The sequence below is a fragment of the Erigeron canadensis genome, chromosome 4 (genome assembly GCF_010389155.1).
Source record: "Erigeron canadensis isolate Cc75 chromosome 4, C_canadensis_v1, whole genome shotgun sequence".
NCBI classification, from domain to species: domain Eukaryota; kingdom Viridiplantae; phylum Streptophyta; class Magnoliopsida; order Asterales; family Asteraceae; genus Erigeron; species Erigeron canadensis.
The window spans coordinates 21469445-21541533 of NC_057764.1; the positions used below are offsets into that span (position 1 = coordinate 21469445).

A 72089-nucleotide genomic window follows, 5' to 3' on the forward strand; every position below is an offset into this window, starting at 1 on the left:
AGCTTCAGTCTCTCTTGGTGTCCAAATAAGCCACGTATTGTTCTTCTGTTGGATAATCAGGGAATATTGGAACGTGCCTTCATTGTACTTGTGGTCCCCAAAACATGCAACACGTCATTTTGATCGTCCAATGAGAGTATGGATATGCATATGTAAATAAACAACCAACCCAGATTCTAGGAACCTTCCTAGTCATGTCATACGTCCTTATCAAAAATCCAGGCTGTAATCTTCACTGATTGTTTAGACACAGATTGCTCGTTTGTCAAGAGCAAATCTGTCTAAGTGTTTACAAGCTGACTGCTAATCCCAAGCTGTCTTCCACCAACAACTTGATCTTCTATCTTTAATCTTCCTCTTTGATTTGGACTGAATGCTATAACCATTTGATGCAGCTTGAACAACACTAGCTTCCATAAGATAAACAATTACAATATATGAAGCATGATCTGAGTCAGTTACAGATCGCAAGCTGTGTTAGCTTAGTCTGACCCAGATCAGATTACAAGAACCAAAAGATTACTAAGTGTTTATATATCAGATTTGTCATCACCAAATTTACAAATATCATTGAGACTCAACATATATATATATATATATATATATATATATATATATATATATATATATATGGGAAAAATAATTTGAGACTAACTAAAAAAAGTCCAAAAAAGGACCATTGATTTTCGTAACTTACACACCACCATCATCATCTACTACGATATACAAGACTTTTTTTGTAAAAACACTAAGACTTTTCGGCGACGGGCCCACCAGAAAATCATGTGTAAGTTACTTACACATGATTTTTCTGTGGGTCCGTCGCTGAAAAGTCTTAGTGTTTTTACAAAAAAGTCTTGTATATCGTAGTAGATGATGATGGTGTACAAAAATCAATGGTCCTAGTTGGTCATAAAATAAGAGGTGGTCTCAAAATATCTCATCCTTATATATATATAAAGAAAATAGTCCAATTGATATCAATACAAATTGAAGACTTGCTTTGTAATAAAGATACATCAATAGTTATACAACTCATGAAAGAAAATGACGAAATAACATGTACACTAATTAAAAAGAACATTAATGATCGAGAGATCAAATACATAGAAACACAAAAAAATACAATCTAATCTTTAACATTAACAGACAATTCCAAAACATTCATCCTTTTACAATTTATTTTATAAAAAATTAAGGTTGGTTTAATATATAAAAAATAAAAGATTAATATTGTGAAAAAAAATTATGAAGATGCCTCATGGATAAAATCCTATGTGGCAATTTTTTAAGATAACTTTAAATTTGCAAAAGGCTTTAAAAGGCTTGGTTAATTACTCTTTTAATAATTATATAGATATATAATCTACCAATAAACCAAAACGGGATTATGATATTGTTTAAATGACACTGCATATTTCTTACGTGACAAGTGTCCTTTTTAATTTGTAAACATTATTTTTTTAATTTAATGCTTTAATATTTAACTATTTCCTTATTAATGTAAAATATCTATAACCCTCAATATATTATATTTTATAATCAAATTGTTTGATTTGAGTTCGTATAAAATTCTCACTTTGTTTTGATTCTTAGGATATATACATGTCTTCACCCTTTGCTCTTTTTTTTAATCTTCGACATGTTTAACTCAGTTTTTACATTAGAATTTAACATTCTCAATTATTTATAATATTCATTAATATTCATATCATTATATAATTGACAGGTGTTATAACTTTTAATAAAAAAAAATGCATGTTAGTTTTTAGTTTATAATATTTTTTTAGTTATAACTTTTTCTAGAGGTTTTTAAAAAACTCTTCCTTTAGCTAACCAAGTATTATATGTATTATCTTATTATTATTATTATTTTCTGAAAGATACAAATCAAATATTACAACGGATAATCTAGGCTATATTGTCTAAATCGGTTTGTAATTATATTATTAACATAGAAAAATAATAATAATATTAATTGACCAAAAGCATTTGAAAGAACAAATGCATGTAATAAAGTATAAAATTTATTTTCTATATTTAAAATCTTGATTGTACAATATATAAAAAAATCCATACATCGTACATGTATTAGTACCAGTATATATATATATATATATATATATATATATATATATGAATTGTCACCTTTAAATTAAAAAAAAAAAGGAAAAGAAAAGAAAAGAAAATAAGCTTCCTTCAAAGAAAATAAGCTTCCTTCTCCGTATTCCCCACCACAGACTGGACCAATACGCTCCGAATACGATGGAATACGGCCCACTCCCAATGGTGTGGACCGTATTCGAAAGCCAATACGAAGAATACACCAGACATTGGGGGTGCTCTTATGTCTTAAAATCTACTAAAATTATTGTATTTTGAGATACATCTGAAGAGTTAGATCATTAAAAACAGAAAGAAATAGTAAAAGTTGGAAAACAAATCTCAACTATTTATTCTAAGATCTAGATTTATTCTATCTTTCTTCCTTTTTCTAATCATGTTTTCCATTTCTTCCACCGCCATCCACCGTCGCCGATCATATTTTTACGATCATCCGCCACCACCACCATAACTTCAGTCTCTTTTTCTGGTGACGGGCGCATCGCCACTCGCCACCATTATTTTCGGGCAAACAGGTTATGGTTAGAAACGAAACACAATGTGTTTATAGCTGTCCACCGCCGCTACCACCACTACCATTGCTTGAAACTGTGATATAGTACGGGCGTAGCCCTTAATCGAACGATTGCGCTGTTCAGGGGGTTTCGCCATTCTTTGTCACCGGCCTCGAGGCATTTATAAAGGGGTTGAAAGCTGGACACATATGAAAATGGTGTAAATTTGATGGACGACAATCCAAGAGATAATGTAGTGGTTTGATATGGTACGGGCATTGCCCTCACTGCCATGGCTCTGTCATGGCGACGGCGGCGGCAGATGAGCATAGAGAGAGATAGAGATAAAGGGAGAAAGAGTGAGAGTGAGAGAGGGAGAGAGAGAGAGATTAATTGTGAATGGAGATGATGGTACGGGTGGTGGTGGTCAGAGATGATGGTGTTGGTGGTGACAACGACGGATAACGGAAGAAACGTGAATGGAAGCAATGGGAGGGAGGAAAATGTGAGAAAAGAGAAAGAAAATAAATATAATAGTTGAAATCAAACAAAATGGATGATTGAGATTCATTTTTTGATTTTCATATAAATATTAGTTCTCAAATTAAAATTTTACATCTAAAAGCAACCAAATTTTTGTTAACCGAAAGTTAAATTAAGTTCAAAGAATTCAACACAATACATATTTTTATAATATACACATGAGTGCAATAATTCTTCTTAAACGTGATACTATATAATTTGACGCCAATAATATAGACAACATCATGATAATCAAAATATATCGACACAAAACATTAGGATTATAATATATTAAAATACCATAAATATAAGCTAGCTTTTTTGCTTTAAATAAAAACCTTAATTATTACTTGTATTTTACCTTATATAAGATAATATTCGTATCACAAGTTCACAACCCTTGTTTGAATGGAATATACCTAAAATCAAAAAAAACTTTACTAATAAACCACCATTTAACAACTCCTACTATTATTATGAACTTTAAATGTGTCAAAGTGTCAAACATCATCTTTTCATTCTCTCACTTTAAATTGAATTGAAAATTGAAGAAATCCAACCTCCATAATCAATCCCCATCCTCTTTTTTTGGTCTCATATGAAACCCCACTCATCATACTTGTTTGGTCATTACCCTAAAGCAAAAGGCACCTACAAGGGTTCATACTCTATCCTACATTCCTACCCTACCCACCCCCCAGTCCCCCATTCTATACACTAGTCACACACACACTAGTAGACTTGAGGCACATCCCCAGTTCCCCACTCTCTCACTCCATACATATAATAATCATTATATATCTAAAACCTATCTATATATATATTTTTCTCTCAATCACTTCATTTTAGTGCTTTCCCTCCCTTAAGTCTCGCCATCATTTAAGGCCACATATTTCTTTTCTTCCCCCCATTTTCTCCATTCCTGGTAAACCACACTTTCATCTACTTTATCCTTCTTCATTATATTTGTTCTTTTTGTTCATCCCCAAAAGCAACAAAAATCTGTGTTCTGAATTGTACTAGTACTACACTATATCAGCATTTATCTGTATGTATGTACTACACAATCTATCTATCTTTCTATATATCTATCTTTTTGTATTTAATTTTCCATTTTCCTAACCAAAAAAAAAGGAATACATATCTTTTGGGATTATGGTTTTGTAGCTTTCTTAAACTGATATTTTAATTTCCATAATTGGTTTTTTTGCAATTTGTTTGTTTGGTTTTTTTTTTTATAATAATTTTTTGTACTTATTAGCAGATGTCCTGTTACATATCAGAACATAATTTATTGTATGATTGGTTATATATATATTATATATATATATATTCTGAAATGTATGATTACAGAGTTGAAGATATTGTTATGATGTGTAAGTAAAAGAAACTGTAATTCATTGTTAAAAAATAGTACACTTAGATTTTAATGTTTATTTGTTAATTTTTTATTTTTGTTATATGTATGTGTGTATTCTAAAATGTATAGTTACAATTACAAAACTATATGTATCTATCTATCTATCTATCTATCTAGATTTAACTTCCATTCTTCAAAACAGTTAACAATATCTTGAAGAGTTGAAGTATTATGGTTTTGAACCTTCCACTTTTCTCCCTTTTTACTAGAAGTTTATAATTTTCTTAGCCTAAGCTTTTGAATTCCATAATTCGGATTCTTTTTCCTGTACTTTTTAGCAATTTGTTTTTTTTTTTTCTTTTTTTCATTTCATATCTAGAATACATTGCATAGTTTGATTGGCATTTTATGTATATTCATAAAAATATGTATGCTTAGAGACTTGAAGATGGTTCCTAGGATGTGTAAAAAGCTAAAGAAAATGCAATTCATTGTTAAAACTAGTAGCTTCTGGTGTTATTTTTTAATTTTTTTTATTGAATACCCACTTGAAATATCATCAAAGATGTATATGTATCATAACTTATATATATAAAGTTACATGCTTTAATCATATTTATGGTTCTCCTGTTTTCTTTTTCCTTAAGCAAGCATAGGATTCTTATATTTCCTCTGTTTTTTTCTTACATTTATGCAAGTTTAATGACCCATATTTTACTAATTGTTTTTTTTTTCTTATTGAATTTCTAGTTTATGTAATTTGGGGAGCATTTGAAAAAGCCTAAATCTTGACCATCAAAAGCTCGAAAAATGGATGAAAAGCAGCTTGATTTTAATGCCCCTTTATTATCGGTTAGAAGGTTATCAACAACTGCTACAAATATAGATGGAATATCTTACAATTCTGTTAGAAAATCGAAACCAACACGACAGCAATCACTTCCTGTTGCTCGAGCACAATGGGAACCAGAGCAAGAAGTTACTAAACCTGCGGCTGTTCCGTTTAACTGGGAACAAATACCAGGAAAAGCAAAAGACCGAAAAAAGCCCATTTCACATATTCCGAATAACGTCCCAAGTTCTCAGAGATATCCTTCCAAGGCAGTTCCTCTTGATGAACAAGCATTAGAAGATGGGCATGCTGATGCAATCTCAACTCTTTCTAACTCGTTTTCGTGTAATTTTAGTGAAGGGAATAGTGATATAGAATCTTCTAGATCGTTTGCTTCAGATTTGCAGACTCGTGATTATCTAATGAATCGGTTTTTACCTGCTGCAAAGTCTATGATTGTTGAAACTCCACAATATGTAACAAAAAAGCAAGAAGCACCAGTTATGGAGCCTCCTAAGTATGTTAAGAAAGTTTATAGTGGCGAGTTGAGGCCTTTATTGCTTGAAAAGTATCCAGTTAATCCGGTTTCGCCGTATGTTAATCATAATAATGAGAAAGATAAAGAAAGTGATGTGGTTGAGGACAAGAAGAAATCTGGCAAAAAGGGTTTCAGCTTTTTTCTGCCTAAAATCTGCACAAAACGTTCTTCGTGCCTCTCGAATCCAATGCCAGGACCGAAAACTAAGGTTCATCAGAGTCAGACTCAATTTCCTGAGTCACCTGGCCGGATTCCACGACTCTCTCGAAGGACTTCTTATAGTGGACCGTTAACTCCAAGTCTTGAGAAGGTATCATTTCTCTTTTTGTTTGAACTTGATCATGAATTTTGTAACATATCTCTAGTTGTTTGAATGCGGCTTTTGAGAGTGACTTTTTGGGTATTTGGTGTTTGACAAGTTTGATAAAGTGATGGCAAACAAGTCATTTTTTTGTGGAAAATGAGAGAATCCTGAGAAATGAGAGTAAAAGTCTCAAATTATGTTAAAAGACTAGTATATAGGTTGAAATTTTTTACCTTTAAATACCTTCACAAAATCAGTTTAACTGCAATGAAATGAAACTGATTATTTGACCCGCAAACAAGTAGATAATCATAAGCAGGGTGACATTCAAGAGGAAAGCGAGAAAACGGTAGTAAGGATTTTGCCACAACTTCGTTCCTACCTTCTTCTCCGTAAGCAGACTTTTCTCCCAATCCTTCCAATAATAAACATTAAATGGATATTCAAACATATAAGTTTGATGACTGCCATTTCAAGTCGCAATAATCAGATAATCATCTCCAAAACACATATTTAAACACCTTTGATTTCGTATAGCAGTGAAGTTGCTGGTTTCTAAAGTTTCTTTCTTTGCAGCAAGCTATGGATGCTGTAATTAGGAAAAGAGCCGAGTCTCGAGCAAAAGAGGTGCACGAAACTCAACTCAAGTCAAATCCTTTGACTCGTTCAGGTGACTCGTTACCATCATCTCCCCATCGAGGTATGTCTCGTAGTGGTCGAATATCCCCATACCGGAACGAGTCACCTCGGTCTCCATTCCATGACGGTGCTCGTTTTCTTGGAGTTCCGAAAGATGCTCAAAATCAAGTTGTTAAGCCCAAAACTTGCCCTTCGCTTAATGTGAAAAGCCATTTTTCTCCTCGTTTGATACATGATACTCCTCAAGTTGTACCCGAGAAAACATTGTATATAGATTGGATTCAAAAACCAGCAGACCCGACACCCAATGATGTAACGGTTGAACCAAGTGTTGATTTTGAGGCTCTGGTTCAGGTCCCTCCACTTCCTAAATCACCCTCAGAATCATGGCTGTGGCGAAAGATGACTTTAAAGAGTCCATTTCAAAAGAAGCTACAACAAACTCCCATAGCAAAGAGTCCCAGAAATGGTCCCAAATGGGAGACCATTGTGAAGACTTCTAATGTGCATCATGATCATGTTCGGTATTCTGAGGTAAAGTCTCTCATTTGACTCCCTGAGATGATAAAACGGGCAGGTTGGGTAACGGGCCAAAATTTTGTTTCAATAAAAATGTGTAATTATTTGGTATGGTCAGGTTGGGGCTGACCTAAAGCATTTTTCTGTTCAAAAATGTTTAATTTTTGACAAATTAATAGGATCAAACATGATCACATATGCTATATTATGGATCTGGAATGAATGATTTAGAAGGTTATTATGGTTGAACACGATTAAGTGTTTTTCATTTCCTGTAGTTTTTTTATTTACCCATTTTAACCATCTGACCCACTATAAAACATTACCCAAATCAAGCCGTTTTTAAGTTAATTGGGCGCAATGGCCTGATAAATAATTTATATGGTCGTTCGTAGTTGTTTTATTATTTCTGAATCTGAATAATTTAATCATGTTATAGTAAATCATTTTTACTGCCTTTCAGGAACTGCTTAATGTTTCCAAATACCCCGAGATATCATTTTGAAAAGGAAAAAAAATGACAAGATGGTTAACTTGTGAAGTATACGAGGCTGTTTTGTTTTCTGATGGCCCGTTGGTGAGTAAGGTTTCTGCATTTTTTGTTTGTTTTTTTGATAGTTTTAGATGCCTATTGGTTGGGATTTGATGATGTTTTTTTACATCCATATGTGTTAACTTGTTAACAATTGATCTTATTTTATGTATGATGAACGCATTGTTCTCCCAAGGATTTGATTTGTAATAGAAACCAATGAGATACTGTTTACATTGATGTTTATTACTCTCCAAATGTAGTTAGTTTCACAGTTTTACTCATTCTATATTTCTATGTAAAAATTATGGTGCACAATTACATCTCATTCTATGCTATTATTGCATTAACACTGTAATATTTTGCTTTCCCCTCGAAGCAATATACCCGCGGGTTCAACCCTTACTCGAATGATTGAGAATGACCGGCTTTATTGTGAGTGAATTTTAGTAAGACTTACACCGAGCGGTTTTCCTAGTTAAATCAGTTTTCAATGGTAAAAAACTGATTAGTTAAATCTAAAAAATATATTTTTTTGGTATAAACTCTAATGGTAATCCTTTTATACGATGGTAATCCTTTTATATGACTTTTATATGATCATGATTGTATGTATAAATTGTTTACATATAATTTAGTGTTTTAAATTTAATTAACTGGTTAAAACGGTCAGTACAAACGATATAACCATATTCACCATATTGTTTCAATTAAAAGTTCAATTTTTAAATATTGATCAAAAGGTAAAAAACGAAGAAATAGAAAAAAGATTAAAAAAAAAATGACTTATATTCGACGGAAAGAAAGAATTTCTTACAAATTTTTGTTTGTACAGCATTTCTCAAGTAAAAAACCAAGTAAACAAGCCTTTGAAGCTTTTGGGCCTTCCACACTCTTGATCTTTTGGGCCTCTCGATTTTCCAGTTTAAAAATAATCCAAAAATCCCATTTCTTTCCTTTGGTCAGACCAAGCAAGCCTACTGGAGATTTCCGGCTTTTTTTCAAAAAGATCTTTATACTTCGTCTTTGCATGCCTTTATAGTTTGTACAAACTACAAAGCATTGTTTGTCGATAGAGACCTTTTTCAATTCAAGGGTTTGCTCTACTAAGGCACCGTGTATAATTTCTATGACCCAGGGATCACATTAGTATCACATCAAAACATCCTATAATTCATTTATCTACGATAATACTAGTTAATCAACCTAAATTCAATTCGTACATGTCAATTTGAATTTTAAAATTATATATATATAATGTTTGTTATTAAAACATTATAACTTGATATAAATCTAATAATTCAACTAACACAATATAATTATATAGTTAATAAATCAAGTAACACTATAATAACTTTTAAAATAAAAATGAATACCACATTAAGTAAATAAAAAAAGACATTTTATTTGTAATATTATACAAGAGAGACTTTTTTTTTTAAATAAATGATTAATACTTTTATTAAACATGTAAGAGCTATTTCTATTTTATTTATATATGATATCATAATTAAATAAAAAAATTTATAGTTAATAAATCAAGTAACACAATAATAATTACTACCGCATTAAATAAATAAAAAAAGATATTTTTATTTGTAATATTATATAAGAGAGTGTTTTTTAAAAATAAATAATTAATACTTTTATTAAATATGTAAAGGACTATTCCTATTTTATTTATATATGACATCATAATTTAATAAAAAAAATTTTAAGGTTAAATATGCATGAATTTGTCACATCAAAAACTTTTTAAAAATACTTATAAGAAAGAATCTTTTTTATTATATATATAGAGATAGAGATAAAGATTGGACATGCCCAAATACCATACATTACATATGACTAACTAACAAATTTCTATTAAGTATCAAGTAATAGCAACATTTACCTAAACACGAGTAATTGATTACAAAAATTACTAGCAACAGTATATATGCATTCCATGAACCATCCAAAAATATTTATGCATACTAAGAGCATCAACAATTGCAAAAAGCTTTTAAAAGTTTCAAAATTTGCCACTTAATTAATCCATAATCTTCAACTAATTAAAATGTCATCTCTTCTTATAGAAAACTTTTTCTAGAGTTATTTTTAACACTAAACATGAAAAAAGCTTTTGATTAAAAGGTTAAAGATTATCAACTTATTCATAAAAACCTTTTCACCCTAATGGTATTAGTTTTTACAAAGATTTTTTCTTTTCATTAAAGACTTTTCTTCAACCCACTATGAGAATTGAGAAATACTTTAATATATTAAAATTCTTTTTATTTTATCCATCATTTCCAATTAGAATGGTTTGTCTAAAATGATTTTTGTTCTTTTATCACATTTTGACCTGTCTTCTAGTGGCAGTGAGCATGTAACACTTTTGTATATACGTTTTCTTAACATATATAATTTTTTTATATTTTTTTTATGCCTCTTTGACTTGCAAAAATGTAAAAAATTATTTAGTACATACAAAGAATAATCAAGCTCTTTTTTTTTTTTAACGGAGCTATTCATATATGGATTGGTACTTGAAAATTATAAAGCTTGAATTTAAATCTTAGTGTGAGCAAAATATTTTTAAGACTAGAAACAAGGGTTATTAAATAATGAGTTTCCCCCGAAAATGAAACTAGATTTACGAAATCCAATACCACTGATCCAGAATTTACAGTTAAAATAAATTTAGTTGTAATATGGCTCGAGAATTCACAGTAGCAACATCCAAACGGACCGTATGTGAACCCTGAATCCACGATCCGGCCACACGCTAAACTTATTACCACCCAAAGGAGATACCCTCAGGATTACCATGACAGGGGAAGCAAATTACTGAACCGAATATTGAATCAAGACCCTCACTCAAAAGAAACAATCCTTATTCATTTCATTTCTTTACAAATTAAATTTCTTTTAAAACTTTTACAGGAATATTAATGGCAACATAAAGAAGTCAAGATTCCTTGGATTTAATGACTGAAACCCTAAATGATGATGGAATTTATGTGAACTTATAATGGTTGGCTTTGGTGTTACTGTCAACAATAAATCAACTACCACATGCAATTTGCAAGCTGCCCAAAACCTAACTTTGATCTTTTTTTCATCCTATTTTTAATTGAGGATGTTATGATGTTGAAAACTCTCACCTATCCTCAAGAATATTTCATCTTGGAGTTCAATTGTAAAAGTCATATAAGTTGAATTTACTTACTTTTTCATTTTGTCATCTTAATTTTTTAGTACACTTTTAAATTCTTAGCATTATTTATGTCAACTTTGAGTTGTACGTTCTTTTTATCCATTTTTCTGAACTATGTATTCATAGGTAAACTTTGTTGAGTCAGGGATTCGCTGACCAGACTTGGTCGTTGACATGTGTCGTCAGCAAGTCTTCAGCGAGTCAATGACTCTTGTCAGCGGGTGGTTTCCTTTCTAAATTGTGAGTCAAGGCGGGAAGAATTTGAATCAAAATAAGACAAGAAGTCACATCGTGGTTCTTCCAATTGTAATTTACCTTGTATGGCAAAGGTACAATTGAAACCAAAAGAAGGGTTATCTCTTTCATACCCGTTTTGGTAAAAAAGACAGAGGCTTCTGGTTTCAAGTACAATGAGCCAATGAGGTCTCGACAACCACCATCAGTCTATATCAAGAGTAGGCTGTGTTGCCCTAATTCCTCCCCTATATAAAGCAACACAGCCGCATCTAAAATACTTGGTGTTTGTCACCATAAAGTGTGTGTCACTCAATTATATTGTAAAATTCTTTAAGTTTTTCTAGTTAGTCTAAAAAATTAACATTTATAGTTTTATGTATTTTCTTGTAAGACAAGTTGTAATATCGACCATGTATTCACTGTTTAATCAAGGAAAAAATACACAAAAAGGTAACCTATTTACCTAAAATTCCTAAAAGGGATAAACTATTTAGTTTTCGTCTATTTAAAGGATTCAATTTTCATAAATTTCCTAATAAAGTGAACATCGTTAGTTTTTGACACCCGACCTCTGTTAAGTGCCACACCACCACCGGCTGCTGCCGAGGAATCGCCGGAAAATTGCCGACCGGCACCACTACATCACTATCTCCACCTTATTCCACTCTATCACCTCTGTTTTCCAGTGATTAAGTGCATAAATCGATAAATTGAATCTGAATTCGTTGTGGTTTTGTGATCAGAAATCATTACTTTGATTTTCAGACCTCGAAATCGAGTATTAGTGTGTTCTTCTTTCTTCCAGCGAGTTGTCGAAATTTCAGGCAACGTTTTTGGACTGTAAAATTAGTTAGGATTTGTTCGAGATTGAATTTAGAGTAGATTGCAACAGGTTTCATGTTCTAATTCGAAAAGACGAGAGAGTAATCGCGATTTTAAATTTTCCGGCGAGTTGTGTAGTTTTCCGGAGAAGGAGAGCGAACTTACTTTTGGTCAGGTTTTGTACGGAATTAATTTCTAAACATGTTGCAACTGATTTCAGGTCCTGATTCATAAGAACGAGGGAGTAATCGAAGGTCAAAGTTTTTCCGGCGTGGTTGTTGCATTTTCAGAGGAACAGGAAGGGGTTCAGAAGTTCAGGGGGTTCAAAAAGAAGGGTGATGTGGCACTTAATGGAGGCCTGACGTCAAAAACTAACGATATTTCCTTTATTAGAAAATTTATGAAAACTGGATCCTTTAAATAGACGAAAACTAAATAGGTTTCTCTTTTTAGGAATTCTATGTAAATATGTTATCTTTTTATGTATTTTTCCCTTTAATCAATGATACATATGTTTTCATATTCTGTTTAAAAACGTAAACAGAAAGTGCCACAACTTTCTTGAGAAGGATACAACCCATGCATAACCACAAATGGACTTACACCCAACAATATTAAGGGCACCTATAATAAAATTCTGTTTTGACAACAAATGACACTAAACATAACTGCATATTTAAACGATTTCATTCCTCTGGCCTAACAATCAAAATACAAGTTCTTAATAAAACCAAAAAATAATTAATAAAAGAAGATAAAGGTTGTCACTAAGTCATTGGCATATGGCCTATCAAATGGTAGCACAAACTACCAACTTTTGGTGACTTAAAATCTTCATTATATATACTTTCATTTTTATTCTCATATTCATTCACTGTGATAGCTGTATGTAGAACGAACATAGACTGAAACAGTTGCATTGTAAATATGTTGTTTAATTGTAATTAAGCACGCAATTGCTTCGGGTGTTTAATTTGTACCCGTTCTCACCTAGTTTCAATTCTTAATTTTCTTCGAATTGTATATATCTGTTTAAAATCACAATTGAACATGCTAACTAATTACAAGAAAAAAAGACAACAGGGGACTGGGCTTTTCGGCAATGACAATATGTTGTCGTCAGAATGTCACTTAACGATAAAAAAAATTATCATTTTTTGACTATTCTAGTCTAACATATTTTTGGCAATGACAATATTTTTTTAGTTTTTTTTTTAACGACATTCTATCATACTCCTACTCCTAAATTACATGTATGCCTGAAACCAAGACTTTTAAAAACCCCCTATTAATCCACCCCATAAATGTGGGAAGTGAGACTGTTGATTTTCCCACCTTATCAACGGGCCACCAACAACATTGGCTAACAATGACAATATTATCGAAGATTGCTAAAAGTATAACATAAAATGCAGAGAAAAGGAAAAAAAAAATAGTTCTTAAAGATTTTAATTCTTTTTCCTTCCCTCCAAAGCAAAAAAATTTTCTTTCCAAACCATTTTACATATTTCTATAATTATCATGGAAAATTAAAATTAACTTTCAAGTAAACTAAATAGTTTTTCAAGTTGAAACGTACTTTAATTAAGTGTGTATATATAAGTTTCCTATCAAGTTCATAATTCCTGCTCCATGTATCATACATGGATATAAAAGCCAAAACTAAAGCATGCATCAACTATTTGATAATATGGACAACATGCATGCCATGCACCCTTTTGATGAAATCTAGTTACTGCACTTAATTAGGCTAAATCCATCGTACAAAATAGCCACGATATTGTTAATTTTACATGCGAACTGAACTACAACGCAAATGTTTCCTACTACTTTAGATAGAAAAGAATTTTGTAAATAATGGCATTGAAAACAAGTACTTTGAAGATCTCACTAGCTCCTATGTAAATCGGTGAGCTTGGTCAGATCTTAAGTACTCGCCTCCGTCCAGCCTAATGTTACATATATATGGAATCGTATTACGCAGTTTAACTTACTCTAGCTAGGATGATGGTTATGTCTCTTTCAAAGAAAGAGAAAGGATTGTATTGATTTCAGGCGTATTATTCCTTTGATGATCGTCTACGCCTTTATTATGGCTCAAGCGAAGCTGCAAATCAGGCTTCGTTTCATTCTGAAGAAAAAACGAGAATGACAAGGGAACATGTCATAATATTTAAAAATGGGTGAGAATCCTCTCAAGTTAATAACCAACTTGACCGGTCAAGTTGTAAAATTTGTAAAAGCATGTGGGGTTTTTACTGTGGATCTGGATTTTATTTTATTAGTTTTGTTTACCTCATAAAACAACTTGATAGGTCAAGTTACTTGAGCGATCTTCTTCGTTCAAAAATTAATATAACAAAGTGATAAGGTCAAAAGTGAATGATACCTCAAGTAGATATGAGGGAAATGTGGTTTCAGATTGTAAATTCGACATTGTTGTAGAATTGTTGAATGATGTTTGACAGTGCTCAAACCTTTGTCTCTCTCGGCGATACCATTGACGTTGATAAATACCTAATTGATCCGAGGATGTACTGTTTGGAAAATTGTTTGTAACAGGTAACCAATGGTCTTTTCTTTGATCATGTGGCGGCCACTTCTTTTCCTCTAGAAATTGGCTAGGTCTCATAGGCCCATATCGGATTCTTGAATCCAATGTATTAACAATTTGTTTTGAATCGGATGGCTTGTGCTGTATTTGATGCATAACATTCATATTCCCGCGTCCACATTCTCTTCTCACGGGCGTAGACAGTAGATTTTGATTCGATAGCCATAGTTGGTGCCTTTGTAGATTTATAGATCAACATGTAAATATAAAATATAAAAAAAATTATCATCAGCCTAAAACCAGCTAGTTAACATATTTAAATTCATGGAATTAAGAGTAATTTCACTCACTCTAGCTAGCTTAATTCAATATGCACATTTTTATGTTTCTTTGCATCTGAAAACCAATAATGCCAGTAAAGAATTGAATAAATGGCAGAATAACAAATTAGGATGTCTTAATTTTACTTCAAATTTAGTTGGATATCATGTTACACTTATATATGTCTTAATGTGGACTTAATCGGTTGGCAAACAGTCAGAATTGAATTTGAATGCATTAAGCATACCTTGACAGATAATTTTGGACGTTGCGTGTTGACCGAAAGGCAGAATCATGAAGATGATTTTTATGGTGATGATTACCCTCTTCTAAATTTCCTGCTAGAACAATCCCACCATTTGCAAGTTTCAAGTGCTCAAAGGGATTACTTCTGGAGTATAGATTGCTATAAATGTGTGGTCTTCCTTGTATTGTCATTGTAGATCTTTGAGATAATACTGTAGAAATTAACAATGTAACAAAATATTATTCAGGTGTATTAAATAGTTGTACACTTATCATAAAATTCAGGAGTACGTGAACTTTTAATATGGAAACATATAATTTTTTATGCACGTCGGCTTCATTTAACATTTTCCTTAAATTTGATAAAAGTCACATAATACATTTTCTACTTTTTGCGATTATTTATTAAAATAGTTGACTATTTTTCATTAATTTAATTATAAACATATAATTCCAATAAACAACAGATAAGGATTTCGTTTACTTAATTGTGCATGCTATACGGATATTGAGTCGCATGTCATTATTTAATGAGACAAGTTCAATCTCAATTACGTATTTCAATTAATTAATTTTATCAACTGGTTAACTAGCTAGTTGATCTAGTAAAAGATAATTCCGGCTGGGCGTCGAAAAGTCGAAATGTTGAAATGTCGAAGTCTTGTTAAACTTTTTGCATGTCCTTCCAAATTTACTCCTATTTTAATGATTGAGATGGAAGTAACATATATATAGTAAAATAATTGTATCTACTATTGGTAATTGAATACTATATATATATTTAGTGGGCGTGAGTAGTGTTCGGTTGGAGGGGTTTGGTTTTGAAAAAATTAAGAAGCAAACAATAAAAAAAAAAAAAAGAAAAAAGAAACAGGAACCTTTGAGTTTTGATCTCAAGTACCGTCTGCTTAATTTAAGATATGAACAAACACGTAAAATAGAATTAAACGTTCACTACAAATAATGTTATATTTTTTACTCTTTTAGTTAGCGTGAAAATTAAAATATTTGTCATGCTTTTATATGTGTAAAGATACGAAGAACTAAAAGCATAACAAAATTAAATACAATTTTAGTTCTCTATATTTTTACACACATAAAAACATGAAATTTTTTTTAATTTGTTCATATTGACTAAAAGTATGGACAAATAAAATATTATTTGTAGTGGTTAATCACATTACCAATAGTAAACCATTTTCTGATACTCCCACTATTAGTCGAAAATAGAAACCATCAATCAAAAGTAACAATATCGAAACCAAAAAAACTGAAAGATGGTTTCTGTTATATATATTAGTAACTTTGATAACTTTTATTTTTTATAATGTAATTACCAAAGTTTTGTTCATGATTTACGCATTTATCCATATAAAAATTGATCTATATCTCATTCCTATAAGTAATTTTTAGTTTCAAATTAATCAAACACCCCTCGATCAGATCATGATATGGTGATGCATATATATAGATAATTAAACTTCTTATTTTCCTATCTGGAATAATTAGAGTGGTTAACTATTTACCTTGCCCAGAATCATCAAGTTTCTTGCTTCTGAACATCTGTCAATTATAAATGATAATCAGGCCGGATTAAATTTCTTAATAACTGATCAATAATGTGTATACATTAATTGATTGGAGAAGCCCTAAATATAAGCTAAGTCAATGACAAACCTTAAATTTTACCTGCAAATGACTTTTAACATGAGCAATGCTTAATCCTCTCACATTCATTAGCTGGAGAACAGATTTTGGAGTTGCTTCTGCAGTAAATTAAAAGGCCAAAAACATTTCATGCATTGACCAACTAATTAAAATCATTAAATAAACGAAATGAATTGTATTATTATTTATCCATCACCAACTAATTAAACTTATTTATTCCGATCTATATTATAAGTTTTCATTTTTGGAACTAAGCTAAGACTATAGAAGCAATTCAACTGATTAGGTATTGCAAGTGTGTCCTACGTATTTGTGATATATACATACATATACTTAATTTTGCAACAACAAACAATAGCTAGGGAATAATTTAATTACTATGGTTCGAAACAAGTGTTAATTAGCAATATATACGCTAGTCGATAATGATTAAAAGAAGAAGAAATTTGTTATTATTTCGATCAATTTTTTTGGGCATAATATATATATATAACTTACTCTCTTGTCCACCAAGCCTTTCGATAGCGTTCACAAACGTGTGATGGAGTTCAGGAGTCCAACGGAGTCTAGGCATTTTGGAGCGCACATATTGCCTAACCGGACCTTTTCTATTCTTTGATGATGAACTTCCTTCTTCGTTCTTCTCTTCATCCTCGGCAGAGAAATCATTTTCTTCTTGGCTGCTTGCTTCTTCGTTCAAATCAAAAGACGTGACATGCCTATTTATTGAAGAAATAGACGATGTGTTTTCTCCGTATTGATCCAAACTAACTTCTTCAGTACTCTCTTGGATATCCAAATCTTCTGACATCGTTCCTTGCTATATATATCTATATGTAATAGAATCAAAACGTAGAAGTTCTAAAGTTGAACTTTCACTGCAATTAGTAATCAAAACAAAAATAAGTATACGAATATGTAACTCTAAACTTAATTAGGTTATACAAGAGCAACGCATGAATAAAATCTAATTAAGGTTATATTTAACATTCTTATTTCGCCACATAGTTGGATTTTGTAGCTAAGAATTTGAGTAGAAAAGTTTCAATCTTCAATTTGAGTAGGGAAATCACAAATTTTGAAAGGTAAAAATACTATTTCAACTTATTTTTTGCTTAATCCTTGTTCTAATATGCATATGTTCCAGGAATTCGATCGATAATTAAATCAAATATATATGAAAGTTTAAAAGGTATGAACGAAGTGAACGTGATGAACCATAAGCTAGACCGCATGATCAAAATTTGTTGTCAGATAAGCAATCACTCATATATCAACTTACGGCCTATCTTTTGATGATGATCGAACCCTAGCTAGCTAGATCCTTCTTCCAAACGATAATATCCCTTCTTTAACCGTCTCCAATTTTCTGGTTGATATGATGATGGATTCCAAATGCTTGAGCAACCCCTAAACATTTAAAGTGAAGTCAACTTGCCATAATCGCACGCAAAACGTTCTTTTTTTGTGAAATTTAATAACAATTGATAAAATATATAAATGATCATCAAACATCTAAAGGTTTTGTGGTGGTTAAGAAAAACTAGATTGAGAACAAGAACTTGTAAAAAGTTAGAAACACCAGTTTAAATACATATGATTTATAACTTAAAGCCAAAGATGAAGCTAGACCAATAATTTTTCTTTTGTTCTTAATTTGGCTGTTTTTCTTATAAATACCTTCATGATGGCTTGTTAAGAAGAACTCATCTAAATTGGGCAATCAGTCAAACAAACAAGTGATTGAAGCTCAAGATACCCAAGAAAGAAAGAGAGATAATAAAGAAGTTATATGTGTATATATAGATATAGAAGTAGGTGTATCTGTTTTTCTATGGATGTTGGGAATTGGGATGATTGAATTCAGAAATGGAATAAAACCATCATTTTTCTAAACCAAATTCCGGATGTCTATGTATATATATTTATTTATTATTTACATTCATTGAAGACTTTTGTTTTTTGAGGGGGGGCTTTTATTCTTCTTAAACAAAATCAACAGAAGGTCGGTTGGGACGCTCCACTTGCAAATAATGAAATATGGTACGTATAGTATATAGTAATAGTAAAATGTCTAATTAGAATTAATTTTTAATTTTAATGTACTGGTGAGTGAGGTCCTTTCTTTCTGATTGAAAAATAAAGTATATCATGTGACTCCAATAATCCTCTTTATTCTTCTTCTCTAGCTACCTCTGTCTTTTGACAGTTGTCTTGCCCTAAATTATATAATCAAATCTTTCTGTCTCTCATCACATTATCTTAATTAATTGTTTGACCTTTGTTTTAGAGACTCTTGTGGTTACAAATTAATATTAGTATTATTAACAAACTTAAATATTTCTATTTTCTCTCTACCTATAGTCAATGGAATTAAAAGGAAAATTTAATAGAAGGTACGTACAAGTAGTCGATCTAGTAAGAGATATGTATGAATAACTTGAAAATTTGTGCAATTATAGTGGAATAAATTAAATAGTTCCTTATGTGCTCACTTGTTATGTGTGTCTTTGTAACAAACAAGTATTTCTTACTTTTACTCTTACACCTATAATCGAATAACAATAGTTATTGGTCTATAAATTTAATTGTTCATTTTTTCAACATATTGCACCCCAACTCACGACACACATGTAGTGTTAATTATATGTAATCTTGTTTGAATTGAATAATAAGTTGGCAAGATAACGTATACATTCTTATATTCTTTAATTTGCGTCTATAATTAAAACTTGTAAAAATGTGTCTTGAAATTGTAGGCGGCTAGATAGAATGATTTTGACATGGAACTTTTCAGTACTCTACGAGGACATGTTATAATTTGTGATATTCGAAACTAGCTAGCTAGGTCTACTAGAGATCAATGTCGTTCCTGCATGTTATAAATTGTAGGCGGCTTGGCTAGAATGATTCAGGAAGCTGCAGGCATAATTCATTTCTTTGGTGCTCTTTTTCTGTTTTATATTTATCGCCTAACAAAATTTGTTCAAAATCAAGTTAGATAGTAACAAATGAACGAATATTTTATACCATTAGGCCAGTCACTATAAGGATTAAGGACTTCTCCGGGGAGTCTTTGGAGCCTTGGACGCTGGACAATATTGGCAGCAAACTTCTTCCACCATACGTCCTAAACAAACTTCTTCAAGAAGAAGTTGGGAGAAGCTCAAATTGGGACGGGAGTGGGGGTAATGAGAGAGATAAGATATAGAAATGGGATCAGGAGAAATTTCAAGAAGCTTTTTGGGACAATCCTGAAGGGAGTCCTAGCTAGCTAGGTGATGTGGCACTGAGTTAGCAGACAAGAAGTTCCAAGAAAGCCCCCCTTATAGTAACCGGCCTTAAGGTCTTTATTTTTGAGGGTAAGACAATTGAAGACATGGGTGGAGCTAAAACTATTGTTAAGTGAATTAACTATCAAGATTTTTGGATAAATTATCATGGGTTTGAAGTAAATTTTTCCATGAATTGAGTTACACCAGAATCACTTTGTTCGCACGGATCAGGTGTATGTAGCTCCTTCGAATGCCTCACATTTTTGAGCGCAATTAACACAAGAAGATCAATTGGTTACACATCTTTGAGTATAAAGTACGTCGAGTTTATATTCTTTCAATGATTAACGACCACATTGTTTTGGATATGATCAAATTCTTGACAAGGACTATTCTTAGAGTTTATGATCGATTTGAATACAAATGTACATATAATTAATTAGTAGAACGATTAACTTAAGATACAACATTAGACCATTCAACATAACTCGATATCATAAGTATGAATAGTAGTAGTTTAATTAAAACAAATATTCGCGAATTTTCAACTAATAATAGGGGACCATTTCCATTCAATATCATGGACCCATTATTTCATCTTCTTCTTACCTAAAACAAAGACTTTCTTTCCATTTCAATTAACCCTAAATTAAGTTTATATATGTCCCTATACTTTCATTCTGTTGCAGATTATATTACATTCACAGTATGTCAGTATGGCGTATGCTTATTGCTCGATATATATATAATGACTATTTTTTTACTCAAGAAGTTGGTAGTCAATTATGGTGGGTCTTTGATCAATCTATACACCTAAAACTAGTCTGTTTCAACTTCTATTTTTTATTCGAAAAAATGAACAAAAATAATCGACATGCATTGGGTTCCCTTTTCTATTTGCTAAATGAAAAGGAATATTGCCTCATGCATGCACAATTTGACATTATTATACTTTGACATTATAATACGTATGATTGATAGCATCATTATGCTTTGATTACTAACTTTGACTTCAATATAGTTCAGCATTTATATTTATATAATAGAGTAACAAAAAGGAATCTTTGAGAGAACTATATCATCATATTTTGTTCCCATATGTTTAACCAAATTCTCCATGTACATATCAATAGAAAATGCAGTATTTTTCATATACGTACAACCATGGAAGGTATGAACTGGATCGAGAGCATATATATATATATATTCAATCTAGTAATATGAATTTTGCATCTTTAATTACTTCTACAAGTAATCCAACGAAAGAAAATAATTAATGCAATCTAATCAAAAAGAAGTTCCACTTTGACACTTTTGGCATTTTGAAAACAACATTGTTCCGGTTCCTCCGAATGATAAAAAAGAAAAGAAAAAAGGGACAAATAATTAACATCAAAGTGATCACACTACAACAGATACAATATTTAGAGACGTTCGTTTTCTTGTATCGTCACAATTTGTATGTATCAATGAGGGTAGATATATGAACAAAGCTCTCGTTTGTTAATTTATGTTTCATAAACGTTCGGTAAATATTTTTTGTCGTTATTATTGTAGCTACTTTTAGCGTCTTACATTTTAAAGACCCAACAATATGCGATTTTTTCTAGAGACTTCTCCTCGACAACTGTTGAGTCTTGGATTCGCTGACAAGACTTGCTCGCTGACGTGTGTCGTCAGCGAGTGTTCAGCGAGTCCAGTGACTCTCTTCAGCGGGTTGTATGCTGCCCAAATTGTTGGTCAAGGCGGGAAGATTTCAAACCAGATGAAGATGAGAGTCACATGGTGGTTCTTCCAACTGTAAAATACTTTATATGGCAAAGATACAAGTTGGGACCAAAACAAGGGTTTTCTCTCTCATACCCGTTTTGGTAAAGAAGACAAGGGCTCTTGCAAGGAAGTACAAGGAGCCAATGGGACGTCGACAACCACCATCTATCACCATCAAAGGAAGGTTGTGTTGCCCTAATTCCTTCCCTATATAAAGCAACATAGCCGCATTGTATCAAGTGTGTTTATCACCTCTAAAGTGTGTGTCACTTGTAATTGTTTAAGATTTTAGTGTGTCTAGTCTTAGCAATTACTTTGTTCATTTGTATTCTTGTAAGTCAAGTTTGTAATATCGACCATGTATTCATCGTTTAATCAATGATACATATGATTATACTTGCATAGATTTATTACATTTGAACTTGTCATTGTTCTTGTTGTTTATCTTCTTATTTACTTTCTTGTCTAACATACTTATAACATAAGTTGTGCATTCATGGGCTGTCAAGTGGTATCAGAGCCACCGTTCCTAAATCATTGGAACAAGATCTGTTTTCCTTCTTGTGTTTACATTAATTCTCTGTTCTTTTCTCTTTTTAAAATCTTTTCTTTAAAACAAGAACATGTCGTCTGTACCAAGCCTTGTGAATACACGTGACTTTGGTTATGTGTCTACTCCTCCAAAATTCGAGCCCAAAGATTTTAGGTCTTGGAAGGAGAGAATGCTTCTTCACATCGCCGGTGTGGAACCCTACTTAATGACTATATTAACTGAGGGTAGATACGTACCTATGTATGTTCAAAGAACACCAGGAGCAACACCTGATGCTCCTGAGATTGTGACTGACCTGGTAAAATCAGAGGTCCAGTGGACTAATTGAAAGTCCCAAGTTTAACAATCAAAACAGAGTAAACAAAAGATACATGATAAGAAAGTAAACACGTTTAACTATATGTATATTAATTAAACACTGAATACATGGTTGGTTTACAAAGAAGAAAATTGAGAAATACTTGTTAAGTTTTTGACACACAAAAACTTAAATGTTCTATAATAAGAAACACAACACAAAGTGACAATTGCAGAACTACACCAACAAGGGTTGCGGCTAGGTCAAGTGATTCTTTATATAGGCAGAGATGGGAATCACATGACAACCCAATAGATGTTGACACTTCAAGGTTGTCAACCATGTATTGGTGGATCTCTCAGATCTGCAGGGTTCTCTGTCTTCATCTTGTTTTTTTCCAAATCCGGTATGAGAGAGAAAGACCCAGGTACTGTTTTGGTACATGATCACATGTCTTCAATTTTCTTGATCAACACGTGTCTTTAGGACCACTCTTCTTATCTTCATCTTCCCGCCCATATTTGACTTACAAATATAACGTTGAGTCATTGAACTTATCCTTTAAGTGAAGATAATATTGATCACTGAGAGATCGCTGAAGGAGCTACTCGCTGAAGAAGAGACTTGCTGAGTCTCTCAGCGAATCCATAACTCAACAATCTCCCCCCATTCGCTGAGGAGACTTAGCTGAGTAATGCTTGCACTGACAAGTATTTGACAGGAGATTTTTGGTACAATGCTGATTCTATATATGACAAACAATTTACAAATACAGCAAAGTAAAATTACAAGTATTAATCTACTCCCACACAGATTCTTGTTTTGCTTCAATGAATGCCTTATCCTTTTGCCTTTCGGACTTCATTAATTCTTGATCAATTAGCTTGATGAACCTTGGATTGTTTGAAGTCCTTGAACAATACTTTCTTAATTTAACAAGAAATCTAGAGGGAGCGATGGGAATTTCACTGGTCCTGAAGAAGAGTTCATGACCATGAACATTACAAAAGCAGAAACCTCCCAGATTTTCACTATACAATCCTTCCACAAACAATAATCTTGAAGGCAAATGAAGGTTGAGCGATGATTCCTCCCCAATATCGGATTTTGGTAAAGCTCTAAGCATAGTGGGGAGAGAGGAAGTAACCTGACCAGAAGCTGTCCTCTTGACACCACTTCTAGGTTGCTGAGGGGGAGGAGAATATGGATGTCTGGCAGCGCTGAGCAAGGAGTCTTCAACCTTGTACTTCTTTTCCAACCTCCTTGTCTGCTTGATCTGGTCACCAGCCATCTTCAGCAATGGATCATATACAACAGTTTTATTGTCTTTTATCAGCTTGTAGATCTCGATCCATTCAGTGGGCCCAAGAGTGTCTGATTTGACATTCTTTAGAGTAAACATCCTGGGCACACCTTTCCTTTGTATTTGTAGATTTATTCCTTGCTGAGTAAGAGAAGGCTTGACCCACAAGATCTCTTCATTTCTTTGCCTTCTTTTTCTTGAGTCAAGATAAGTCTATCGTGCATTGTTCTTCTCAGCAAAGAATTCTTCTTCTTTCTTTCTTAGTGCCTCCAAGCCACCAGACTGCTGACCAAGTCTTTTTGTTTCTTCATCAGCATTCTTAAGTTGTTCACCAACAGTCTGCTCACTTATGAACTTTTGAGAGAGCTCTTCTTGCATTTTCTTTTGCTTCAACTCTTCTTGAATGACAATCTCTGTTGGAGTAAGTTCAGCAGTTGCTTGTGGGAAAGATGAGGCTTTGGGAAAAGCTCCAGACATGAGTTTTCTTGTTGTTCCCTTGCTGATGTAGAAACTTTGAGTGGCTTGCTTTGAGTAGACACAAATGCTTTGCCCTTGTCTTTGCTGGCAAACCTTTTTACTAGTGCAGCGTGGAACTCGTCAGTTGGCCTGAAGGAAGACACATTTATTGGCCTCGCTGGCACATCCTCAGCGACCTTCTTTTCAATTTCAGCTTGCTCCCCCTCAACAATTGCTGCCGGTTCTACAACCTTCTCAGCATCATCATTCTTGTTTTGTTATTGGAGAGCATCTTCCACCTTATCATTTTTGGTTGCTGGGATCTCCTCAGCAGTATTCTCCCCCTTGGAAGTAGCATAAGAACCAACTACTTCCACCTTCTCTTTCTTGAGGAGACCCATCATTTCAGTCATTAAGCCCTTTAGGTTGCGCACCTCTTCCTCCAGTTTCTTGGTCCTGCTGACAGACTCCTCAAGGACCTTTTTGTCAACAACGACCTGGAAGGGGGACTTGGCGAAAAGTGAGGTTTTAAGGGAGGAGATTTCACTTGTGAAAGTGGTGAGAAAATTATTTTGACTATGAGATAATGAGTTTATGGAGTGTTGGAGTTGATTGAGATGAGCGGTGAAAATAATGTTGGATTGGGAGAGTTGTTCAAGCGATGATAAGAGACCAGGCATTTCATTTGCCATCGATGATTTGGAAAGTTGTTCTTTTAAGTTATCAAGCGAGGCAGAAATTGAAGAATTGGAAACACTGACCCTTTTCATGCTGGCATCAAGTAAGTTTTGATTTCGATGAAGGAGGCGCTCATGAGAGAGAGTTTGAGCATGCTGAGCCTTTGTAATTTGAAAGATGGCATCCTTTTGCTCAGCAAGCTCATCAATAATAGTATCATTTCCAGCAACTACATCCTTGAGTTTAAAGTGTACTTCCTTTTGCACTCTCCTCAAAAGTTCATGCAGTTGGCATGTCTGTACATAATCTAGTCCAGGTACTTGGACAGCAGTGAAGGCTGTCTGAAGTTCCTCATCAGCTAGAGGAACCTGAAGAGACTTCAACAAGACAGGATACCTGGCACATGGTATCTTGAAGAAGTCTGGATGATGAAAAGGAGGCACTTCCATAATAATGTCATCATCAACTTCTTCAGTTTCAGCATAGGCACCTGGCCTAATCCTTTGATTGGAGCACAAGTCCTTTCTTCTTGTCAGCTCCTTTTTAGAAACATCACTTTGGAAATCCCCATAGTGACCTACTTGATCAAATTCAGCTGTAGGCCTTGGAGAGAAGCTGGGAGGAGGAGGCATCTCAGCCAAAAAGATAGGGAGATCTTCATCATGCTTGGGAGAAGAGGCCATGATAACATAACCCAACTCATTATCCGGGAAATCACCAACAACAATTTCTTCTTCACTTTCTTCAGCGGCAGCGAGTGTAACTTCAGCATGTGAATCTTGTGGATCGAACTCGCTGCCATTGTCATCCTCCATCTCAAGATCTGCAAAAATGTTAGTCTCGGCTTAAAACTGGTTAATCTTGATGCCAGGCTTAAAAAGATGATTATTGTCACTCTTCCTACTGAAATCCTGAAGCTTGTCATCAAGTATCCCTCTTCAAAGGAAGTCTGGGATAGGTTGGTCAGCACCTATGAAGGTTCTGCTGACCTTATTAAAATAAAGAAAATAGACCTAAAACAGGCCTATGAAAACTTCTTCTCTCTTCCTGATGAAAGTCTTGAGGGCACCTATACTCGCTTTAAAGGGTTGCTCAATGATATGACTAATGTTGGCATTACTCAAGATAATTTTGAAGTATGCCACAAATTCATCGATTCTCTTCCTCTTAAGTGGCAAAACTTAAGACAAACACTCCGTACGATAAAGAAAATTCAGGATTTTGATCTTGAGGAACTTTTTGGCACTCTTCAATTTGAAGAGAGGGCTTTGGCTCAAAACATTCAAGCCTCTGCTGATGCTAGGAGACATGCTGGCTCCTCTTCCTCCATCAGCATCTCTTTCCATCCAATTTCTGATCCTATTGCTCTTATCTCTGTTGAGTCCATCGATCTCAATAATGGTGCCAGCACTTCTAATCTTCCTATTCCTATTCAAACTCTTGATGATGAGCTTGATGCTGATGAAAAACAAAAGATGTTTAGTGACTTTATGAGCTTTGTTCTTCTTGCTGGAAAGAAATATTCCATAAATGGAACAACCGTAAGTCGATTGCTCCTTACAAGCCTCCTGTTGATAAATCACAGGAAGAATGCTGAAGGTGTGGCAGAAAAGGCCATTACCAAAAAGAATGCAGGGTCTCTATCCCCACCCCAGCAGCTCCCAAATCTAACACTTCCAAGTCTACTGATGAGTACAGGAACAAATACTATCAGCTGAAGGCTAAGATGGCTGAAAATGAGGAAGCCAAAACACCAGCAAAAGGACTGGTCGCTGAAGTCATGATTGGGGTGACTCGGATGAGTCAAATGATGAAGATTATGTTGACACCATGTGCCTGATGGCACTCACTGATGGTGATGCACTGACCAAAGATCAAGTCTCCTCTAGAAAGTGCGTAAATGTCACTGTCAAAAAGGTACATTCTCTTCTCTCCTCTTCTGACGATGACAAGACCAAATTATTGAGTCTTTGTCCTGTGATCTTCACTTTGTAGAAACTCTTACACACTGAACTTCAAACAAAACTTAACTCTGCTGGCACAGAATTAAGTGAAAAGTCAGAAAAACTCTTGAAACTGAAAAATGTTAGTCTCACGAGCTAATGACTCAAAAACTCCAACTTGAGAATGAAAAACTCAAGCTTGAAGTCTCTAATCAAAAGAAGATTGTGACCTCATGGTCAAAAGCTTCTAAGTTTCATCATCAGTGTCTAAGTGAACAAGTCCCTGCTCAAGTTCAAGCAGTGATTGGTGGCGATTTTGATGCTGCTGCTTCACTTGTTGACTCGTTTAACGATGATGTTAAGCCAGAAATTTCTATTCCTCCCTCCTCTACAATCTCTCCTGAAGAGATGAAAAAGTGGTACTTTGTCAAGGGACAAAATGACTACCACACTAAAATGGATGTAAGGGCCACTTCTTCCACCAGTGTATCTTCTTCTGCTGAAGTTAAAAATGCTAGTTCTTCGACCAGCACCTATAACATGTTCTCTCACCTCCCTATTGTTGGCATGATGCCACATGAAGGGAGAATTCAGTATTCTCCTCCAAGAACCTTTAAAGGGAATATCTCAAGTGATGGGTATAAACCCATTACTCCTCAGCAGCTTCCCAACAAGTCTGTTGAACCCTTTAAGAGAAGCACAGTTGTTGTGTCTTATGACTACAACACTCCTTTGAGAGTGAATTCAGTCAGTCAGCAACCTTCATGTGCTCCTTCAACCTCTTCGTCTCAAGAGCCTGCTCATGTTAGCCATAAGGATGACTAGCAGGACCGTCAAATGAGAAGACATGTCAGGTTCGCTGATGATAGACTTCAGCAAGTACTTCCATCTAGGGATTTACCTGCTGATGATCTATCTAATCAGCAGACCCCTCAAAACTTGTCTAGACCTAGGACTTCCTCTAGGTGTAACACTCCTCAAAGAGAAAGGTTCACCTCTCAAAACAGGTCCACAACTCCTCAGCGAGGACACTTGCCACATCAGCAAGCGAGTCCCACAACCCCACAGAGAGGACAAATGCCTAATCAGCATTCTCTATCCTCTATGACAAATAGGGAGTATCTGCTGTTTCGGTCAAAAATTACCTAAGATAAATTTAGAAAGGATTTTAGACAACTAATGAACCGAAGATTTGTAAGTGGGGTTTGGTGTTCAAGGATCTTCAAATAAAAAGGAAAGTTTTCTTATCATAAATAAATAAACTAAGAGTTTGTTCTAAAAACGAGTTTGTAAAGATCTTTGAGATCGAAATACTTTGAGTAAATAAGAAAACGGTTGAAGATAATGTAAAATAATGCAAAATAAAGTATAAATCTTAATTAAATACGAATAAAAGTAAAGATCTTAATGAAATGCAAGTAAAAGTAAAGACACCAGAATTTTGTTGACGAGGAAAAACCCTTGATCCAGTTAAGTGATCTTAGGTAAAAAACCCCGGGAGGATGCAATAGACCCTCCAGTTATTCTTTTATCATGATAGCGATTCAATGAATAAGTGTTTACAATGATATGAATGAATGAATAAATAAAGATGCTAGTAAACTAAAGTGTTGTTGTTCATGATGATTGCTGAATGAATGTTGTTGAAGTGAGAGTGTTGATATGTGTGTTCGTCCTCAGTGCAGATCTATCTTTCCTTCTATTTATATAGCTAGACGTTGAACTATAATTCCGAAATATCCGGGATCTTCCTTGAATCACTCTTCTTCGCTGAATTGACTTTACATGATCGTTGTGAATCATTCCTCTTCAAGTAATTCCGTTATCAATCCCGATTCTTGTGGATGAAGTGGTAGACTAGCCGTTGTAACACGTTTTTAACATAAAACACGTCTTTGACTTGATTCCTGCAAATAAGACTTAATATACTAGACGTATATTCGTTAGTTCGATCTTAGATCTTGAAGATATCAAGATCCTTATACAACATGACAATACGAGTTTAACAGCTATATTTATCAATATAGGATCGAGGATCCTTTAATTTCATACAGGACCACGGAGTAACCATAAAAGGACTTAATTTGAAAAAGGTATTCAAGATCCTAGTAGTAAAAATTCTACTCCAAACAATTGTCCCCAAAACTTATGTTTCATTGAAAATAAAGATAAGTTTTCCAAGTCATTGTCGGCCATTGAAATCTTAAAAGACTTTATTCACAAATTTTAGGTTTATAGTCTCACTCTACATTTTGGCTTATTTTCACAATCCAGATCGCTATTTCCTAAAAAGGTTCGTTTTCTATAGACCAAATCTGATACGAATTATTTACCTATAATTGTTCCCTTTGGATAGGAATTGTTGTTTATCTCACGAATTTTTAATTTCCAATATTTACTTAGATATGGATAAGGAAAGCAAAAAAGTTAACGGAAAGAAAAAGAAACGTTCAGTGAATGTCAGGAAACTCATTAAGCTGATGGAGATTCCAAAGAAGGCTCCATTCGTTGAACTAATCGCTCAATTACCAGAGAATGTTACTTTTGGGAGTTCCGTCAAAGATATTTCCACGGTATTAAACATTCATTCATAACTGATTTTTAGTTAAAATTATTTCCTTTAATATTTCGTTTTACTATTTCTAGGCTATCGAACATTTGATTCTTAGTTTTGGAAGGTCTCTAAATGAGTGTGAATTAGATGTTGAAGTTCAAATAGAAATGGTTGAGGTTGAGAAAGCAAAAAATAATGACCTATTTGCTGAAGTAGAAGGTTTAAGTACCAAGATTGCCAAATTGAACTATGAATTTAAGGAATTTAAGTAAGAGCAAGAGGAAAAACTTAGAATTCATAAGGAGGAAGTTATTCTGAGTGCATCTATCGTTACTCTTAAGGACAGGATTGAAATGGCAAAGACTGCTAAGGAAATGGGCTGCGAACCAGAAGGTTGGAATATCAAAACATGGGAAAAGACTTTGGCTAGTTTGATCATTAAGGAAGTTACCAACGATATTTCAGCCCCTGTTAACAAATCAAAGAGACTCAAAAGAAAGGCTTCAGGGAAGAAGGAGTCTTCAGAGGACGAAGATGTGATTCTAATTAAATGACGTTATTACTTATTGTTGAATCATTTGGTTTTGTATGAACACTGTTATTTTTCTTCGACTTTTAATGTTTCTATAATAAATGTTTGATCGTGTTATGTTATTATTTTGAAATTTCAGGAGACTATTTCATAGAATGTCTATTTAGATTAATTTTTGTGTCTTAATTTTCTTTTTCGAGATGCATCGTTTTGATTAAATGTCAAAGGTCATGACTTATCGGAGTTAATTTCCAACTACCGAGCAATAAATTCTGATTACTCCCTATTTATATTCTTCTATTCCTAACTCATTCTTTCATCTCACAAAAGCAATTCCACCGCCTCCTAAAAAGAACTTTTTTCTTCTCATCATCATGTCGACCTCTACATCTGTAAGGATTTTTTGATTATTCCTAATCTTTAGATTATTATTATTCGTTTCTTAACTATATTCTGCTACATGTAGGTTGTTGAAGAATTCGAGCGACGATCAAAAGAACTTGGAGAAAAGCAAGACAAGCTATTCAAAGATTTGGGAGACTGTTTAGTACTTTCTGACCAAATCAGGCAAGAACACAAAGGTCTGACTCTGGAAGCTATTGGACGTTGGGGAAAAGACATGACAACTTTGAAAGAAGAACTAATCCAATGTTACAAAGAGTTGGCTGAAGTTCATGGACCACTTGAAAAGGCAAAAGGAAACGTCTTAATCCTCGAGACTATGGTCTCAAAGTTCAAGAGGCTTCATCCGGAAATCAATCAGAGAAACGGAAAATAGCTCTCTTTATGTAATGAATTAATATTTTAGTTATTTTCTATTCTGTAATCGTATTTGTTATATAAACTTTGTATCTTTTAATTTATATTTTCTTTTTGGTTTCTTTCAGTATTTTGTTGGCTTCCTTATTTCTTTTATCTTAACTGTCCCTAGTAATTTAGGATTATTTTGAAATATAGTTGAGATAATTTTGAGATCTCAGCCTACTTATACCTATATTCCCTTCGTTGCTCATTATTTACTATTAATCATGAATCATTCTAATCCTAGTGATACTTCCAATATCAAATCTAAATCTCTGAATCTCAAAAACTATGAAGATGAGAATTTTCATCAACAATTCAATGAAGTTAAGGAAGAATTTGATTTGGTAAGCATATATTTTTATTTCCGTTTAGTGCTTCTTTTGTACCTTAACAAATTCTTTTTTCTATCCTAGAAATTCAAACAATTGATCGATTGTTACGAGCATCAATTACAAGAGAAGAACCGAACTATTGCTCGTCTCAGTAAAGTTTCTATCCTACGAAGGGAAGCATTAGATGATGCAGTTGTTGAAACATCTAAAGCTAGATCTAAACTACACAAAAACATAGCATGTCATTATGAAGAACATGAAGCATTACTAAAGACATTTCATATGGACGCAGCCATCTAAGTCCTAGAGGCTAAGTTATTAATGGCAGCAGAGGCTAATACTATGGGTTTAGAAAATCCTAACTGGGATGTCAACAAGTGGAGTAGTACATTATCTAAATTAGAAGAGTCGTTTGCTAAGGAAGCATTTGCTAGTAATTTAGAGCAACATAAGAAATCATTGCAATTATTTTAAATAATGTACCTTGGCTTTGTTAATTGTCCATAAGGGAATCCGTCTTTCATAAGTCAAGACTTTCGTATCTCCACTTTATGAACCTGCATTTATGACATATCTTCCAAAAAATATCTATTCAATGTTATTTACTTCCTAATGTACTTGTGTTCACACTTCTCCTGCGCTTTGATTTGACTATTGACACTTAATGCACCGGTTGATATTTCCTGTTTGCTCTATTTATATCTAAGATAATAAAATCCTAACACACAACTTTATGCCTAGAGAACACATAAAGATTATCTTCTCTTTTTCTATTAACATTTACAACTATAGCATGGAAAGTGAATCATCATCTAGACGCAAAACTCCTAAGAGACTTAGGGATCAATCTATTTCAGTAAGTATTTTTCTTAATCACATATTTTGATCTTCTTTCATTTTTCTAAAAACTTTTATCTTTCTTTCGCAGCTTATCGAAAAATTATCAAATGCTTATGATGCAGAAATCTCATACAAGGATGAAACGATTAATAATGCAAATCAACTCCTAAACTCAGTTATGGACACCAGAAACAAGATCTTAAAAGAAATGGCAAGTTTGAGGAAAGAGCTCGACGATACTAAGATGGAGGTTAGAAATTTAAAAAGCTTTTTGGGTGGCTTAAAATCAAATATCCTCAAATTTTTGGTGAAAGTGAAGCAACTAAAGAAAGCAAACTGGGAATTGACGTTAAAGTACCTTCTCATAATCACCATAATAGGAGGCCTTTTTCTTAATTCCTATTGTAATTATTTTAATATTAATAAATATCTTGGATTTCATACCTTTCTTTGTCGATTTACACTTACATGGATCTTTATTTGTTTGACTTCTTCCTGTTTTCTTGTGAGAAAGCATTGACTATAATATACAAGAATCAGGCAATTTAATTGTTAATCCTTTGTTCATTAATTGTTAATCCTTTGTTCATTAATTATTTTTTCCTTTAATAGAGATATTAACTCTATTCTTTTTTGTATGATCGTAAAGATCATGAACCCTTCTTTCCATTGATTGAAAAAATCAACAACCATTTATTTTAGTTCCAATCGTGAAGGTCTACCCACAATCAAAACTTTTTTTTCTAACATGCGTCATGGGCGAAAAGAGGTGTACTGTTAAACCTCAGTCGTTTTGAGAAGGTGTTTCCCTTCAACCCTTTATTCGTTTTACAGAATTCAAACTTTTGTAATAAACCGTTTCAACTTTATACCTTGTGTAACAACTCATGATCTTCATTTGTCAAGATCCTGGATATTGATATTCCTGCAATTGCGTTCCCAAACAAAAATACACACTAATGATTCATGTTAGCCTCAATGGCTAATCACGACTCATAGTCTCACATTAGTAATAAGAAAGAACTACTTAGAAATTAGTCTTGGGTTAACCTCCAATTTTTATTAGGAAGTATCTCGTCTAACAAACCTTTATATATTAATCTCCATAATTCATAATTAAATGCTATACATTTTTCAATTTCATGACCAAAAATTCCATGAAAAACACACCATTTATTCCTTTCAAATGTAAATTTCTGGGTATTGCTTTTGGCCAATTAACTTTGTCCCCCAGACCATTCATTATAGTTATAAGGCCAAATAAATCGGTCATAAAATGATAATCAGAAAATTGCAAATATTTTCTTACATTCTTACCTTCATTGTTTATACCTGAATCTTTCTGGATTTTGTTAAGTGGCTTAATCTTCAGGATACTCTTCTTGACCTTCAGTACTGATTCCTTTTTGATTTTGGGCTTCACTGCATAATTCATCTCCGATTCATGTGATTCTTGAATTTGCTTGTTGAATCTTATTCCAGACATTTCTTCATCAATTCGATCGAAATATCTCTTCCATATTAGGGCTAAATAAGGATCTACAGATGGTATGCCTTCAGTATTCCCTTTCAAAGTTTGTTCAGCTAGAAACCTTGCATTCTCAAGAGGATTTCTTAAACTTTCTTTAACGTAAGGATAATCGTACATTGAATCAAAAGAAAAAGAATTTTGAGATTGATCAAACATGATTTTGGAAAATAACTTTCAAAGAAGATGCAAAAAATAATTTTTAATTATGATGTAAAAAGAGATTTTCGAAAGCAAAATGTTTGATAAATCCAAATCTTTTTCAGCAAAAACACATTTTTGCCCCACGGTGGGCGCCAAATTGTTTCTGTCAAAAATTACCTAAGATAATTTTAGAAAGGATTTTAGACAACTAATGAACCGAAGATTTGTAAGTGGGGTTTGGTGTTCAAGGATCTTCGAATAAAAAGGAAAGTTTTCTTATCAAAAATAAATAAACTAAGAGTTTGTTCTAAAAACGAGTTTGTAAAGGTCTTTGAGATCGAAATACTTTGAGATCGAAATACTTTGAGTAAATAAGAAAAAGGTTGAAGATAATGTAAAATAATGCAAAATAAAGTATAAATCTTAATTAAATACGAATAAAAGTAAAGATCTTAATGAAATGCAAGTAAAAGTAAAGACACCAGAATTTTATTGACGAGGAAAAACCCTTGATCCAGTTAAGTGATCTTAGGTAAAAAACCCCGGGAAGATGCAATCGACTCTCCAGTTATTCTTTTATCATGATAGCAATTCAATGAATAAGTGTTTACAATGATATGAATGAATGAATAAATAAAGATGCTAGTAAACTAAAGTGTTGTTGTTCATGATGATTGCTGAATGAATGTTGTGAATCATTCCTCTTCAAGTAATTCCGTTATCAATCCCGATTCTTGTGAATGAAGTGGTAGACTAGCCGTTATAACATGTTTTTAATATAAAACACGTATTTGACTTGATTCCTGCAAATAAGACTTAATACACTAGACGTATATTCGTTAGTTCGATCTTAGATCTTGAAGATATCAAGATCCTTATACAACAAGACAATACGAGTTTAACAGCTATATTTATCAATATAGGATCAAGGATCCTTTAAATTCATACAGGACCACGGAGTAACCATAAAAGGACTTAATCTGAAAAATATATTCAAGATCCTAGTAGTAAAATTTCTACCCCAAACATCTGCCTCATAGGCAAATAAGGTCAGCAACCCCCAATCATCAATCTAGGCCAACTACTCCTAAAAGAATGCCTCATCCTCAACCTCTATCTCAGCGGGGTCCATCCTCTTCTTCCTACCCTGCTAGAAGACAAGCATGGACAACCATTCAAGGATATCAAAATCCTTATAATCACAATGGTCAATCCATACTTGGTCCTGTTCTTCAGATGCCTCCACCTAGACCCAAACAAAGAAACAAATCTAAGTCTAAGAAAAAAGACAAGGCATCTTCCGCTAATCCTCAAATCAATGAGCTTACTCAGCGAGTCAATGATCTTTCATCTTAGCTGAGATACTTTCTCATTTTTAACCAAAAAGGCACTTCCTCTGTCAAAAAATGTTATCTATGCAGCAGCAGAGGACATGTAGCCTCTAAATGTGAAAGTGTAAGCTCAAGGATTGCTCCAGAGGTTGTTATTCAACCAAGTTCTTCTATGTCTGCTGGAGCATCCTCATCGTCTACTAGGGTCAGTGAAAATCCTTCTCCTGAACCTAGCTCCAGTGAACCCTCTTCTGTCACTGATCAAAATGTTGCTGAGTATATCTCTTCCCAGCACATTGAAATTCCTTATTCCCAAAGAGTCATTTCAAATGCATGGGGACATCCATCCATGCTGATTGAATATAGTGCTCCTGACGTAGTCAGCAACTATGTATATCATCAAAGCAATGAGACTAACATCATGCCTTTTGAAGAAAATGATCCTACCTTTGGAAATGTCAATGTGGGTAACTTTTCCACTCTTGAGGATGCTCTATCTACAGAGCCAAAATCTACCTCTAATGAAACTTCCCCTAACCCTGCTGGCAGGGTTATTGATGAATCCCAAAGTGAAGCCTAAATCCTTCTATTATATCCATGCAGGGCTCGCTGGGAAAAGGAGTGTGGTATTTGGATAGTGGTTGTTCAAAACACATGACTGGCTCTAAGTCCCAGCTGGATAACTATACAGAGGCACCTGGTCCTACTGTAGTGTTTGGTGATAACTCCATTGGACAAACTGAAGGGTATGGTCTTCTTTCTAATGGTCTTATAAAATTCTCCAAAGTTGCTTATGTAAATGGATTTAAACATAATCTCATAAGCATTAGTCAACTTTGTGATGCTGACTACAAAGTGATTTTTGATAAGCATCAAGGCATTGTTGTAAATATTAACAAGGAAGTCGTCTTGGTAGCACCATCAAAAAGAGATGTGTATCTTGTAGACTTCACTCCTATCAAAACTGATAGTGAGACTTGTTTCTTTGCAAAGTCAGCATCTGAATTAAATTGGTTATGGCACAAGCGTATGTCGCATGTGAATTTTAAAACCATCAATTCACTGGCCAAAAAGAACCTTGTTCGTGGCCTTCCTCCTCTCTCTTTTGAAAAAGATAGACTGTGTGGTGCTTGTGAAAAAGGTAAAAGCCATAGGGCTACTTTCAAAACAAAACAAGCCAACTCTGTCAAGGGTTGTTTTCATCTTCTTCACATGGACCTTTTTGGTCCAGTAAATGTCCAAAGTCTAAAGGGTAGCAGATACACTTTAGTTATTATGGATGAATATTCACGATATACTTGGACCATCTTTCTTCATTCCAAGAGTGATGCTGCTGATGAGATCATTAAATTCATCAAGAAACTGGAAAATCTCAACAACATAAGGGTTAAAGAACTCAGAAGCGACCATGGCACTGAGTTTGAAAACCACACTCTTGAATCCTTTTGTGCTTATCAAGGGATCTCACAAAATTTCTCCTCAACTAGAACCCCTGAGCAAAATGGTGTTGCTGAAAGGAGAAACAGAACTCTAATTGAGGCAGCACGAACAATGCTCAGTGAGTCCTCCCTGCCCAGCCGGTTTTGGGCAGAGGCTGTTAGCACTGCCTGCCAAACTCAAAATCGCTGTCTCATTGTCAAAAGACATGACAAGACAGCCTACGAAATTTTGAGAGGCAAGAAACCTCAAATCAAATACTTTCATGTATTTGGTTGCCCTGTCTTTATTCTTAATAATAAGGATCATCTTGGAAAATTTGATCCTAAAGCTAATGATGGTTACTTCGTTGGATATTCTGCCATCAGCAAAGCTTTCAGAGTATTTAATACTCGTCTTCAAAAGGTGGATGAATCTATTCATGTCACTTTTGATGAGAGCTCCTCTGCTCTCAAAGATATCTAATCTTCTTCCTCTGAAGATATATTCAATGAGCTCACTGATCCTCCTATAGAGGCTGTTGACTCATTTGTTGATGCTTCTTGCTCGCTGCCTCTTGAAAGTCAGCTACTCACTGAGGACAATTCAGTGGAACTTGAATTTGAGCAAGTTGCTGCTCACATCTACACGATTGAGCCAGTCGAGCCCATTTTAAGATCAATCCATGCTGCATCAGCCAAACCTAGATCACTGGCTGGTGATTTGCAAGTTGATGACTCTGCTGATGAAGAGTATTATGATGCTTCAGCTAATACTAAAGATATGGAGTCTGCTGATGATCTCATCATCAATGATAACTCTACTTAGTCAAATGGCTCTTCTGATCAAAGTCCTATTGAACCAACTCTAACTATTGATATCTCTTCTTATAGTTCTCCTGCTAAACCTATTCTTCAGTCTTCCGCTGCCCCTCTACTTGGTTCTTCAAATATTCCTGCACTAAAATGGACATCTAGTCATCCTGCCCATCAAGTAATTGGTGATCTTCAGCAGGGTATTATGACTCGATCAGCGACCAGAAATTCATGTCTCTATGTTAATTTCTTGTCAATGATCACTCCCAAAAATATTGGAGAGGAAACTATTGACCCTTCATGGGTTGCAAGAGGAGCTTACCCAATTTCAAAGACAACATGTCAGGTTTTTGGTACCTTTTCCTCCTGGTAAAGAACCCATTGGTACAAAATGGGTTTATAGGAATAAAAATGGACGAAGATGGTGTTGTTATACGTAACAAGGCTAGGCTGGTTGCACAAGGTTACCTTCAAGAAGAAGGTGTTGACTATGACAAAACCTTTATTCCAGTGGCCCGACTAGAAGCTATACGCTTATTTTTGGCACATGTTGCTTATCGAAACTTCACATTATATCAAATGGATGTAAAGAGTTCCTTCCTAAATGGAATACTCGAAGAAGAAGTTTATGTGGAGCAGCCACCTGGTTTTGAAGATCCAGCCAAGCCACACCATGTTTATCGTCTTTACAAAGCCTAATATGGTCTTCAACAAGCTCCTAGAGCTTGGTATGATACTCTCTCTGAGTTCCTTCTCTCTAATGAGTTTCAACGAGGATCCATTGATAGCACCCTTTTTATTTATAGAAAAGGTGTTCATGTCCTATATGTCCAAATTTATGTAGATGACATAATCTTTCGATCCTCCAGCAAGAAACTTTGCAAAAATTTTAGCTCACTGATGTCATCTCACTTTGAAATGAGTATGATGGGTGAACTAACCTTCTTCATTGGCTTACAAATTCATCAACTCTCTGATGGAATTTTTATAAACCAAGAAAAATATATTAGGGACATGTTGGCTAAGTTTGATATGACAAATATCACTCCTCAGCCCAATCCTATGTCTCCTCCAAATAATCTCCATGCTGACCCAGAGGGAAAGCATGTGAACCCCACTCACTATTGTGGGATGATTGGCTCGCCGATGTATCTCACAGCGAGTCATCCTGACATCATGTTTGCTACTTGTCTTTGTGCAAGATATCAAGCGTCCCTAAGGGAGTCTCACTTACTCGCTGTCAAGAGAATTTTTAGATATCTCAAAGGGACTTCCTCCTTAGGTCTTTGGTATCCCAAAGATTCAAACTTTGACTTAGTTGCATACTCTGACTCTGACTATGCTAGATGCATGTTAGATAGGAAAAGTACCAGTGGTGGATGTCAACTGTTGGGGGGAAGACTGACTAGTTGGTCTAGTAAGAAACAGCATACAGTTTCCATCTCCACTGCTGAAGCAGAGTATGTATCAGTAGCGAGTTGTTGCGCTCAAGTCCTCTGGATGAAAAATCAACTCGCTGACTATGACTTAGATTTCTCTAAGATCCTCAAAATGTGTGACAATACAAGCACTATTGTCATTACACATAATCTTGTTTAGCATTCCAAAACTAAACACATAGATATTAGGTATCACTTCATTCGTGACCATGTCATGAATGGGGATGTTGAAATCTACTTCATCCCCACTGACAATCAACTTGCTGACATTTTCACTAAACCTTTAGATGAAAAAAGATTCAAGGATCTTGTCAGTAGGTTGGGAATGCTGAATGATGACTCTGCTACTTAGCTTACATGTCTCTTGTAAGTTAACTCTTGACCCTTGTCAAGATTACCTCAGCGAGGTCAAGTGTGTCTTACTCGCTGAACAGAAAACCAATAGAGAGCTACAAGTCTCTATCTAGTCCAGCAGCAAACGGCTGCTGGTAAAGACAAATAAAATCCGTTGATCCCTGATGCTTTGGGAAAAAGCATAACAAAAGTAATAGGGTGCTGAAAGTCCCTATCTAGTCCAGCAGCAAACGGCTGCTGGTAAAGACAAATAAAATCCATTGATCCCTGATGCTTTGGGAAAAAGTATAAAAAAATTAATAGGGTGCTGAATGTCCCTATCTAGTCCAGCAACAAACGGCTGCTGGTAAAGACTTCTAAAATCCGTTTATCCCTGATGCTTTGGGAAAAAGCATAACAAAAGTAATAGGGTGCTGAAAGTCCCTATCTAGTCCAGCAGCAAACGACTGCTGGTAAAGACATCTAAAATCCGTTGATGGCTGACAATTTGCCAATAATTGTATAAAGTTTGTCAGCGACCACCTCTCCTTCTTTGTGTTGCTGACTAAAAACTTGGTAACCATTTTTAAAATAAAAAAAAATAGTGACTCTTCAGTGGATACCTCTATTTATCTTAGTGTATTCCACTACGTATTTTTGTTAATAGTTTATTATATATATCTCAAACGGTTACCTCGATTTTCTCCCAAATAGGCAACTTGTACACTGTACGCGCCGTATGTACTCGAGTACAGTTGAAATCGTGGTTCATGTGGTCACATCATACAACCCACATACGTACATATATACAGTTTTCTTTAAATAAAATAGTATTTTATATGCCACGTATGAAAGAGAGTACGTGTGACGACTCACTTTTTGCAGTTATGGGACCCATATCCATGCCATATATATACAAATCTCTTCCACTTCTCCATCGTTTACGTTCATTTCTTTCTCTCAACCTTTCAAAATCTCTCAAACTCTCTCAAATCTTTTCCATTCTCTCAAAAGATTCTTCTCTAATTATCATTCATATCATCCTCTTAATCTTTACTCTCATCTATAATGGCTACCTTATCTGAAAACGGTCCTGAACAACAACACTCTAAAAATCTCTCCTATCTCACTTCCAAAGTGTATGATAATGAAAGCATTTTTCCTTCTAATCAAGTGTCTTTCCAAGCATCTAAACTAGTCATCAAGGCCAATAATTATCTGGGATCTGAAGAGATCCCATCTAAAATCAAGGGATACTTTTCAATGCTCGACTTCATCATGGGATGTCATGCTAAAAAGGCCATCTACAGTGATCCCAAGGAGATGTGTGTCCACCTCCTAAGGGAGTTTTGGTGGACGTGTAACTATAAAGCGCTGGCAAATGGTCGCAATGTTGACTTTGCCAGCGTAATTTTTGAAGACCTGAAGGGGAAGGTCACATTCAAGAACAGGTCAAGCTCGGTGCCTTTTGCACGATTTCTCTCACTAATCTTCAGAAGGGAGCTAAAAGATAAGTACCTCCCTGAAGGTGCTCAATTCATTCTCTCCCCAAGGGTTACAAGTTCCGTATTTGAAATTCCTACTTGCGACCCTGAGCAATTTGATTCCAAGTATGTTGTGCTCACTCCAACAACGAAACAGGTACTATATTCTATGTACCCTGAAATATATAAACAAAACTCTGCTGGAGCTGGTATGCTGATAATACCCCTAGCAACCTCCAAAGCTCCCAAAAAGACTAAGAAAATCACTTCTTCTTCTTCCACTTCACCTCCTGCTGCTGTCCCAAAACAGTAGCAGCGAGTACCAAAGGGCCAAACTTCTAAGGTTAGGATGTTCTCACTGCCCAAGGACAATAGAGACCCAGCCAGCCCATCAGCAGTCTCAAAAAAGGCTGCTGACAAGAAAAAGGGTAACCGCAAGCAGCCACCTCAATCTTCTGTAGGCGAGGTTGGTGAAGATCAAGAGCCACCCCAGCCCACTAGAGTTGAGTCAACCGAACAAATAATTCCCTCTTCTTCTCAACCCTCTGAGTCGTTGTCAGCAGCCATATCATAGGTGATGCTAGAGACAACAAAATCTACGGCCGATGATGCTTTGGTGACACAACACACTGAAGCTGGGGCACCCGGTTCCCCTACCCCTTTAAATTTTTCTATGGAGGAAAGGATAGGTGGTGAAAGTGAAGGTGCTGGTGAAGGATTTGATGTTGGTGCTGATGTCGTTTTTGATGATGAGGAGAGTGATCTGGAGTTAGGAGATTTCATGGTTGATGAATTCCAGCTGGATTCCTCCAACCAAGCTGATGAACTTGAAGCAAGTGATATGAAGGTTGATGCTGAAGAAGAGGCCGTTGCTGATGAAAATGCAGCAACCGTCATTGAAAGTTTTGAAGAAGCTATTGCTGCTGATGAAAATACAGCAGCAAATGTTGAAGCTAAGGTGCTAACTCTCTCTGTCAGACCTCATACTCCACCTATGCAGCCAATGAACACCATGCTATCTCTTGGCATGCCTTCATCTTTCTCAAGTGCTCTTGGCTGCACATCTGCTGGCAAGCCTATTATTGAATCTCAAACTGCCAAAGAGTTGGGTATCTCTTACTCTACTAACTCTTCTGATAGGTTGGCCAGGGTGGAACACCAGCTAAATGATCTCACCAAGGCTGCCACACTCGCTATTCAACTCAAAGGTCATGAAGATGACAGCTTGGTAAAGATCTTGGAGAGCTAGTACAAAAGGCAAAATGAGAACATTGCCAGCATCGAGACACTTACAGAAAAATCTGCTTCGATGGCTGCTGATCAAGAGAAGTTGCGCACCTATACTAATGTCATCAAAAGAGATCAACTGGCCATTCGAGGTTTCTCTCGATCGTTGTGCAAGATTGGAAATGTTGTTCATCTTTCAGATAAGAAGGCATCCTGCAGCAGTGACTCTGCTGCTGCTGAGGCTAAAAGAGTTGCTGACCTGGTTTCTCCTCTCATCACCTAGGTCGAGAGCAACACTAAGGCTATCAATGCCTTAGAGACTACAGTGGCCAGTCTTCCTCCTCATGTCTCATTCACTGAGGAAGATCGTAAGCGCCAAATGCACTTAGAACAAAAAGTTGGGGACATAAAGAATATGCTGTCCAAACTTCTTCAGCAGCAGGCAGCCCCAACAGCAACGGTGGAGGTTGTTATTAATAATACAACCTCCAAGGGGGAGAAAGTGGATGCTGCCATCCTGAACCTTGTCACTGAGGCAGTTAACAAGGCGGTGCATAATGTTTATGAAGTCTCAGCTGACAAGATACTTGAAGAAAACGAAGATGACACTGCTGCAACCACTGAAACACAAATCAATGAACTGGCAATAGTGGCTGCTAGCGAGGAAAATGTGAACACTCCCCCTGCTGGTGTTGAGGGGGAGACAAAAATGGATGCTGAAGCTCCCCTTGCTGGTGTTGAGGGGGAGACTGAAGATGTTGATGCTGAAGGGGAGCAGCAGATAGTTGCCAAGTCTCCCCAGCCTGAAACTTTTGAAGAAGCTGAGCAGATGGAACCTGAAACCATGAAAGTTGTATGGGAAGCTGGGTTCGCTCAGGAAATGGCTGTAAACAGATCTCATGAAATGTTGTCAATCTTTCACAGACGATATCTGGCAAATGCTGAAATCACTCCAATGACTGATAGTTAGAGGAGACAACTTACGGGGTCTGGATTCTTCAAGAAACCTCTAGCTGCTTCCACCCCCCTCTCTGCTGAATCTCTGACCATCCAATCCTCAGCAGGTCATCAACATCAAATAATTGACATTCTAGCCTTGACTGCTGAGGGTAAAACTCAAGAAGAAGCCATCAAGGAGCTGGACAGAATCAATGAGAACCAAGAAAATGAAAAGAAAAACTTGGAATTCATAAGACAGCTGCCACTCCTTGAAAAAGATCAATTGGATGCTGAGCAGAAAATGATTCTATAAATAGGTGGTGCTAAGGCTCTCTACAGACATAAATATGATGAAGTAGAGAAGCAACTGAGTGAAAAGAGAGCCAAATTTGATGTAGAGAAGGCTAAGTGGCTAAAATACGTGAATGATAGGAGGAGGCCACAAAGAATAGTGGCTGTTGAAGCCTTTCGTGCTGTCAGATATGAAGGTGTCAAGGCAACCACTTTGAGTGCCTCTGAATGGGCTAAAGTGTATATACTTATAAAAGAAAAAAAGGCTCCCAACTATGATCAACTGAAGAATATGTTGTGGGAGTACTTTGAGAAGGCAAGAGGCTTTAAAACGAAGTTCAAGTGTGATTTTCCTATGCTGAGGCTAGTGTTTGGAGCTCCAGCAGCTATCTCAATGTCTGCTGGCAAGAAAATACAAAGGAAAAGAAAAGAAACGCATCAAACCTTGCCAGCAGCCCTTCCTCCACTTGCTGGTGATGCCACTTTAAATCTTCGATTACCCCAGAAGTGTGTTTGAAGAAGGGAGAACATTGGATTCCCCTGCTAGCATATTCTTGCAAAACTTCCAGAATGATCAACTCTTCTTCAGATTGGCAGAAATAGAAAAGGCTTCCACTGGGTTTCTCATCAGCATTAGAAAGAAATTATTCAAGTTAGCAAGTGCCACATGGTTCATCACCAAGATTGATGAAGAGCTGTTGAAGCCTCATAGAAGAAATGATCCAGTGCTGAGGATTCCCAAGCAGGAGGACGCTTGGGAGATTGAAGCTGCAAATCTTTAGATGTCTTACTTTGTAAAAGATTTATGCTTCAGCTTGTAATTTGCTTTGATGATATAAAAGACATCTTTCCTTCATACCACATTCTTTTCTAAGTCTTATTTACTCAGCAAGTCTCTTCAGTGAATAGGGGGAGATTGTTGAGTCTTGGATTCGCTAACAAGACTTGCTTGTTGACGTGTGTCGTTAGCAAGTGTTCAGCGAGTCAGTGACTCTCTTCAGCGGGTTGTATACTGCCCAAATTGTTGGTCAAGGCGGGAAGATTTCAAACCAGATGAAGACGAGAGTCACATGGTGGTTCTTCCAACTGTAAAATACCTTATATGGCAAAGATACAAGTTGGGACCAAAACAAGGGTTTTTCTCTCTCATACCCGTTTTGGTAAAGAAGACAAGGGCTCTTGCAAGGAAGTACAAGGAGCCAATGGAACGTCGACAACCACCATCTATCACCATCAAAGGAAGGCTGTGTTGCCCTAATTCCTCCTCTATATAAAGCAACATAGCCGCATTGTATCAAGTGTATTTGTCACCTCTAAAGTGTGTGTCACTTGTAATTGTTTAAGATTTTAGTGTGTCTAGTCTTAGCAATTACTTTGTTCATTTGTATTCTTGTAAGTCAAGTTTGTAATATCGACCATGTATTCATCGTTTAATCAATGATACATATGATTATACTTGCATAGATTTATTACATTTGAACTTGTCATTGTTCTTGTTGTTTATCTTCTTATTTACTTTCTTGTCTAACTTACTTATAACATAAGTTGTGCATTCGTGGACTGTCAACAACGTTAAGTGTGTTGCTAGCTTTAAATATGTCGCTAAATGAGTTGGTAAACATGTCGCTAAATGACACTTTCTTGTAGTGAATTGTTTGTGAACGTTCGTCCATTTATGTTCGTGCACACTCGTTTGTTTATGTTCGTTTACACTAGACTTATGTCCGCTCAATGCGGTGGTGATGGGGCACTGGTAACAGTGACGGGTGGCGGAGGTGGTAGTGACAGGTGGCGGCGGTAATGTCGGCATTGGTAGCGATGGTGGGGCTGGCGGTGGGAACGCCGATGTTGGTGAATGTAAAAGCAATTGATGTTAAAGGTAGTAGTGTAATTATTTTAAGGGTTGAGGGAATTATATCGTAAATCAACTTATTGAGTGTATTATATGTATATTAGGTAGAGATGATTATATTAATGAATAAGGAAGAGGAGTATTTTTGGTTTTTCAAAGGCTGAAAATTTAAAGAAAAAAAAATAGTCATTTACTTTATTAAATAGCATTAGGAATGGAGATGGGTCGGGTCCGGGGTTGGTAGTGCCAAACCCGAACCTGAACTGATAAGTGATATGCGACCCGAAATCTACCCGATACCAATAGGGTACATTATCGGGCACCCCATCGGGAATAAAATTATGTCTAAAACCCGAAATTTGACCCTATAAAGAAATTTGTTTTTTATGAAGAATAACCAAAACTTGTATGCTTTGCTAAACGATACTAGAGGCTTTGAGAAATGGATCTGCAAATTGTGGCATACAGATACCAAATGAGTTGATATTAGTGTGAGATATTGTACATACAAATATGAAATATACATTCAAAACTAATCATTTATAAGTATATAAATATAGGTATTGATATCGGGTCAGGTCAGGGCAAACATGCCACAATCCATGTCCCGAACGGGTTCGATATCGTGTTTTCCTGTTGGGTCGGATTTTTTTTTGCCATCTCTAGATAATATGGATACATTAATACCTAATCAAGAATATTTATTATATATTTAAAATATAAATATTTCTTTTATATAAGACTCTTAGGTATGTAAGATTAGCTGTGGAACACTTACATATTAGTTTTTTAATCCATAAATTTCATGGTGGCCTAAGCATTTATTTATTAAACAAAAAAAATATTAAAAAGTTAATAGGTCAATATTTTTTTGTTTGATAAATAAATGCTTGGTACCCCATATATTTTATGGATTAAAAAATTTAGTATGTGTGTGTTTCACACCTAAGTTTAGGTACTTAACAGACTTATATAATCATCCCCTTATATTTATTTACATTGTATTATGGAATAAGTGCACTGTAATGCATGTAAGTAACTAAAGGTCGGTTAAATGTTATAATATGCATTGTATGCACAAACAAATAGTAAAAATGTTCAAATCATGTAGCATGGTATACGTGACACCTCATATGAGTTGTCAAGTGTTAGTATAGATCGGTCATAGTTAGTTACATAATTTAAATATTTTTATTAAATTCGTGTATACAATAGAGGTTTTAAAACTTTGTGCACATTATAACATTTTGTTTTATATAAGTTACTTACATTCGGGTGGATTTAACCCTAAATTATTGATACATAGTTATCTATGTTTTAAGAAATTGTTAATTTATAAGTACTTTTTTTTATATTAAAAGTATGTAATCGTGTGATATTAGGCTCTAAGTAAAGCTTTTAACCCTGTTTTTGAAAAGGAGATGATATAAACCTTTTTTTTAATTAGATAAATGTTATATATATATTCGTACCATAAGTATGAATGTTACATAAACCTCTTAGTTGGTGGATATTTTGTAACCTTAGATAACATCTATCTATAACTATATGTATGTTCATTGATGTTCGTTTGTGTTTATTCATTAGTTTAAGTTCATTTATGTTTGTAAACATTCGTTCATAAATACAAACGAGTGAACATGAAAAAACCATTATTTTCGTTTATTCATTCGTGAACACAATATTATGTTTGTTTATCTGTTAACGAACTAACATTAACGAGGTTCTCATTGTGTTCTAATAGTTCATTTACCGCCCTAAATATGGGCTTTCCACACCCGTATGAAACAATGAATGGTGCCTACTAACTACTAAGATCATAATATCGAGTCGCTAAAAACCAACAATAAAAAGAAATAAACTGCAGACTTGCACCATATATTGTTCAAAGTGGGGGAAAGTAGTTCAATAATCGATTCATAGAATATAATTATTAATAAGTCAACATTCGACATTTGGCGATATTCAAACTGTTTGTGCTGGGTTAATTAGGCGACGGTCAATAATGTAAACATAAATGCAGGCAACTCTTTGTTACGAAAGTCATAGTTTACTAGATTCATTTAATTTAATTAATTTTATCTTTTCCTCTAATCTGTTTAAATAACTAGGAAGTCTTAGTGACCTTCAATGAGCACGGGAAAAATAATAACCGTCCAAGTCGATGATCAATATTACATTTCTTGTTTAATATGCCAATTTTTTCTATAAAGAATCGACATGGAATTCTTGCAATAGGGTTGAGTTGAGGAGAATCGATGAGGTTCAAGTCTTAGCATCGTATTTTACCATTAAATTGTGGTTATACTTAACGCCGGATGGGTTGATGGGTTTTTCCCGGATCGTGACGTTACGTGGAATATGTGTTCCGTACGTTTAAAATAGTGGCTAGATTGTGTATACCTTTAATCATTGGGACGCAACGTAATATTATCTTATTTGTCTTTCTAGAAAAAAATTTGTCAATCTTATGCTTAGAAATATTCATTTCTTGATCTATCCTTAATTCCACTTTCTATATACTTCTAATATATCAAAATAATACTAAATTCAACATAATAATTAAAGATTCGAACTTTTTTTAACCGACAAAGCTTTACCAAATGACTTGCCCACATTATATACTATAGTATTATACTAATTCAATGGATGGCATGGTGAGTTATTATTCGTCCATGTTATAATCCGTACTATTATTTAGATATTGTCAAATCGTATCTTGTTTAGATTTTCTAATACGAGTTATTTATTGGGTTTTTCCATATGCAATTCCTTTCGGGTTTTCAAATAATGAAATAATGATATTGAAAATGAATATATATATTATTTTTATTATTAATATTCAGATTTTACTACGTTGAATTCCTTTCAGGTTTAAAATTATGGATTAATTCTTGTTTTCTTACATATTTTTTTTTCTCTTTTGGGTTTTCAAATAGTATATAAAAAATTTTTTTTTGTGATATTGCTTTTGAATAAATATCTATTTCGTATGTTAAAAATTTTAACAAACATATATAGCGATACATCATCAATAACAAAATATAATCGTTTCTAGATTTTCAAATAACATATTAAAAATTGTATAATATTTTTGTGGTACTGTCTTTCAATATATATATATATATAGGGTAATACTCCGGTGAGAACACTTTTAAAATAAGAACAGTGTGAACACTTAAAAACATCATTTTGATGCATTAAAATTCCATAAAACTAAAATAGTGCCTAACTAGTTATCATTATTTAAGTGTTTAACAACACATTGATCCTTAAAAATCGAAAAATTCACGTTTTTTATTTTGTGCATCTATCTTGGATGCATATTATCAAAATGATGCATCCAACAGAAAACGTGATTTTTTCCGATTTTGACGGTTCCATGTGTTGTTAAACACTTAAATAATGATAATTAGTTATGTAATATGTCAGTTTTATGGACTTTTAATGCATCGAAATATAGTTTTTAAGTGTTCTCATTTGTTCTCATTTTAAGTTTGTTCTCATTTGATTGCCACCATATATATATATATATATACTTTATATGTCAAAGTTGTTGGTAAACATAAATCGTCAATAACAAAAAGTAATCGAACTAATTGAAACCGCGCAACGCTCAGACGAAAACTATTATGGTTTTACCTTTAAACAAATATATATTTGATATGATAAACTTTTAAAACAAACATATCCATGACAAAATGTTTATTAATTCAACGCAAGTATATTAAATAGCACAATCGTTTAAACACAACAATTGATGTCTTGCAACGCGGGGCCGAAAATTTCTTAGGGTAATTAAGGATGTATATCGCATTCACTACATTTCGAGACCCTAAACCTCATATATTATAGATATTTAAGTTTGGCTTTGTAAACTGAATCTAGTTCAGCTCAGACTAGCTAGATAAGTTCAAGTGCTTTTAATTATCGTTTAATGGATCTTTTTTAACGACGTGTCACCAACAAAATTTGGCATCTTTTAATTTGGCTCACTTTTGTTACAATACCTACAGATTGAGAATTTTTATCATATATGGTCGTGTACAAAATGCATCGCCAATAGTTTAGAACTTTAGATGCATAACATACTTAAAACTATATGTCACAATTGGTTTATAGCTAAAGTATCAAATATTTCAAGTCCTAAGGTTTCGGACAAACCTATATATGATATAGACTCATAGTTCAATCAAAGTCATCATGAATGAATTTCTTCGATTGACAAGGGAATGTACGTAATTATGTACTATACCTTTATATATAGAGATTTTTTTTTCGAACAACTACACCTTTATATTAGAAGCCAATATTGCATTTTATTATATATTCGAATCAAAGAGAGCCATTTGGCCCACATTATGACCAAAATAAATATAACTGTTGACTATAATTGCTTTTAAAATTGCACCCATCGTTTTCGAAGTTTTTAATAACCCCACTTTCATAGATCAAACTTTATATAGAACTTGCAACAAAAAAACGGCCCCCCCGCCCCCAACCCAAATTTCCCTTTCTTAATTAATGGTTAATTAAATTTGGATCGCGATTTCTACTGTTATTAAACAGTAAATTTCATATTCAATTTTATTGTCCACGACGTAAACACGCACAATACTAAGTGGTTTTTTATTTTATTTATTTAATTGTCTATATACTACATAGATTAAACAACGGTATATGCATACACGCGCGTGGTGGTGTGATGACGTCTGGGGCAGGTAGTGATTGCGGTGACAACAACGACAACCGCTGGTGGAGGAGGAGGAGGTGGTGGAGGTGGCAACGGCTTACGTTATCGGTGGTGGCAGAGGTATCGCATGCAGTTGCAATGTATCTATTAATGTAAAAATAATTGATTTTATAGAGAATAATGTAGCTATTTTAAGTATGCGATAAATAATTTATTAAGATATTATAAGTAAATTAAGTTTAGATTCTTGGTAGTTCAATAGGCTTTTTTGAAAAGAGGGGAGATTCCGCTTTATTAAAAAGTATAGATTATTGTTTGTTTTATATAATATACCAAATATATAAAAAGCTAGCTAGTTTTAAAAATTTTAGTTTAAATCAACGTTAATTAATTAATAAAAATAATTTAGAATAAAAATTTATTATAAAAAAAAAGAGGTGCTAAAGGATTGAAAGGATTTAACCATTAGGCGTAAAAGAGTACTACAAGATTGTGCAACAAATCGCGTAAGCCTTATAGGGTTTGAGAATAAAAAAGGATTTGAGTTTATGTTTTGTTGGTGGTTCACCGAATGTAAGACAATGTATCTTTATGTCAATTTGGATTGTTTGTGTTTGGCTAATGATGTGATCATGCCGATTGAATGGGGCTCTCTCCTTATATATGAGAGAGTTTTCTTGGAGGGAAAAATTATAGTTAAATATTTCCTCCTTAAATTTATTTGCTATGTTTATGATATTTCCCTTAAGATAGTGATGGATATCTTCTTATCTTTGGAAGGCACATATCCTAATCAATTGATTAAACAACTCCGAGCTTATGGCCGGCCTTCGTAATTATGCTTCGTGAAGAGTGCACTTCGTATAAGCACTCAAAGGGGTATACATCAATGAGTAATGGATTTAAGCCAATCAATCCACGAGATAATACATTTTCTACTTCTACTAGAAAACCATAGATGTCTTAATTATTACAGCGGTATCTTTTAATATACTAAAACACAGTTGTTATAATAACTTATTGTTTAATCAAAGTTTTAATTTCTATAAGATAACTTTATTTTCAATTTTGAGTTTAATTTATAATTTTTTTGTTTTTACATCAAAATTTACACTTTTTAATCAATAATTCAAATATAATGAAAACAATTAATAGATATCCATTTCTATCACAAATTTACACTTTTTAAATCATAGTTCCCATATAATAAATCAAAAATAATAGTTAATATATATTTAATAAAATAACCGCTAATATATATCCTAATAATACGTTATATCTTATAAATAAAATATTAAATAATTAAAAATAAATAAAATTCAATTTAAATATATAAAGAATTTTTAAGTGATTGGCTTTTTTTTAAGTGTTTTTAGTCATTATCATAACACACTTAAGAAAACCAAAACATATAAATATCATCTTTATAAGAAAAGACGTATAACTGAAATATTTAGAATACGTTTCATCTAAAATATCACTAATTATGTTATAGTAAATAACTTCGACAAACATATTTTTAAAAAATATTTCAATATAAAATCAAACTTTTAATATATGGATCAATTTTTTATTAATAAAAATAGTAAACTAAATTTTAAAAATAAACTAACATTTAATATTGATAATGTCGCAAACTCCCGTGCATTAGACACGAGCCTAAAATCTAATTCTTGTATATCGTGAAACATCCGACATATTTGTGATTTTTTCCAATTTTTATAGTTAGAAAAACCCAATGCTTTTTTGCTTTGAATAATTTTTTCTTCATTAGTTTAATATTGAAAAAATGGTATTCATTTCTAGCTTTCCAAAGACTTCGGCATCCCACCATAATGGTACCTTAAGTTATGTCATTAACTGATTCAATTTTTTTGTGTTTTAAACCGACCAATCTGACCTATACTTTTACAAAAATTAGTATACTCTAAACAATTATATATAAGCTTTAGTTAGACAAGTTAATTTTAGTTTGAATTTTCTAGTAAAACAAGTTCACCTTAGACGGTTTTTGAGCTCTTGGATCATTAGAGCTGAACCAGTTTTAGACGAGGCTAAACCCATAAACCAGTGAACTCAATTGGCTAACTCATTATTTATGGAAGACCGGTGCTGTAACACCCTAATTAAGGCGGAATGATGAGATGTACAGAAAGTCAAGTATTCAAAACAAGGATGATAAATAACATTCACCATAGCTTTATTTGATAAAAAGGAATTTACAAATGTACAAGCATGTGAACCAATTTTCAAGTACAAATGGGTCCACCATACTTGAATATTAAGTTCACGAAACAAATATCAAGCACATGAATAGTATACTACAATGATCAAGGCGGATTCCATTGCCCATCACAAGGTTTGATATTCGACTCCAAAGTGCAATGCAAACAATCATGATGCATATAAATCCTCAAAGCTTATGTTAACTCCTGAAAAGCATGAACAAAAAGTGTCAACTACGAAAACGTAGTTGGTGAGTGCATAAGTTTTTATATAAATCTTGGTACATCACCGTTTTATTAATTAGAAAACCGATTACTATTATATTTCGAAATACCCAAACCATATGACCGACAAAAATTCTCATATCATATTATCGAGTTCTTCCCAAATACCACAATGTTATTTAAAACGTTCAAAATCCATGGTAATTATAAAGTTCTCATTTGTCAAATCTTCTTGAGGGAAATATATATCAAATGATTAATCATATATCACATCGAAACCATTCGGTCATCAATATTTCAATATCGACAATTTCAACGACTTTCAAGATTTCATATGAGGGACGATACCCAAACCGTATGTTCAAATCAAAATATCCAAACATATTAATATCAATTTCATTTAGCCACACGGGCATAATTTAATATCAATTTCATTTAACCACAAAGGCATAATTTATTATCAATTTCATATAACCACAAGTGCATAATTTAATATCAATTTCATTTAGCCACAAGGGCATAATTTACATAATTTTTGATGAGTAAATGCTTGAGCCACTACTACTACCTTTTCATGTCCAAACAATATATTATTTCATTTCATTTCATAGCACAAGCTGTCAATCAAGTGCTTTAATTATAATTGGGGTCGTGCCATGGAGACGACCATTTAAATTTAAGGTAGCTAGAACACCGCTCCGGTCGGACTGGAAGAGAAGGTCGTCACAAAGGCAACCAACCTTCCACCGTTACGCTCCGGGTGGGTGGACGAAACCTAGTTGCGCAACTCTCTAACTACAGGCCTCCATTTTCGGAATAAATAGTAGTGTACCGAAAGAAAACGGGTTGACAGAACTCAAGCTCATCATAAAACATTTATCACATTGAACATACGAAACAATTTCATTTCATAATCATATTATCAAAAATCATTTTATATATATATAAAAGCAATTTCATTTATATATCATGTTTTTCACCCCGATAGTTAAACACATAAGTAGTTTGAAAAGGGGCTATGAGAGGGCATTATATATACTTATCCAAAATGGGAACTTCCCATCTATAGCTTCCTTGATCATATTTTCCATCATGGTCCTCATCCACATCTCAAAGCCAAGACTATCCCTACGAGAGGACTAATATACATAAGTTCCTATCTTAAGCCATTACCTAGAAATGCGACTTTCATTATGTTGCTATAAATTGTGGGATCCAAGTATATTGCTAACATTTACATCGTTTTGGTTGTAGATATTTATGGTGAGAAAGGTTACTTTCATTACATACGTAGTTATAGTTTGTTAGATTTTTGGTAACTTGGCTTCATTTGTGGTTTCACTTGATATATTAGGTTATCATATAGAAATGCCATATTAAATTATGTTATCCTTATTCATCATTTGTTGTGTAACCGATTTTAGCGTGAAATAGCATTTGTGATATCAAAATATAGCTTGGTTACCATAATTAATTATGTCTATCTCACTTAATTATCTTTGTTTTATTTTGATTACACTTATCTTATGAAATTCGTTTAAGTGTTATGGGCCATTATCAATTGGGCCCAAAATGTGATGGGTTTTTAAGTGACTTGGGCTCAATTTAGTTATTGGGCTTAACCTTATTTGGGTTATGTGCTTAATGGGTTATATTGGTTATTGGACTTTATGGTTTGTTGGGCCAAGTGGGCCTACTGATTTATGGTTCTATGGGTTTAGTATTTGGGCCGGGTTAGCCCATTATGGTCTTTAGTGCATCTTTTAGCCCATTATACAAGTGGTTAGTTTCCTTTCAAATTTCCTGTTTTTAATTCAGATTTTTTATGAAATGTTGGCTACTATTTTGGGGTCAAGACGAATTATTTGGACCTTCATGATTTTTACATAGTGACTTATATGTGTCTAGTATTTTTGTGAATTTTTGGTGAATTTTTAGATAATGTTTGGTGCCTTAAAAATTATCCAAACACAAACTGTCCCAAATGGGCACTGCTTGCGACATCAGAAGTTTTATAAAAGTTCTCAATGTTCTGATTGTTAGAAAAATCCCACGATTTTATTTTGAGTTCACAAAGCATTGAAATTACTTTCCACCAAGTATGACCTCCTGGAACCTTATGGATTAGGAGATAAAAATTGTTAAAGTGTATAAAATATTCATACCAAATTACAGTTCTGACCAATTTCAGTAGAAAAATCATATCTTTCATTTGGTTCAGGATATTTGAGTGCTTCCAGTTGGAGATTAAACTTAACTCATTTATCTACAACTTTTATTTTGAAAGTTTTGCTTGAAACGGACCTCACATGCTCAGTTTATCCAGTACAAGACAGAAAACTAATTCTGTCAGAATGTTTATTGGTTAATGCATCCCACCAATGGTGTTGGTTGCTTGTTTTAGCCTCTAAATTACCACCAACAAGATTATTACTTAATTTTGTATCTCTTAACATCAAAAATACAGATTTCAAACAAATTTCAAGATCATTCATCATCATTTTCAACTGAACTTATACAAAACATAAATGATAATCATGATTCTTGCCAAAACATCTTTTGATTCATCCTAAAAACAACATGCATGTAAAGATCTTGTATTTTCTCAACATAAAATGCATTATTTACTTGTAAAACACATATTTACTGATAATCAAACTCAAAAGCATTAATGGATCATTGAAAAATTTATAGATAAAGATGCATTGAAATCGGTTTTGAGAGAACAACCTTAGATGATGAAAACCTTGACATATATGGCCGTTTGAGAGCTATTGATGCTTCCTATCCATGCTCCCATTGTTAGTTATTGATTGTTTGATGATTAAATCATGAGTTTATGGGTTGTTCTTGGCCCATATTTGTTGCTGCCGATCAGTCCCCTTAAAGGGCTGATTTCGTATGGTTGTTGCCTCCAAATCACCTCCAAACTTCCACCATACATGACTCTAGGTGATAGATGATCCATATGACTTATTATTACATTAGATTAGTTAGTTTTAAGCTCCATTTTGCCTTGGAAAATCCGAAAATGGAGAAGAAGAAAGAAGGAAAGTTTGGAGAGTTGAGAGAGACCCATTGCATGTGTGTGTGTTGTGTTTGAGTGTGAAATGAGAGAGTGGCCTGGTCTTGGGGCATAAAAAACGTGGCTATGGCAGAAAATAAAGGGTATGGAGTGAGTTTATTGGTTAAAAGGTGTAGTGGGAAGACATGGGTTGGTTAACTCATGGGGTGAGGTGTTGGGTTAGTTCCCAACTAGTGTTAAGACATGCAAATAAGTATATGTATGTATTATGGGTGTGTGAGTGTAAGAATAAATGAGTTAGTTGTATGTTGATTGGTGGATTTTATAAGAGTTTATATTTATAATAAGTTTAAGTTGTATGCATATCTTTTAATTGGAAGACTTATTCAAATATTGCAATATATTTATGTACTTATTATTCAAGCTTACTATTATGTAATTAATAGTTTATAAATCTATTTTCAAGATGGTCATTATATTTTTGTGTTCAAATGTACTTTAATTAGCTTTGTGTTTGAATTGTTGGACATTTATAGAGATTTTTTTTTTTGTTATCACAACTTGTGAGGCTTGTGCAATTATTTATGTAACTCAACTTCTCGAAATAAAATTTTTGGTTCATTGACATTTCACCAAGTTTGATTAGAACTAATTTATAGCTTGAGATCGTATTGAATGATTATTATTGTTTAGGGCATTTCTAAGGCATTTCACTATACTAGGGAGCAATTATCACTATGCTTTGAATATCTATGAGACAATTTCTCTTAATAAACATCTAGGGATCGAAACCTAGATAATTATAAGTAAGTAGTCCTAATTAGAGATTGAGGGTTATTAGAGGTGCTATATATTATGGATGGGGAATCTTTTTAGGAAATTTACATCAAAAGATGTGGGACATATATATCAATATAAATAGATTTCAACTTACAAGGATGAAACACGCTACCAACGAAAACAACACTTCGAATTCTCCCTTGCCAAGTTATTTAATGGCTTGTTGATGTTTATTACTCTTACAGTCTTAGAGTTCTTTTTGTTTTGTTTTGTTTTGTGTTTTTTTTTTTTTTTTGGATGGTTGTGGATCGAAATTGATAGGTATAGATCAAATATCACAAAGGAGGGTATAGAGTACGTTATTTTAACTAGCTCCACGTTAGAGAACCTTCTCTCAATACTTAATAGGAGAAAAGACCCCTTAAAGTTCTGCCAAAGGTACCACAACATAGTAGGGGAAAACTTTGTCGTTTTGATTCTGATTTCTCCAAATTCAATACATTAGATGGTTTTTAAGCCATGATGATTTTAATATAAGACTCAATAAAAAAAACTACAATCATCACCTTCTCTTCTTTCAAAAATTTTTATTTATTTATTTTTTTCATATTTTTTCTAACTCTCTTTTTTAACTACAACATTATCACTTATAACAACCAACTTTACAATTTCTATTCACCACCATCCTCGCAAATCTATAAAACTCTGTCCTTTTGGCACTCAATTGTATAGTGAAATGTGTGACCGTGAATCAAAAAGAATTAAGTTAATCGATAGAAATACGTGACCAAGAGATATTTTGTTTTTGTATATTTTGTTATTGAAAATAAATTTTGTTATTGAAAAATTAATAAGCATCACGGTTATATAAATCAAAATACATATAGTACATTTCATGTTAAAAGCAAGTGCAGAATTAAAATGCATCATATTGATTTCACATGTTTAAAATGAAAAATATCAATCCAAATATTGATTATTGTTGAATTAAAATTGACACATCATCGTAAATCAGTCAAAACCTTCAAATTTTGTAAGCGTCGGATAGAAAAGGGTAAAAATAGGAGGGGTTTTGTTATAGATAATACAGTATCATTTACAGTTTACGAAAGAATTGAGAAAAAAATATAAACAGTCAAAATTTGAAAGACGAAAGACAAAATGGTGACGGTAGTTTTTTTCATACATAAATCATAATTAAATGATTAAAATAATGTTTAGTTTTAAAATAAAGTAAAATAAGGTGTATATTTGTCATTTTACCGCTTTAAGAATGGTTAGTGAAAAAACTTCCTACAACGAATTGTTCACGATAAAATGGATAAATCATGGGATGGGTAGATGAGAAGGATTTTCTGGATTAGCAATCGAGATAATAGACAAATTACATTACCTTTTGAGTATATGATTTTCGAATTATATATTCAATATATATATACATATATGTTTATAAGTAATGAATCCTAAAAGTTTAATGGTTTACTGAGAACCCTTTAGTAAAACAATTTTGAGAAAAATGGACTAATCGACATTATTATCATATGGATAATTAACCCTGCTATCATAATTTTTTCCGGAATGCTACTTAGGATACTTTGGTATTACACCATATGTATCTTGAATCCTCATATCAACCAACTGGGTTGGATCAGTGGTTGAAGCTCATGCCTCTGGAAACAGAGGTCATGGGTTTGATTCTCATGCCCAGCAAGGCTGGAGGTCCGAACCTGGAAGCAGCCTCTCTACCTTTGGTAGGGGTAAGGTTGTCTGCATATCAACCTCCCCCATACACCGTGGAAGACGGTATTGGGACCCAAAACCCGTGGAAGACGGCATTGGGAGTTACTTTACTTTACTTTACTTTTATCTTGAATCCTCATCTTGCTTAGAATTATTTACCTATCAATCTAAGCATAGATCAAATCTTTAAGAAAATACAATTAACTTCTTACATGTGGTTTGATTTTTTACGGTGAGTCTCCAGATAGGAGAGTTCAGCCCACCACAAGGGAGAGAGTTTAGGGGTTGCTTGCTCCGGTGATATCCCAAGAACTTGCCTCAGATTTGGAATTATTTCTTTCATAGTCGGTCTCTGGCTACTGTCCCTTTGAATGCATTCTTGAATAACTTCACACACCACCTCAAGTTCATTTTGCTTGAATGACTTTAAGGTCGGATCAATCATAGGACTAATGTTTAGCTTGTCCTTCAAAAATTGTCCGGCCTGGGGAAATAACAACATTAAGATTATTAAAAAAAAGTAAACAGAAATTTAAACATTTGAGTTTTGGTACAATATTTGAGTAAGACACGTTGAATACTTTTGCATAATTAACTTTGCATATACTAAGAAGGTTTTGTTGGTTTACCCAAGTTACAAAAGACTCAACTTTGTCTGAATTTGTATGTTTTCCAGAGATGATTTCAAGCAATAAAACACCAAAACTGTATACATTTCTCTCTTGATTAACAACCATCTGCGGCGCAGAACGATCAATAGACTCGTTTAACCCTAATGTCTTTTCTTTTGGGTAAAACTCTTTCCAGAAACTCAAATCTGCAACCTGCAAAAAGTCAGGCTTATGTAATATTTTAATGGAACCAAGAGTCAAACACAAAAGAATAGACACTACCAGTCTTTTATTGCAGGATGTTTGCTATACAAGCGAATAGGATTCAGGTGTAATTATGTAAAGATTATGTATCAGATTCTTAATATGTATAGTTAGGCATATATGTATGATTAAATGTATAGATTTCCCTTAAGTTTGGTCAATTATAGTAACCTAACAATATGTTCTAAGTTAAAATTTGAATGTGTAAACATTTTTTTGTATTAACAAAGTCAAATATTCTTAAAATCCAAATAAAATAAATAGAAATAGTAAAAAGTTGGTCTTCTAACAAAAAGTAAGTAATATTTTTATTGAGGTTTATGCTTAGTTAGTAGCTTAAGAGCCTTGGCATAACGGTATTGGGTGTACCCTGTCATCCACAATGTCATGGATTGTACTCTTAACTTAAACAGTTGGTGTAGATAAGAGGGGTATAAAAGTATAAGTATTTGCCTTCAAAAGGAAAATCATGGTAAGGCACTTACTTTGGCAGCATAATCATCGGTTAAATAAACCTTATTTGAGTCCAGATGCATGAGCACCGGCGGAAGGTTCAACTCATGCAAGTATTGGAGACAATAAGCTACCCCCATTATGATTCTCATTCTTGCTCTCCAGTCAAGATGCTCAAGTCCTTGAACTGTAAATAAAGATACATAATAGAGTTTTACTCTTTTTATCTGTGAATAATGACTGCATACCCCCTTTTTCTTTATATACAATAGCAAAAAGATGAAGATGACTACCATGTAAATGCTCGGAGAGTAAGCCCTCAGGAGCATACTCAAACACCATCATTCTAACAAAAGGTTCGTCCTCCTCACAAAAACCAATAAGATTAATGAAGTTCTTGTGGTTCACACGCGATAATGTCTCAATCTACAAGAATTAGTGAAACAAAGTTGGATTAGATACTTGATTAGTGTGTATACATAAGTCTGAAATATTGACTAAAAACAAACCTTGTTGTGGAACTCTAATTCTGCACGTTTTGACCAATCCTTGAGTCGAGTAATAGTTGTAGTCGCAACACATATCTCAACTCCACTTGACAACGTCCCTTTAAATAGCATACAACCTTCCATTGTGTCTATGATGTTACTAAAATCTTCACATGCCTGTTCTAGTTCTACCCGGTCTAGTTTTTGAACACCTGTTCTTTAAGCTGTCATAGTTACTTCCAAAGCCATGCACACTTATATGCCAGAATCTAATACTCTATTGAAATAACAAGGGTTGGATTTGGTTTTTCTTTTCTTTTAAATAAAACAAACATTTGTTCATTTAGACAATATTTTTATATTACAAACTAATACAGGAAGTGACCATAAGGACGGTTATTATGGAAAATAACAGAGTATTTGAGAGAAATAAAATAGGTAATCCGAGACAAATTAGATTACAAGAATGGGAATATAGGTGATTTTATTAATGTATTGATAGTCGCTTTTGTGGCAACTGATAATGAGTAGATGTTTATGCGGAATTATTACATGGTAAATGTGACTTCAAGTCAAAATAATCTGATAATCTGTTCTAAAGCACAATCCAAACATTCTCTATAGCATAGTAATCGATAAACATTGAATTTATCGTATGTCTCTAAACTAAACTTTAACCAACACATTGTGAACTCTCTAGTCCTACTTAGCACAAATGAGTCTACATGTGGTGACAGAGTGTAAAAGTTTGTTTTTTGAAAAATGATTAAATTTGAAATAGGATATGTTTCAGTTTTGATCAAAGGTAGGAACTTATAATTGAGTTTTAACTTCTAACAACAATAATAGAGACAAACAGATAGATTTAGCTAAATCATATCCGTAACACAAATTTAATTAAGTTATTGTTGATGGGGAAAATGCTAAGTGAATTAGGTTCACATTATCTTTTAATCAAGATGATAAAACAACAATATGACTACGTGCTGATAATAAAGCTTTTCAATATAACTATTAATTGGCAAGAATGTAAATTACCTGTAACAAATGCTTTCTGGAGTTGCCTATTAATCTTAGGCCTCCATGGAACTTTCACAAATGGATTCCTAATTACAAACAGCAGAGCTACAACGGTAAATAGAAGGAAACCTCCACAAGAAACTCCAATAATAATTATCCACATATCTGAATACTCCGAAGACTGTCTCGGAGTTTCAGGTGATGAAGGTGGATTAACATCATCAAGTTTCATGGATTCGTATCGAATAGCAGGGACGGATCCAATATTCTTGGTACTAGGAGGAGCCTTGGTGTGACCGTTAGCAGACAAATCACTACAGGAAGATTTAGACTCAAGATTTGCTGGCTTTTCTACCATCTTACGACTTATAACACTTCCCTCAATGTGTACATTTTTGGCTATTTCTACATTAACATATGATTTATCTGAAATGCCCTTTTGGAATCTGAAACTTGATGTAATCCGAAGAAATGTGTTAAAATGATAACCAAATTTACTAACAAGAGAAGAAATAATAATATATTTCTTGCTTACAGTTGAAATGGGTTGAGGTAATAAATAATATTTTCTGTAAGCGGGGAGATCAGGGAATCTGCATTCCACAACGGGTTAAAATCACTCTGCCAGATGCTGTAATAATGCGCCACGAGAAGTTGAATACATATCATAATTAACTGTCAAAAAGAGTTGCAAACTTAGCAAATAATTTCAGAGAAACTTCATACCATCTCCCAAGTTTCCTGTTTAGAAATCCAATAGCATTGATAGCAACAAATGTAAGATTGTCATCCAAACATAACTCGTAGAACAAATTGAGGTTATTGAAAGTTGAAGTACTGGCTCCTTCAAGATTGTTATAATAAACAAACCTAGAAAGAATAAAAAGGATCAGCTACTACTGAGTCAATGTTTCCGCTTCAAGATTACCACGGTTAATTTGTCTCTGTTATAAGATATAAATAACCCATGTCAATTTGGAGACTTGAATGTAATAACTCTTAATTCAAAAGCCATATATACCTCTTTTTTTCAAGAAGGGAAATTATTTCCTACTTTTGGAGGATAAGACGAAACTCATAATTTGTATATCTTACATGTGAAACTTGAACCAAAGATGATTCAACTAGTTCACATTAAATCAAGTTCATGAAATGCGCGCGATGAAATCAGGTTTGTGAACGATAAAAAAAAGAAGATAAATAATTGCTTCAATATCTCTAGTAGTTGTGATCTTTTGACTTCATATCATAAACTTGTACTGCCACATTTAATTTTCAATTATATTTTTTTAGACATTCTAAACACAAATCCTTATTTGTATCATCGAGTAATAAGAAACGGAGGGATTAACATTGAATAAGTTAATCACTTACACATAATATAGTGATTGAAGCCTTCTAATCTCAGGTGGGACAATTCCAATTAGGTTATTGTCCCTTAAGCCCAATACCCCCAACATCTTTAGTCCACTTAGGAATAAATCCGGGTAAATGATTGTGTGAGAGCACATATATAAAACACGAAGTTAAAAATCTTTCAGTTTAACCTTCCATCTCTTCCAATTTTTAGAACCTAAAACTAAATGAAGACCTTTTTTTTTTCCATATATATCTTACTTATTTGTTAGTCATAGCACAATATAAACAAACCAACACTTACAGACATCGGTGAGTGACATTCCCTATTTCAGGTGCAAGTACTACTCCATCCAGAGATAACCCTTTCAGATCACTTCAAGAAAAATCCCATAAATACATCAAAAGGTCAATTCAATTTGTCACTAACGTACAAAGATTTTGACGTACATAGTAAATGTCATATATGTAATATAGGGTACTTACAGAGCTTCGACATGACCAAAGACACATTGAACATTAGACCACAAACATGGTTCAATATCATCAGAGTTCCAAGTTTTAAAGGCCCCATTTGGATCATAAAAAACTCTATCTTGAAAATTCAACAATGCCACTCCTGCATTAATAAACTTAAATTTAAAAGCTAAAAAGGCCAATACTTTAATAAACTTCAGTTTAAAAGCTTACCCTCTAGATTCAAGGATAAAGACCCATGAGCTAAAACAAGAATCAAGATTGTGAAACAAAGATATCGAGTTTTATGTGATGTCCATCTAACACCCATTGTTGTTATTCCCATATAATGTGATAGTGGAGGCAGGAGTTGTTTCTGCCAACACCCTAAAGAAGCTATCTAGATGAGCCAGCTTTTTGTTGTCACAAACCTTCTTCTCAATAACCATTTACCCAAACAGTGAGTAATCACTCAATACAGCTTAAATAAATCATTTTGCAACGAAAATTTAAATTATGAAGCAATACTAACATCTAAATGGGTTGTCCCAACTCCAGTATGTTCATATGGAATATGAATTTACTAAAAGGCTTGTTCGGGTTAACATGATCACATGGGGCCTAACACTTTTATAGATTTTCCAAAATCTTTTGTTATGATTTACAGGATAGTTTTTCAAGAATATCATGAACTTGACAAAAACTTGTGTGCATTACATGCCAAATGTAAAGAAACAAACCAAAAGGCAAACTAAAATATGAAATGAAATAAAATGTTTGCAATATAATTATACAAATATTCTTCTTCTTTTCTTTTGTCAATGCAATTATATTTTTGGGTTTTAAACTTAATTTTAAATAAGAAAATATCTATGGATGAAATATTGGAGAAAATTGAATGTACCTAGAAGAACAAGATGATGATCATAATCAAAATGGGAAAACAATGAAGAAATATTAACCCCTTTTCAGGATGATCATCTATTTGACCATCTGAAAATGGGGAAAAGAAAAAAAATCATTATCTCTCTGAGTTGTCTCTTGTTATTGTTTTTCTGATTCTATTCCCCCAAATCCCAACAAACATTTCAGAGAAAAACTTTTCCCCAAATCCTAACAAACATTTTCACAAAAAAATTGTCCTGTTTTTTTTTTTCTCTTTTTGTCCTTGTGTTTAGTTTTCATTGCATGAATTTTTTTGACTAAGATAAATAAGTTCAAGATAAAAATGAAAATACGGGTAAATACATGAGTGTCTTTTTTTATTTATGAAGGATGATTAGTTTGTCACATACTTAGATGGACCACGGGTATATCTAACTTTAGTATTTTGGCCAGGAGTTTGAATTTTTTCCAAAGGTTTTGAGTTCTACTAGAGATCTCATTTTACGGTATTTTCTATGAAAAAGGTTGAAAGAGTTGGAGATCCAACACACCGCTGATTAAAATTTTCTCTGATATGCCTGAATCAAAACTAACTTTATAAAAATATATATATATAATGAAAAATACTAAATCTTTTTCTACTTAAGTTACTCGTGCATTGTAGAACAATACTAAAAAATGTTTCTTAAATGTTTTATTATTACCCGTTAGGATTAGATGTTTGACTTTTCAACCATAAAAAGTATAAATTTATAATTATAACTAGATTTTAGACCAGTGTCTAATTACTGGACACATGACTTATGACATGAATTACAAATATAAGTCTTTGAAAGCCTGTTTTTTTGTAGTGTTTGTCCATGTCAATGTATTCTATTACAGGCAACCATTATGATAATGTATTTTTTTTTATTAAATAACGAAATAATTTAGATGTGCATCTCTTGATATCCCGTTTTTTTATTATATAATTGATTGGTTCTTCATATAATGATTAACCATTTTTTGGCTTATCTTCTATTACATCTGCTATATACTAATTACTTTTTTGTTTTTGGGTTTCTATTTCCCTTTTGTTGAATTGTTGTTCATACTATTAATGAATTTGTGTAAGTGTGGATGTTGAATTTTAAGTTTGACAAATTAAAAAAAGATATGAAGCGTAATATAAAAAAGATTGTTTGGTGCTAGCTTTTTTTATGGAGTTGATAAAGGTAAGCTCATAGTATTACAATTGTAGGCAATCTAAAGTTTCTTTATCAGAATATATACCGTATATATAATCAATTAAAGATTGTTAATATTAATATAATTAAAATTTGTTCTCTTAAGATAATAACAGAATTATTATATTTTAATATTAATTAAATATCAATTGAAGATATGTTACTGATTGTATACACACATTCACATGAAATTATGTAATTTGCTTTAAAATAGATCATCAAGTGCGTAAAAGATCTATTTATATGGACTTGTATTTATGTTTTTTCTGTTTTTTTAATATCTATATTATTGTAATTTGTCAAAATATTTTTATTTGATATTAAAATAAAATTAAAAGTTAGAAAGAAGAAAGGAAAAGGAAAGTGTAGCATTATATTGACATAGATTGTTTATAACATTTTAAAGATAAGATATATTATTAAAGGTATAATTTAAATGTAAAAAATGTAAATAAAAAAATTTTAAAAATAATATACTTCTAAAACATTAACACATATATTGTATTTCATTTTTTGTAGACAATATTTTATGTGTTGAAATATTTTAATTAAACAAATGATGAAAAATTAAAAAAAATATTTTCAAGTTGATGGCTAAATAAATATAATTTAGTGCTAAAAAATTGTAAATTAGTGAGACTTTTTCTACAAATATTAATATAATAATATATTTGGATAATGATTGTTAAGATTTTTAATTTATAAACAAATTAGATGATAGACATTAGCAAGATTATGAAATCGAACAATATGATTGGTCAATAAATCATTGGTTCAACTGTGTTATAGTATATATTAAGATTAAAATAAAATAAAGTATATAATATAACAAACATGTTTCTCCCATTTCGAGGACTGATCCAAAATGTCCAAAATACTTTAATACATATATATAAAAAAAACTTTTCTAAATGATATCTTAATTTAAAGGTCAAAAAACCTTTTTCATCCTTGTGATTTTTCGAATAAGCAATTTACATCATCGCCGTTAACTTTTGGCTAAAATCGGTTAACCCCCTCACGTGCAGGGTCATATATGTCTTTTCACTCATTTGTCCCTATGGTTAAGTGCAAAACTCGTCCTTATGGTTTGTTGTTTTTGCATTTTTCATCCTTGTATTTAACAAACTTCCAAACAAAAATTTAATCAAAAACCAAAACAAACTCAAATCAAAAACCTATATATACACCTACATATGAGGATCTAATTTAATACCGGCCGGTTCAACTAATTTTATTTATTTTATTTTTAAAAAAAATGTTATAAAACTTATTATAATTTAACGAAAATAGTCAAAATATAATTACAACTCACTAAAAAAAACCAAATTGGTACTTTATAACAAAATATAAGAAAGTTCACAAATTACAAAAAACAACATTAAAGTATTATAAAAAATATTTTTTAAAAAAATCAAAAATTAAAAAATGTGAATACCGGAACGATAATACCGAAAATATCAAAAATAGTTGTACCGGGGCACCCTCCGATACCGGTATTACGGGTAATACTACCGGTATTTAAAACATTGTATGTACGTGTTTGCATTTAAAAGTGATTGAGCAGATCCTCAAATGTAGGTATATAGGTTTTTGTTTTGTTTGGATTAAATTGATACCGGTAATTTTTGTTTGTTTTATTTTTTAAATTTTTCCTGAATTTGTTAACGATGAGACCGAAAAATGCAAAAACGATAAACCGCAGGGACGATTTTTGCACTTAACTCTATGAAAGACGAAAATGCCCCTCATGTGACTTGCATGTGAGGGTGTTAACGGAAAAGTTATAACGGCAGGGACGAAATACAAACCACAGTAGGGATGAGCTTTTAGCCCGAAAACCCGTGACCCGTTTATGACCCGCCCGTAACCGACCCAACCCGACCCGCCTAAAGACCAAACGGGCCGGTTCTCGGTTTTGCAATTCAGTGCTTTTTCGGGTTCGGGTCGGGCCGGGTCAAAACCCGAAAATTCCCGGTTTGACCCGTTAAACCCGAAATGTAGTAGATTTTGAGGGGTCTTTGAATGTTTTTCATGAAGAAATGTAGTAGATCCATTGATTCGTTGGTGGGATCTACTTGCAGGTGGAGTGATGTTGAAAATGCTTAAATGAACTTGTTACTTGTAGTTGTTGTCGATGTTGCTGCTTAGATTATTGTGTAAGAGAAAAAAATGATAAATAATTTAAAGGGTAATGGAAACTTGGAAAGGGTAATGGAAACTTGGAAAGGATACTTGGATTTATTGAATATAAAAGGATACAAATAAATTGTGAAGTCAAGTATGTATTTTACAAAAAAAGAGTATGAGATATGTGAAAGAATGATAGGTCACGTATGTATGTTAATCAAAAAGCAAATGGATGGATATATGCAAGTGATCCAACGGTTGAAAACACTTTGATAACCATCAAATAAAAACTTGAAACGGTTAGAAAACTTGAAATATATAGATATTCATCTCATTTTGAAAACCACCAATTAAAACAATGTGCTTCTTTACTCTTCTGTCTACTTTTGTATCTTTCCTCTGTCTCTTTCTCTTCTATCTTTTTCTTCTTCTTACTTTTATCTATTCTATCAATCTATCATAGTATCATAAAACTTTCATATATCTCCATCTATCTTTAGCACATATTTTGGTTTTTATGAATCAAACATGTTTACAACAAAAAAAAGGACAAACAGGGTAGATATATGAATCCCGAAGCATAACGAAGATCAACCATCATCTTCATCACCTAAATAGAAATTCATTTTCGGGTCACCCTTATAAACCCGAGCCCGACCCAGTAAAACCCGGACCCGCCCTGACCCGCCCGGGGGGTCAACGGGCCGGTTCTCGGTTCCACTTTTCTTGCACTTTCGGTTCCCGGGTCAAGCCGGTTCGGTCCGGGTCGGGCCGGTTCTAGACCCGTGCACATCCCTAAACCACAGGGATGATTTTAGCCAAAAGTTAACGGCGAGGATGAAAAATACTTATTTGAAAAACCAAAGGGACGAAAACAGTATTTTGGCCAGTTTTAAATCAATAACTTACGGTCGCCACCCCCCCCCCCCCCAACACACCATTGCCGGTACTGCTGTCGTATTTAGCGAGTATCCCTCTAGTTATGGAGTATGATTCATTGGAACCCTTTAATTAGAAAATCTGCTCTGGTTCCTTTGCTGTCTAAATCATAATACAAAAGTCATTGGTTTTGGGGTATTTCCCGTCAGTGCAGACGAGTAAGGCCCTTTGAGTTGCTGGTCTCGATATTTAAATCTGTTTTGAGGTTATGCAAATAGAGATACTACGTTACTAACAAAAATAGATGGATGATAAGTGCCATGACAGTTAGACTTGGTAGCAAATTTAGCGGTAAAAAGTCAAAACATTGATATCGCACTTATTCCAATTGGTTTAGAAACTGAAGAGTGTCTTTAAGGTAGCGAAAATCAACATTCTATATTTCTATTTGCTGATATGTGGTATGGTTTCTCTTTATATATGATGTTTTTTTTCCATACAAAGCCTTACCTTATTACATCTGTTTGTATGTACCAGTACACGACCATATATCAATCTTCCCCTGATCATGTACTACACATATCTAAACTACATAAAATCAATAGATTGATGGCACATATCCTTAACCCATTTATCTGTGTACTTCACGTAGCATGTCTCTTCCATGTGTTACTACTTATTAGTCAGGACCCAACCAGCAATTTATGAGCCCATGCTAATTAGAGTCCCTTGCTGCGCTATTGATTACCTTTGCAACTCCCATAAACTGGTATAAGTGCCCGTAAAATCCCGTAGATATCTTCATTAAACCGAAGTAGTACATCCATTATTACTTGGTTCTTATATACCCCATTATTCCAACATTCCATATAAGTCGGTGTATAAGTTATTCATACTGCAGTTAAAATCGCAATGGTCCCCTAGCGGAACACGTGTCACCATTTAACTTATGTAGTGGTGTCCTGTGTAACTTATATTGCTAATGGGATATCACTATACAGGGTATGGGGATTGACTATTGAGAATGAGATCCCCTATAATCCGCTACCCAATGCTATCCGTATTAACAAAGTGACTAAAACAACACTAAACTAAGAAAATGCAATCGAGTGTAAAAGATGGTATATTTTCTCTCCATCTTCTTGATTATCAGTTTCTTCCTTTCTGCATCAATTTCCGTTTTCTCTTAATTAAATCATGTTTCTTCTCTTTAGTGCATCTTTAAAAATACTATTGTAACAGGCTTGAATGGTTAATATTTAATAGGGAATATGTTTTTGGAACGGTATTGGGCATTTCTCTATGTACTGATCTGTATTGGAACACAGTTATGTTAGTAACTTTAGTGCAATAAACCTCTCTAACTGAACTTGATAAAGTATAAAATCTATGTAATTCTGGACCCAAATATTAGGGCGGCCTCTTGTGTGGTCTAGGGACTACATGCTTGATTGCAGGATTCAGCGTTGTGCCTTGACCGCGAGTGTTTAGCCTCAAATCTAATCGGTAATTGAGATGCACTTTGAATCCAAGATTTCAACTAGTAAGCTGACCAACATGAATTATGTTGCATATAATGGACTTTCGCTTTTGCACATCGTTCCAGATGCTTTAGGTTGATGGTCTCAATAGTTTGTCAGTTGTGAGTACACTGCTGGTGTTGCTGTTAATTGAGAAACTAAGTTACTAAGAAAATAGATGGATGATAAGTCCCATGACAGTTATTCTTCATAGCAAGTTTAGCGGTAAAAGGTCAAAGTCATTGACATTGAAGAATATGAAAGTTATGTGGTATGGTTTCTCTTTATATTAGATGATGTTTTTTATTTCAAGATATCTCATCTTCTAGGCTCCAAATCTTTTCCATGCAAAGCCTTTCCTTATTTCAGTCTAGAAACGATAAATCTTACAAAAAAATTTCTCGTTATGTCGCAAATACGTACTGATAGTCATTATAAGTTCGTCTTTGTCATTTGATTAACTTGTTGTAAGCAATTAGTCAAGTATTGGTTTGATTATTAGACGCCTTGGTTTTGTATAAACAGGTCTTGTCAAGTACTGGACTTCAATTTCGTAAGGATATGATGACTTCATATTATATATATAGTCATAAGGAAGGTATGATATCTGTTTCATCTAATTCGAAATTAATTTTACTATAAATAGTAACCCAACTTCCATATTCACATGTAATTGGCACAATCTGAACCAATCATAAATAATTTTGCTACATAATTCCTTGTCTAGTTGATGATTAATATTCTTGATATTGCTTTAATTCATCTTCTTTCTTGGTTGTTTCTCTCAAGGGGGATATTTTTCTTTAGCACCTCTTCCATTGGAGGCAAGGTTCTAATTTCTTGTAACCCCTTGACGTACCCTTCATTCTTTATTGATTACATCGTTCCATATCGGCGTATTTTCCTGATCTCTTTGTATATATATTATAACATCCGAGTTGGGGGAAATTGAAGTATTAAATATGGAAAAGAAGAAGGGAAACATTTTGATGAATCGATACGAGCTAGGAAGGTTGCTTGGCCATGGCACATTTGCAAAGGTGTACCATGCTCGAAACCTAAAAACAAATAAAAGTGTCGCGGTGAAGGTGATTGAGAAAGAGAAGGTGATGCAGAACGGGTTGATTGACCAAATTAAACGAGAAATATCCGTGATGAGGCTTGTTAGGCATCCGAATGTGGTTCAACTCTATGAAGTTATGGCTAGCAAGAGTAAGATTTATTTTGCCATGGAATATGTAAAAGGCGGTGAGCTTTTCAATAAAGTCGCGAAAGGGAGGTTAAAAGAGGAAGTCGCTAGAAAGTATTTCCAACAATTAGTTGCCGCTGTTGATTTTTGCCATAGCCGTGGCGTCTACCATCGTGATCTCAAGCCAGAAAATCTCCTCTTAGATGAATCTGGAGACCTTAAAGTCTCGGATTTTGGATTAAGCGCTTTGGTTGATTCTAAAAGGAATGATGGTCTTCTGCATACAACGTGTGGAACACCGGCTTATGTTGCACCAGAGGTTATTCACAAGAAAGGTTATGATGGCGAAAATGCAGATATTTGGTCATGTGGGGTTATCTTGTTTGTTTTGCTTGCAGGCTATCTTCCATTTAGTGATCCTAATTTGATGGGAATGTATAGGAAAATTAGTAAAGGTGACTTCAAATGCCCACATTGGTTCTCTCCTGAAGTCAAGAAATTGCTTTCAAGAATTCTTGATCCCAACCCAAAAACAAGGGTGACATTAGCTAAAATCATGGAAAATCCTTGGTTTCAAAAGGGATTCAAGAAGATCGAGACACACTATATACCACGAAGCGTTCTTGATGATGAAAATGTGTTCAACTTTACCGAAAGCCCAAAGGGTAGTAGTAATGATCTTAAAGGACTTGAAGAGAAAGCATTGAGAAAAAGTTCTTCCATGAGTACTTTGAAACCAACGAGTATGAACGCATTCGATATCATTTCACTTTCTCAAGGGTTCAATCTTTCTGGTTTATTCGAAAATGATAATGTTCCAACTAAGAAACCTGAATCTCGTTTCTCGACCAAAAAGTCAGCATCGACAATCATGTCGAAACTTGAAGAAGTCGCATCGACTGAGCGGTTTCAGATGATGCAAATGCCAGATGGAACCGTAAGGATGCAAGGGAATAAAGAAGGGAGAAAAGGGCAGTTAGCCATAGATGCGGAAATTTTCGAGGTAGCACCCTCCGTACACATGGTTGAAGTAAAGAAATTGGCTGGTGATACCATGGAATATGAAACTTTTTGTGATCAAGGATTGAAACCTACTTTAAAAGACATAGTTTGGACATGGCATGGTGATGAACAAGCCACATCAACAAATCCCACAAACCATTCATGATCAACATAAGTTTTCCCTTTAGTTTTTTGTCCAATATATATATATATATATGTACATCTTCAAAAGGTTATTTTAAGTTTACACAAATGTAAGATTTTTCAATTTTTAAGAAAACAATACTACTTATGTAAATCCATGAAGTCATTTGTTAAGATTATGAGTTGATGCAATCCTTGTTTCTGACATTTCTTTGAGATATATCATTCTTGGTTTTGTATTTTTTATTTTTGGGTTGGAAGGTAAATCGGCCAGAAGTATTTTCAGCTCCAAAAGGTTTTAAGCAACCAATATAAGTCCAGTAGGCCTAAATATAGGCCCATTAAAAGGTCATTACTTATGAGCCCACAGAAAGAGGTTAGATTAAAATACCGTTCCTTTTTTTATTATCTTTTTAGATTTCTATTCTTAATCTTACTCCTCAATATGAATCTAGCTAAAGATAGGTAAGAATCTTAATATAAGACTATAAGATAAATAATCTAACCCTAATCTTTTAAGCATATACAAGCCTAAAACGTCTCATTTTAATTATCCTATTTTGACTGGTCAGGTCTTTTTTCTTCCGACTTTGACCGTAAATATCTTTGTTTGTGTTATATTTTAGCCGGCGAAAGTTATATCAATGAAAAGTGGATTTAAAACTCAATCAATTCTTATATGTTACATCAAGTGTTATATAACGCAAACAAAAATATTTACAATCAA

The 72089-nt window shown here is 33.7% G+C and overlaps 5 protein-coding genes across 6 annotated transcripts; 3 read left to right on the top strand and 2 right to left on the bottom strand.

Moving 5' to 3' along the window:
* The first annotated feature begins 3947 nt into the window (after positions 1 to 3947).
* LOC122595641 lies at positions 3948 to 8104 on the top strand. Of its 2 annotated transcripts, none has more exons than XM_043768049.1 (4): positions 3948 to 4065; positions 5251 to 6180; positions 6751 to 7347; positions 7796 to 8104. In XM_043768049.1, exons 2-4 carry the CDS (start codon positions 5311 to 5313, stop codon positions 7835 to 7837), a joined length of 1509 nt encoding a protein of 502 aa, XP_043623984.1. In that variant the 5' UTR covers positions 3948 to 4065; positions 5251 to 5310; the 3' UTR covers positions 7838 to 8104. The 2 variants fall into 2 exon arrangements, with proteins under 2 accessions (XP_043623984.1, XP_043623985.1); XM_043768050.1 differs by lacking the exon at positions 3948 to 4065 and adding an exon at positions 4078 to 4192.
* A 5783-nt stretch (positions 8105 to 13887) lies between these two features.
* Positions 13888 to 18790, bottom strand: LOC122598009. The gene is made up of 8 exons (XM_043770614.1): positions 18595 to 18790; positions 18197 to 18324; positions 17413 to 17792; positions 16936 to 17012; positions 16773 to 16809; positions 15248 to 15458; positions 14515 to 14914; positions 13888 to 14256 (listed from the first exon to the last, which is right to left on the bottom strand). Exons 3-8 carry the CDS (start codon positions 17723 to 17725, stop codon positions 14137 to 14139), a joined length of 1158 nt encoding a protein of 385 aa, XP_043626549.1. The 5' UTR covers positions 17726 to 17792; positions 18197 to 18324; positions 18595 to 18790; the 3' UTR covers positions 13888 to 14136.
* Positions 18791 to 30650: 11860 nt separating this feature from the next.
* LOC122597149 lies at positions 30651 to 31110 on the top strand. The gene is made up of 2 exons (XM_043769780.1): positions 30651 to 30668; positions 30743 to 31110. Exons 1-2 carry the CDS (start codon positions 30651 to 30653, stop codon positions 31052 to 31054), a joined length of 330 nt encoding a protein of 109 aa, XP_043625715.1. The 3' UTR covers positions 31055 to 31110.
* Positions 31111 to 57807: 26697 nt separating this feature from the next.
* LOC122597150 (protein MALE DISCOVERER 1-like) lies at positions 57808 to 63366 on the bottom strand. Its single transcript, XM_043769781.1, has 12 exons — positions 63292 to 63366; positions 62622 to 62821; positions 62418 to 62550; positions 62253 to 62307; positions 61302 to 61468; positions 61111 to 61206; positions 60594 to 61021; positions 59577 to 59767; positions 59361 to 59493; positions 59100 to 59254; positions 58369 to 58563; positions 57808 to 58223 (listed from the first exon to the last, which is right to left on the bottom strand). Exons 2-12 carry the CDS (start codon positions 62731 to 62733, stop codon positions 57948 to 57950), a joined length of 1941 nt encoding a protein of 646 aa, XP_043625716.1. The 5' UTR covers positions 62734 to 62821; positions 63292 to 63366; the 3' UTR covers positions 57808 to 57947.
* Positions 63367 to 69989: 6623 nt separating this feature from the next.
* Positions 69990 to 71384, top strand: LOC122597151 (CBL-interacting serine/threonine-protein kinase 20). The gene has a single exon (XM_043769782.1). It carries the CDS (start codon positions 69990 to 69992, stop codon positions 71382 to 71384), a length of 1395 nt encoding a protein of 464 aa, XP_043625717.1.
* Positions 71385 to 72089: the final 705 nt, after the last annotated feature.

Excerpts from the sequence above, each read along its gene's own strand:
- LOC122595641 (XM_043768049.1), top strand. The coding sequence starts at position 5,311 with ATGGATGAAAAGCAGCTTGATTTTAATGCCCCTTTATTATCGGTTAGA. Across the intron at positions 6,181-6,750 it reads TAACTCCAAGTCTTGAGAAG|CAAGCTATGGATGCTGTAAT; the intron begins GTATCATTTCTC and ends CTTTCTTTGCAG. Across the intron at positions 7,348-7,795 it reads ATCATGTTCGGTATTCTGAG|GAACTGCTTAATGTTTCCAA; the intron begins GTAAAGTCTCTC and ends ACTGCCTTTCAG.
- LOC122597150 (XM_043769781.1), bottom strand. The coding sequence starts at position 62,733 with ATGGGAATAACAACAATGGGTGTTAGATGGACATCACATAAAACTCGA. Across the intron at positions 58,564-59,099 it reads CCGATGATTATGCTGCCAAA|GTTGCAGATTTGAGTTTCTG; the intron begins GTAAGTGCCTTA and ends GACTTTTTGCAG. Across the intron at positions 58,224-58,368 it reads TTGAGTCTTTTGTAACTTGG|GCCGGACAATTTTTGAAGGA; the intron begins GTAAACCAACAA and ends TTATTTCCCCAG.
- LOC122597151 (XM_043769782.1), top strand. The coding sequence starts at position 69,990 with ATGGAAAAGAAGAAGGGAAACATTTTGATGAATCGATACGAGCTAGGA.
- LOC122598009 (XM_043770614.1), bottom strand. The coding sequence starts at position 17,725 with ATGTCAGAAGATTTGGATATCCAAGAGAGTACTGAAGAAGTTAGTTTG. Across the intron at positions 17,013-17,412 it reads AAGGCTTGGTGGACAAGAGA|AAGCAACTCCAAAATCTGTT; the intron begins GTAAGTTATATA and ends AATTTACTGCAG. Across the intron at positions 15,459-16,772 it reads ACTTGATGATTCTGGGCAAG|TATTATCTCAAAGATCTACA; the intron begins GTAAATAGTTAA and ends TAATTTCTACAG.